We start from the raw sequence: 51,038 nt of genomic DNA on the forward strand, positions 1-51,038 counted from the left end.
GCGGCTGCCCGGGCGCCCGGCCTCCCCGCACATTAACGCCCGCGGGCTGGTGCGCGGAAGCCGGGTCCCCGGGACGGTGCCAGGCCACCGGCGGAGCCCAGCGGCCGGGGCCGGGGTGACCGGTCGGGCCCTGGGGTGCGTGGCGCAGTCGGGATTCCCAGGACGAACCCCAGGGCTGCGCGGGGCGCCTCATCCCCAGCTGCGCCCCCGGCCCTTCCCACGCATGGCGGCGGGCGGCGAGCCGGGGGCGGCGGGCGGCGAGCCCGGGGGCAGGGCGGGCGGCGAGCCCGGGGGCAGGGCTGGCCCCGCAGAGCGCCGCTGGGACCCCGGGCGCTGTCCCTGGTGCTGAGCGCGGGGCAGGTCGGCGGGGACCCGGGGCCGCCCGCCCGCCAAGCTCCCCGGCCTGGGGGCGCGCCCCGGGGACCCCCCGCTCCGGGCGCCGCCGGGGGCCGGAGACGCGCACGGGGCCCCATGGCTGGGGCAGCCCCGGCCCCACAGCCGGGCCGGGCGCGGGGGTCCCCGCCGGCCGGTGCACGGCGCAGCGCGGGGCTCCGCACCCCCCGGGCCAGCTGCCGGGACGGGGGGGGGGCGCTGCAGCCCCTGCCCGAGGGGGGGGGTAAATCCGGACCCCCGGGCCCGCGGGGCTGGGCCACGCCCCCCCCGTGCCTTGGACCCCCCCGCTGGGACCCGGCCCGGCTCGGCTCGGCTCGGCCGGGCCGCGGACTCCCTGGGAAAAAACTTTGATGCTAAATCAAGCGCTCGGATCCCTCCGCCGGCGGGGGGAGGCTCTGGGCGAGCCGCGGCACCGCCACCGAGCGCGGAGGCTTCCGCGGCAGAGAAGAGTCCCGCAGTCTCCGGCAGCGGCGCGGGAGCAGCCCGGCACCGCGCCCTGGCCACGGCTCTGCGGAGGGGCCCGAGCCCGATGTGACCGGGCGGACGGACGGAGCCCCGAGCACCATGGGGGCCCTGGGCGTGACCCTGGGGATTTTCCACTACCTGGGGCTCTACCTCCAGCTGGGCGCCCCGGCGCGGGCCCCTGCGGCCAACGGTGAGCCGGGCATGGCGGGGACCGGGCAGGGCGGGGCGGGGGCAGCCTCCGGGGGCAGCGCGGGGCTTTGGAAACTTCTCCTCCCGGGGCGGGGGGCGCAGAGACCGGCCGGCTGGGCTCGCCGGGGCTCGCGGGGCGCGAAGCGAGCTCGGGGCGCGGGCAGGGGGGTGCTGCGCGGCCGGCGGCGGGGGGCGGCCGGAGGTGCCGCTGCGCGCTGAGCCCCGGGCAGGGCCCCCGCAGCCGGTCCGGGCCGCTGGGCTCCGCGCTGCGAATGAGCCGGTCCCGGGCTGAGCGCGGAGCCGGCGGGGCAGGGACCCGGCACAGCCCAGTCGGCCAGAGCCGAGCCCCGGCGGGGTCCCGGAGCGGGTTTGCTGCCCGCGGAGGGAGGCTGAGCTCCCGGGCGGTAAGTTTGTGGGCGCGCCCCTCGCTCCAAGCCCCGCTGTGGGTCGGGAGCAGCCGAGGGCGCCCGGAGAAACCCGGGGACCTGGGTCTGCCGGCGCAGCAGCTCGCGGGAGACCCTGGTCTGCCAGGAGATTAGTGAGGAAAAGTTCGTGACCCTTCTCCGGGGCTCAGCCTGCTGCCCCTTGGCAGCTCTGCCTCGGGGTCAGGGTGGGGCGGGGGCAAAGAGGCCATTTCCGATCGCATAGTCTTATAAATGTAGCTTTGGCCACCTGGCACCCTGTGTGTCCACACGGACACCGGCAAAGAGTCTGGAGCCACTGCAATGCCCCGTCCTCGCTCCTCTATAGAGCCCCCTGGGTTGCTTCACCTTGATTGCCAAGCACAGCAGCCCGGAAACCCTACCTCCCCTGGCCTGGTTCCAGGAGCTGGGGCTGGCTGGAACAGGGGAGAGCCCTGTCTGTGAACAGCTTCACACATTCATTGTCTGGTTTCCATGAGAACTTCCCAGGCAGCTCCCACCAGGAGCCCATCCCTCACCGGAGAAGGAGGAAAGGAGACACTAGCTTCTGGTTTCTCCTGTCCCCTTTGGAGCCAGGGAGCTGGATGTAGGTTACATTCCTCACCCTTCACGGGGGAGAACCAGGAGCTCACAAATCCAGCCATGTCAGGTGGTGGTAGCCTCGTCTGCTAGCCTGTCTTAGTTATTGGTCTTCCGGCAGTGCCTGGAGCCTCCGTCAGAGCTGGGACCCCATTGTGCTGGGTGCTCAGCAACCTGGAGTGAAAGCTGGTCCCTGCCCTGAGGCACCTCCAGTCTATGTAAGAGCCGTGTACCATGACTGTCTTGCTGTGCAGAGTGTATTGTTACCATGCCCTGCGGTCTAGAATAGGGATGAACAGCAATGTGTTGTCATACTTCAGGAGTAACCTGTCATTCGTGCTAGTGCCTGGAAGACCAGGAGCATTTCCTGGAATTGCTGATCTTCCTTGGGTGCTGTGAGAAGGGGGTGCTAGAGACAGAGATCTGCCTCCATTACCTCCACTGAAATTCAGCAATAAACAACTAAGTACTGAAATGGTTGCTGTAAAGGAAAAAGATCTGAGTGGCTGAGTGCATTTAGGAGCCTTGTTACAGGGCTTTGTAGCACGGGCAGTTCCGCAGCAACTCACTTAATCACAACAGAAACCTTTATTAAGGATCCTGAAATGCAGTGAATAAGTGGGTCATGTATAATAAGCCATTTGTGTTCAGCAGGTGAATACCAATTTGATAAACCCGGTGTGTGCTGCAAACCTGGATAAATTGCTGTTTAGCAGATTGGAGATTGATCATTTCATTAGTCACTGGTACAGCTTTCCCCACGCAGCGGGAGAGGATGGGGGAGGGAGGGGAGAAAAGAGCCCTGGAAGCCTCCCTGAAGTGAATAAGTGATCCTGCAGGGCAGGGCTGGAACCAGGCCTCAAGCAATTCAGGGGGCACGTCAAACTGGTTACTCCACAAAATGTCCTAATTCCGGGCCCAATCCTCCATGTGCCTGTTGACTTCGGTGGGTGCAAGCCGGGGCCGTGTAGCCTCTGGAATGGGAGGCATGGTTTCCGAGAAGTCCATCCACCTCTGACCGAGGTGGAAGCACAAGAGGCTTTTGGAGGAGGGACCAGCAGCCCGAGTGCCCCTGTCTGCAGCTGAGCGTTTGAACCAGAACATGTGTTCTAGGGGATGCAGAATTTTAAACCTGTCCCCAAAGGCATCAGCTGGGCGTCGGGATGAAAATACGCCATGCACTCACCAGGCTTCTGAGAGGTTTGTTATGAATGGTCCGTGACTAGGGCTCCCAGGAGCGATGGTAATACACACAATACGTCTTCCTTTACTGGGGTATGTGGGTATATTTAGTCCCCCCATCCTCCTCTTGGTTGCGAGCCTGAGCAATGTGATCCCAGCCCACCTGGCTGATCAAATCTCATTCAAACTCCCTCCCCATGCCCTCATGACAAAGGGTTTGCTTTGAGCTAGTCGTGCCTATCTTTGTGCAGAAGCCCGCCCTGGCACCCCCAGCAGGGAGCTGCTACTGCATTGTACGTCCCTGTCACTCCTCCACAAACAGCACAGCCTCGCTCTTCCTCAGCTAGTTCCTTCAATTATTCATGCCCCCCATTGCAGACTGTTTGCACGCAGGGCTGGTGCCATCGGCTTTCAAACGTGCGTTCTTCCCAGTCTGTCTGTGTGCACGGAGCCGGGAAGGAAAAGAGCCAGTTGGTAAACAGCGTGCATTCCAGAGCATGAGAATCCAGCGTTCTTCTTTGCATCAGCTGCAAATGTTAGTGTCTTACATCAATAAGCCAGTTAGTTTAATGGCTGAAGGATTAAGGGAGCTGTGCCCTGGTTCCCCACGGTGCTGCCCTTCTCCTTTGTCACACACACCAATGATTATTCTAGCAATTACTTTCAGAAACAGTCTGCATTCTTCTGGATTTTTTTCAAGCTTCCTGGTGGGAATACTCCATCCGATGTGTTTTTCCTGCTGCTGCTTGTACAGTCGTTCAAGACAATTACTTCTGACACCCCTTCCCCATCAAATGTCTGTGCTTGCCTTTCCCTGGAAGAAGGCCGACATATAATGGGCAAGACAGTGGGAATTATCACATTAGGATAATGACAGCTAATTGTCATTTAAAAATTCTCCACGAACCAGGCAGCAAATCAGCTAGAGGAATGGGTGCCTTTCTCAAGAATCTGGGAATCATGAGGCAGACAGGGCTGGGACCTTGATTTAACCAGGACCTGGAAATTCCCTGCTTCCGTCTGTGTTGTCTCGGTCATGCTGCTCTTTCAGGGTGGTGTGACTTGGGTGGTGACTGGGACAGGCTGCTCTCTCACTCTGGCCTGGTCCGGGTTCATAGAATCATAGAATCATAGAATATCAGGGTTGGAAGGGACCCCAGAAGGTCATCTAGTCCAACCCCCTGCTCGAAGCAGGACCAATTCCCAGTTAAATCATCCCAGCCAGGGCTTTGTCAAGCCTGACCTTAAAAACCTCTAAGGAAGGAGATTCTACCACCTCCCTAGGTAACGCATTCCAGTGTTTCACCACCCTCTTAGTGAAAAAGTTTTTCCTAATATCCAATCTAAACCTCCCCCATTGCAACTTGAGACCATTACTCCTCGTTCTGTCATCTGCTACCATTGAGAACAGTCTAGAGCCATCCTCTTTGGAACCCCCTTTCAGGTAGTTGAAAGCAGCTATCAAATCCCCCCTCATTCTTCTCTTCTGCAGACTAAACAATCCCAGCTCCCTCAGCCTCTCTTCATAAGTCATGTGCTCTAGACCCCTAATCATTTTTGTTGCCCTTCGCTGGACTCTCTCCAATTTATCCACATCCTTCTTGTAGTGTGGGGCCCAAAACTGGACACAGTACTCCAGATGAGGCCTCACCAGTGTCGAATAGAGGGGAACGATCACATCCCTCGATCTGCTCGCTATGCCCCTACTTATACATCCCAAAATGCCATTGGCCTTCTTGGCAACAAGGGCACACTGTTGACTCATATCCAGCTTCTCGTCCACTGTCACCCCTAGGTCCTTTTCCGCAGAACTGCTGCCTAGCCATTCGGTCCCTAGTCTGTAGCGGTGCATTGGATTCTTCCATCCTAAGTGCAGGACCCTGCACTTATCCTTCTTGAACCTCATCAGATTTCTTTTGGCCCAATCCTCCAATTTGTCTAGGTCCTTCTGTATCCTATCCCTCCCCTCCAGCGTATCTACCACTCCTCCCAGTTTAGTATCATCTGCAAATTTGCTGAGAGTGCAATCCACACCATCCTCCAGATCATTTATGAAGATATTGAACAAAACCGGCCCCAGGACCGACCCCTGGGGCACTCCACTTGACACCGGCTGCCAACTAGACATGGAGCCATTTATCACTACCCGTTGAGCCCGACAATCTAGCCAGCTTTCTACCCACCTTATAGTGCATTCATCTAGCCCATACTTCCTTAACTTGCTGACAAGAATACTGTGGGTTCTCTCTGTTCACATCCCTGGGGGTGGAAGAACCTTTTCTGCTGAATGGTGCAGCCTCTCCCTGCGCTTGGAGAGCGTGCCCCTTTCCAAACCCAGACCATGCCACCTCGTCTGCCTTGAATTTGGCCTTAAGCCAAGTTCGCGTTCCTATCTCCCTCTCCCATCCCCAGCAGCCCTTGGGTAGAGCTCTGTGCTCTGCAGCATGCTGAGGCGGAGGCTGTGATAATGGTCCTTGGTCTTTGGACTCACCAGGGCAGAACAGACCAGGCCAGTGGTTTCTGGTCCTTCCTTTCACGCTGACTTAGTCCTGATCCGCCCTGGACAGGCACGCGCCCCCCAGCCAGCTGCACGGATGGACGTCGGGTGGCGCGTGTTATTTCCTTCCCGTCACCAGACTTGGTGGAGCGCCCAGCTCCTGGGGACAGGATGCAGCAGGCGCTGGTGGGACCAGAGGTGCTAAGAGCAGCGCTCGGAAGGGGCTGTTGATATCTGGGGCCTTGTTCATTTTGGGTGCCCAGCGTGAGATGACGTGGCCCTGGCTTTCTTCCCCCACCGCTGCACTGGGAATAATGTGGCTCTGCGGGTGCCCAAGCTCCACAAAAACCAGGCCACGGTGCCTGCAGCTGAGCTTCCAAATCAGAGGCAGCTTCTGGCGCTTTGGCTGGAGGAGTCTTGCCAGGGGCCCCTCGAGAGTCACTGGCAGAGTTTTTGGAACAGTCCCAGGAGTACTGGTGCCCCGTTTTCTACTCTAACTGCTTCTCCTCTGCCTCTTCTGGAAGCGACTGGTGGGAGAGACGGGAGCGTGACCCCCAGACTAATTCACGTTCAGGCTGCTGGGTGTCTCTTCCCTTGAAGCATCACCTGTCAGGAGGGCCAGAAACAGGGGGGACAGGGATGGTTTCGGCCATGCATTCCTTCCCTTGCAACAGTGAAGCTGGGCTGGGAAGACTCCCATGGGGGCAAGAGGACTTTTCCTCGGTGTGGGTAGCAACCCAGCCAGGAGCAGTGAACTGTTAGAAATACACACCCGTTCAGGCTTAATTCCAACTCTCTGGCAAGGTGCTCTGGCTCTGGTCAAAATCCCCATGTTAGTTGCACGTTTTTGGTTTTTGTTTTGTATAGTACATATCACAAGATCCTCCCCTTGCTGTCGTCAGTGGGAGTTTTGCCATTGACGGTGGTGGAAGCAGGGTTGGGCCCTGTGTTAGTAAGGCATTTGGGGATCTTTCTGGGTGACAGGTGTGCTCCACAGCTGAGATTTTATGTTTTCCTCTGGGGGCCTAGGGCTAATTTCAAGATTTGCAGTCTGTAGCTGGAACTGTTTGTGTGTGTGTGTTTGTGTAGCCTTGCACATCATGGTATTAATGAAGCGAGTGACTTACAGATCACTGAGCAAGGACTTCTGCACAGGGACAAAGGAGAAAGACACCTTCTGTTTAAGAGTCAGTATCTGGTCACTTTCGGAGCTGAATCCCCTTTGCCCCACTCCCAGCTTTCGGTGCCCCCTCTGCTCAGGCCTGTGGCATAGGAAGGCATAGTGCTGTGTTTGTGCATCCGGCTTTGGTGCTGTGATGCATTCTTGATGACCCAGCGTCAGCGTTCCCTGGGAGCAGGCTCATTAAAAACAGATTCATTCAGAGATTCTCGGGCCAGACAGCAGCACTGTGATAATCTAGTCTGACCTGCACAAGGCAGGCCAGAGAACCTCGCTCAGACCGTTTAGGAGAGAGCACTGGCACAGCATGCTGAGTGTATGTGGAGAAATGTCCGTAGCTCAGATACCCTGGGTGCATTCTGGCATCAGACCTGCACGCAGCCCCGACCCCACTTCCATCCCTTGGTCCAGGGAGAGAGGCGTGAAGCAGGAGTGAGCAGCGTCTGCACAGGCTAGAGGGTTAACTGAAATTCACAGCAGAAATAGGGATGCATTGCTTTAAATGTGCTATACCCCCCTCTGCACACGCCTGCCTAAGCACCCTGGCTCTTCCCTTTGCTCATTCCTTCCCCGTGTTTCATGTGAGCGATGCACGGCAGACGTACACCCAGCCCGTGAGGTGTCTGCCCCTCGGACGCAGAGCCATCTCTAGCCAGAGATCAGGGAGTCCAAGGACTGGGTACCATGGCAGAGCTGTAGGGCAGAAAAGGCCCGTGGTATGTGGCTCAGAGTGTGCTGTATTTACTCCTTTGGCAGCCCCCCGGGTTCACAAACACAGTGCTGGGAGCGCTGGCTGTGGGATCAGTCCCGCTCCTGAGGAAGTCAAGGGAGTTTTGCCATCGGCAGTAATGGGAGTAGGAGCAGGGGCTCTGAGACCAGCTCCTGTGAGTGATGAGTGGCCTCCCCTGCCCCAAGCGCACTGGGGCTGCAGGTGAGCACAGCCCGTCAGGATCAGGCTCGCTGTGCTCAGACGGGAGCAGGGGAGTGGCGGCAACAAACCCATTGGATTCCCTCTGTCAGAGTTCGGTATGTGCCCAGTAGCTCCAGGGGTACTTTGAAGAATATTGAGTGTGCATGGGGTGGGGGGGTGCCTGAACCTGAACCATGTAATAATGAGCACCTGGCCCCTGCTTGCTGATGCCCCCCCTGAGCTGCCGGCTAATGGCTCCAGCCCAGGAGCAGCTGCAAATCACTAATTTAAAAAAAAAAATAAATCAGGCTGCCAGACAGATGTTTCCTCCTCCCTCCAAACGTGGCAATTCTCCCCCAGAATTACCCAGGTTATGGGGGAAGATACAGGCCTGGGCCACTGGGCATGAGACTGTCCAAGCTTTAGATTGATAAACCCATGCGTTATCGGGAGCATAGGGCTGGGGGCTGCATCATGGGTAATGGGAGCTCTGTCTGGCTTCCCTCTCCTTCAGTCCCGGAAGAGCACTAGAGAGCTGGCCTCCGGACAAGGGAGGCGCCTGGCTTTCCAGGTGGAGGGTTGTAAAATAATCCCAATGGGAGACGTTTGTATAAGAGCCTTTCTGCAGTGAAGGGTGACCCCCGGGGGTGGGGAGGGAATGGCTTTATGGGCACTCGTGCAGAGCTCTCGGCTGTGCCCCTGGTCAGTGATGCTGCCACCCCAAGCTCCCGCTGAGAACCCTTTGTCCCAGCCCTCGCCGCAGGCTCGGGGGGAGGGGCAGGGACGTGCATGCGCGTGATACGTGAATATCTATAATACACCGAGTACGCTCCGATCTATCCCCAGGCAAGTCGCTGTCTGTGTGTTTGGGGGCATAGGGGTTGCTTGAGGGGGACTTGGGGGCGGGTTCATTTAAAATACAAGTACTACAGTTTGAGGCATGTCGAGAACTGGTGGGTGACTGCCCCTTTAGCACTCCTGTGAATCGCTATGTAAGAGCCCATCACGCTGTCGGGAGGTGGGTGGGAGAAGGAAGCAGAACTAGCTATTTGCTTGCCGTGGTTTAAAGCCCAGCCCCCCCACGGTGGCACAAAACTCCCAAGCTGGGTGGGTGCCATGTGCTGGCTTCCAGGTCTCTGGTGAGAAGCGTGGCATGTCACGACACAGCTGTGCGGTCCACGCTGGCGCGCAGCTGCTGTGATGCAGGGTTGTCTCTCGCGCTGTGGAGTATGCGGCGAATCAGGATTGGGTCAGGTGTCTCCAGCGCAGCAGGTAGATTGGGCCAGGCAGAGCTGATGGCCGAGGGGAAGAGCAGTGGGTTTTCTACCCTGGGTAAGGGCTTGTCTAAGGACTGAGAAATGTGGGGAGAAATCCCCTGTTGGGAGTTTGGGGATGGCCCTGGAGGGAGCTCATGGCTCCTCACCAGCACCTGCCTTGACTCCAGCGCTCCTGCTCCGTGCCAGGGAGAGCAGACCTAAGGCGCAGGTTCTCCGATGAAACACCCATGGATCTCCATGGCACCGTCCGGCCCCAGCCTCGTCCCTTGAACAGCCTCCCCCCACAACTCGCGTTCTGTCTCCTTTCCACAGCACTGCTGGCTGAGAGCGGCAAAGGCCCCCTCTCGCGGGCCTGGGGGGCTCAGTGGCGCAGGTTGGAAGTGACCTGCACTGGGCTGGGGGAGTGGAGAAATGTGACCAGCCAGGACTTGGAACCGATGGGTGAAGTCAGAGTGGTTAGCAGCTTGGTTAGTTTTAATTAGACAGGCCCAGGCCTGGCAGTTCCCGCAGGCTGCTGATGTGATGGTACTAGGTGTTTGTGCAAGTAACGTGTAAACGTGCGCACGCACGCGTGCACACACTGCGGCAGAAGCCAGAGCCAAAGCCCCTGACCCCTCTCTGCAGAGGGACCCCTGGAGGGAAGCTCTGGCGCTTCTCCCCAGGCCCGGGCATGGCCCAGAGGGGCAAAGGGGCTGAACTGCGAGGTGATGGCGTCACGCCTCGGCCGGGAAGTGGCGGGGCCCAGCTGGCACGGCTGGGCTGGAGAGGTTTCCCAGGACTAATAGGAAGGTGTGAATTAAATCGGGCGCCTTCCCCATGTAGACCCCAGGCAAACATTTTCCAAAGAGCTGAAGTGGTGGAGCAGCCTCAAGCCCACTGATTTCTGGGAGACCCAGGCCCCCGAGTGCCCAAGTCACTTTCAAAACCGGGACGTAGGCTCCCGACTCTCTAGACAGGGTGGGCGATTTTACCCGATGCGCTTGCTCAGCCCTCAGCCGTGTGAGCTGCCTCCGTTCAGGCTCCCTCCTGGCCACGTCCGGCTGCGTGTGCTGGCTCACGCAAAGCATTGCTGTAGAACTTGGCCCTAAACACCTGGCCCCGACTCTGCCCTCATTTACCCCTCTGCCACCCCAGCAGTAGGCTGCCGGGTGCAGCAGAAGGCAGAACATGGCCACTCTGGAACGCAGGCCCCAGGGGTCACTGGGATATTGATGGGCCAGCACCTGGTCAGTGGTACCTCCAAGCCACAGTGGGCTTCCCAGGGGCCATTCGCACGGCCCTTGGCAGTGTTGGCTGGAAGGTATAATTCAACTGCAGAATCCCAGCTGTCGCTAAGGAGCTTTGCTTTCTAGCCCCCGCCGGGAGGAGGGTCAGCCATTGTCGGACGGAGCGGTTTGCTCTGGCTGGTGTGACATGGCAGTAGTGCCCGGGAGGGGGGATAGCTCAGTGTGCAAGTGAGACTGAGCTGGCAATTAGTTCTATGAGCATCATGACTCACTGAACCATCATAAACCGTGAATTATGGCAGGGAGTTCTGTGAAAGGAAAGAATAAGCCGCACTCAATCACAGCCCAGCACATAATGACCGAGATCAGCGGTACAGAATGTGCAGAGAAATTAGAGAACTACTGATACAAAGTCCTGCTCCACCTTGCTTTGTGTCTCCCCGCTCTTCCTCTCTTTCCTAGGATTAGCCTGCCTCCCTCGCTCCCTCCCCTTCCTTTCAGAAACCTTTCCTGCCTCTGCATCTCCAGCTCTGTCTACACGTGAGTCCTTCGTGGTCCCTGCTAATGAAACGCTCAAGGATGTCAGCCTTGAACCTTCTCTCCGAGTGGCCCAGGTGCCTGCCTTGTGCTTTCCCTACAAACCCGGCAGTGGCTGTCTCTGCTGCTGGAGTCAAAGGCCTGTTCGTTTCACTCGAGCCTCCTCTTGTTAGGGCTGCTCCGCACCGCAGGTTGCCATCAGCTGCCTGAGCCAGGGAGCAGCTTTTATCGTCCCAACATGGAAAAATACAGTTCCCCAGCTCCCCGGCTGGCTGTAAGTTCTCAGCGCAAATGGAAGCGGATGCAGCTCAGAGGCTTTAGGGTCTCTGTAATTCCGACTCAGCATTGTTGTTATTTAGCCTGCAATGAGCCTGTCTCATGATTCTTTTTCCCCTCCAAATTCCCACTGACTCCAGGAGGGCCAGGATTTCACCCCGATATTCACAAGTGCTGAGCATGTACATCTGTACGACTTGCAGGGACTCGGCACCTCCCTACGTAGTGGGCACTGGCGGCTTTGGGCATTTCAGAAAACAGCACACTGAAAACCAGACGGATTTGTGTAAGAAACCCAGTTCCCTGTACAACCGTCACGCTTCCCCAGGGACGGCGCCAGTTCACCATGACACGGGTCTGTTCCGGAAGAGGTTTCCATTGCAGACTGCACACAGCTCCAGAGAAGAAGCTGTCCGCTCATGGAGATGTAGCATGATGCATATGATTGACTAGAGTTAATAATGGTTCATCGGGGTAAATAATTCACAGGGCAAGCTAGAGCTCTAACTTAGTAATTAATATGCCTTTTGCAAATGTCCAATACATCTTTAATTGTCCTTCAATACGTGTTTACACAAATATTAACCTGTGTCTGTCTGTGTTTGTCTGAGCTACAGCGTTCAGACACATCTGCACAGGGTGGTTATTAAAGGCTCATAGGAGGCTCTGGGCTTGTGTGTCTGTCCTCAGAGGAGACACTGCAGAGCATCAGCTGTGCATGCAGCCCCCAAGCTGTCCCCGTCTGGGTGCCCAGACTTGAGAGAGGGGCCAGATCCACTGTTTTTTCCCCCCTACCAAACAACAGTGTTTCATTGAAACCAAAACAGGGTCGGGTTCAAAGTCTCTTCTGACTTGAAACGTTCCTGGGGGAAACTTTGGAACTGTTAAATTGTTGGTTTTTGAGTCAAAACAGTTTTTGGTTTTGAAATTTTAGTAAATTCAGACACAGGTTAACAAAAGAGAAGGTCCAAATCAAAACTCATCACTTCAAATGACCCAAAGGGAATTTCTAGTCATTCATTTGTTTATTGGAATTCTTGCTTTTTGAACATTTTCAAGATTTCAACTTTTCATCCCAATTCGGACCAGGAAAATTTTTCACTATCTTGAAAATGTTTGTGGAATGGGAAATCCATTTTCCACCGGCTCTGGGGGGCAGGGGTGGACACAGAACTGCTGCCAAGCAACTCCCAGACAGGAGCTGACCCTGAAAACTGCAAAGCCTTTAGCAGCTTCCTGATGCCCGCACTCCCACGCTGAACAAAGCTGGGCCCAGAGGCAATCTAGTCTTTGTCTCCAGAGTCCGCTCAGTCTTGGACTCTCTGGGAAGGCTGCTGCTAAGGGCCCCAGTTGTGGGGAAGGATTTTGTGCTGTGAAACCGGAGAAGTGCTCAGCCACCATAGGGATGGGAACAGGCTAAACGATGGGCACACACTGGAATCACCAATTCATGTGCGCAGGCCAGCACGCTTCTGTCCGATGTCGCAGACCCGGCCTGGGTTGAAGCCGGGCACTGAGAATTGAAAGATCTCCAGCTGGAGGCCCCTGCTCTCCCATTGCAGAGTCTGAGTACTCACGCTATCGTGGAGGGGATTTCGGTGAAGGGCACAGGTGGGGCAGGGCCCTGGTACTGTCCTCAGAATTCCACCCACTGCCCGCAAAGCTTGTTCTCAGTAATACAGACAAGCCATTCGATTGCTCCGTGCACTAGCCAGCCTGTGTATGTCTCTGAGCATTGGCTTCTCTGCTCTCACCCCCATAAAAAACAAACCAATTGTGTTTGCTGCGTGCGTCGCTGTCCGAGCTGGACTGGCCACCGGCTGCCTGGGGACGGGTGTTGATCTCGGCAACAAGGGCAGCTGCTCCCGCCCCAGGCTCCGGGGAGGGAAGAGGCTGAGGAGACAGTGAACTGGATTTGTTTTCAGCTCAGGACATTGAATCTCTGCCCCCAGTTGATCTGTTGCTAATGCCAAGTGGACAGTAATCAGAGGGGACCCTGTGGCTGCTCAGAGCTGGTTCCAGCCAGGCAGGAATGTGTTGATCGAGCGAGTTTTTCTGTAGACCTGGGCCTGGCTGGGGGGTTTATTGTTAGGGTGGAAAGAAGCCACAGCAGCAGAGTGGTGGTGAGTTTGGTGATTTCAGGCAAGGCCTTGGCATTGCAGGGGCTCACCTGTCTCTTGGAGCATCCCCTCTCTGCAGACGCTGGTGGACTCCAGTTATCGCTGATTAAACCCACCTGTGTAGGATGAAATCAGTCGCCCGGAGGGAGCCACAGCAGCTCTGCTGCCTGCTGCTGAAGTCCGGTACGGTTCTACCCGAATCCCCCCTTGTGTCCCTCTGCCCTGCTGCTGTGCTTGGCTTGTGATCGGCACCATCCTCCCTTGCTCTGGAATTGTGAGCCTCTCACTCCCTGGGCTTTCCGGTGTCCCTCACGCCCCGGCTTTCCCGCTCCCTTCGCTTCGATAGCTGCAGATTTTCCCCCTGGATGGTTTAGTATTAGGGCCGGGGCGATAGATTTTTCTCCCTCCCCGGGCCTGCTTTCAGGACCCCCTGGAGTAGGATGCTGCCCAGTAAGAATCTCCTCCCCCTCCCCCCTGAGCCTATCCAGTATCGTGGTATGAAATCCCACCGGGGAAGCCTGCTCAGTGAGCACAATCCTGCAAGTGCCTGAGTGTTTCCCCCCTTAAGGCTCCCTAGGTTTGTAATTCGCCTGCAGGGCTGAGAATGCTCCTTCCCCTGCTGCGTCCTCCCAGCCATTGCCGTGCTGCTCCTTGCTCGAGGAAGGGGTGTGGGGCTGGGTGTCCCTCTCTCTTACCCACTCGCCCTCAGGGGACTGAAGCCCCCAGGCAGGGGGGTTTGTATCTTTCTGCTTGGATCCATGAGAGATAAACCTGCCTGGTGAAGCTGAGTCTGTCTGTGATGCTCGTTTACAAGTCTACGGAACAAACCCCAACCCTTGACCCCCTTGTGTCTCCAAGTATCGCCCCGTCCCCCTTGTGTCTCTAAGCTCGTTGACCGTGCTGTTCACAGGTACTGTCTGGAGTTCCTCTCCGGGCTGGTTTCCGCCCCTCGCACTCCACTGGGGCCGCTCTCCTCAGAGTCCTTTCCCTAGCCACATCGCAGAGCCAGTGCTCAACCCGCATCCCCGCCTGTCAGCTGCCTTGGATGCTGCTGGCCAGGCTCGTCTTGCAGTCTGGTGCTCTTCTAGCTTCCCTGGCTCTGTCCTCTCCTGGTTCTCCCCCTACGTCTCGGATCACTCCTTCAGTGTGTCCTTTGGCAGATCTGCCTCTTCCCCCTCTAGCTTTCTGTGGGGCTTCACAGGGCTTGGTCTTCGGTCCTCTCCTCTTCTTCCTCCCCACCTTCTGTCTGGGTGATCTCATCCACAAAGTCAGCGACCATCTCTCTGCTGACGCTCCATAGCTCTACCTCTGTACTCCAGACCTGTCACCTTCCGTCTCCCAATCTTCCCCCCAAAGCCCTGCCTGCTACCGCCTTTCTCCACTGTTCTGCCTGTCACTCAGCCCTCTCGCTAGGGCGGCAGGCTATGTCTAAGGCTTGCCGGCTTTTCCTGCGGACCGGCTGTAAGGCAGGCCCTTCCCCTCCCCTCCACACAGTTACATGCTCTCCTCATCTTGTGTCTCAATTACTGGGGCATGTTTCTCTCTGGCCTTGTCACATGCAGTCTTGCCCTGCTCGTCTCCTTGCAGAATACTGCTGCAAAGATCATGTTCCTGGCCTGTCACCCCTCTCTCCGCATCCCTCCACTGGTCCCCCTCTCGACTGCATTGAACATAAGCTGCCTGTCTTCGCTTTCAAGGCCCTTCACAGTCAGTCCCTGCTCTCCCTGTCATCTCTCACTTGCTATCGTGGCATCAGTGCCCATTTTGAATTGGCCACTGGCACCAGCCTGCATCGCCCGCTGGTTACATTTTGAAACAAGCAGGCTCCTGTTTTCTGCCATGCTGCCCCTCCCGCCTGGAGAGAGCTCCCCAAACATCTGCAAAGCTAATGCACTCGCCTCCCTCAAAACCCTCCCGAAAACTTTATAGCTGGGCAGAGCCTGCTGCCTGTCACTCTGACCACTATTGTCTCATTGCTTCCTTGTGCTCCTCCTTTGGTCTGTCTGCAGCCATCTGGTGTCACCTGACTTAGACTGAGATTGGAAGCTCTCTGGGGCAGGGATTTTCCTTTTGGTCTGTCTGTACGGCACAGGGCACAGTCAGGTCCTGGTCCAGGCACTCTGGTAAAATGAGTAACTAATCATACAAATGCTACGTGATGGGCTACCGCTAGCTGCCTAGACACGCGAGAGTCAACCGGGGATTAAGCAGCTGACCTTACAGCATTTCCATTAGCCAGGAGTGTTGAAAGCACCTCGGGGCCTTTCATGGTGGGTTTTCAGCTGTTTTGAGTGAATTTCTGTTGAAGGGAATGTGAATCCTAAAACTGAGCAATGGCCCACAAAACCCTTGTCCCACGCTCATTCTGAAACCGTGAGACTTGCTTTCATGTCCCAGCCAACAGACTAGAATTCTGAATCTACCCCACCATACAACGGTTCTCCACCTTTTCAATACCGTCCCCCTCCCGTCCAACTGGGATCCAGCCCAGCCCCCCCTCGCTGGTAGCAATGTGAGAAGGCAGCTGGCTGAGAACCCCTGCCATCATAGACCTCACCCAGCATGGGCCCTAGGAATCTGCTGGGGATGGAACTGTATCTTCTGAGGTGCCACCTCTGGAAAATGGTATCCAGGAAAGGAGGCTACACCTTGCTGTATTTTTCCGAGTATCTAGGGAGTCTAGGCACCAGATGGGAGGTTAATTTGTGAAATGTGAAGCTTCCAGGCGGGTTATTAATGATGAGAAGGAAGGTTATTTAATGCATGAAAAACTTCTAGGCCCAGGTTGTTAGAAAAGGACACACGCAGCTGTGGCAAACGCCAGCGCAGTGAGCTGCTGGGTGTTCATTTGCACAAGCATTTACTACAGTTGCGACTAGAGCCGTACAACTTTTATTCTGTAAATAGTAAATTCACTGAAAAATACGGTTGCAGGGCACTGAAGCTTGGTGCATTCAGGCAGAATTGGGTGAATAGTTTTGGTTGAAAAAAACCTGCACACCAGAGGTTTGGAACTGCGGCTTCGATTTGCCTTTCCCCTGAGCAATTTTTTTTTTCATTTCATGGTGGGGAAAAAAGAAACTTCAGCATTGGTTTGAAATGAATGGACTATCTTTGGATTTGTCAGTTTGTCACCCAGCTGAAACAAAACCCAGCTCAGCAATAATTGTACCAACCGCATCCACCCTGCCGGGGTCACTTGGCTGTTGGGGGAGGGGTTCCCGCTGGCCTCTTGTGGCTGATAATAGCCACTTGGAAAAGTCCTTTGCCTTCTAGGTAGCTCCAGGAGTAGCCTGGCTTCTGTTAGTTCCTCTGACCCCTGCCTCGGGGCAGCTTGCCTTCTGTTTCGGTTTCTCCTGCTTTTCACGCAGAGCGTTGCTCCAGAGTGCAGGGGGTTGACGTGAATTTGAGGGTAGGGCGCATGCGACTTACAGGTTCGAACATGTAAATTAGGGCCTCAAACTTGGTGGCAAGATTGTCCCCCCCCAGCTGGGAGGCTGAGTGTGAGCGCTGGTTTGGTCTGTGTGCGTAGGGCTGTCAACAGCCAGCGGGCCAGTGTCATGGGTTTATTGCCTCCTGCAATGACCAAGAGGCTTCTGTGTAGAGCTGAGCATTGTCTTTGCCTCCTGGCCTGGAAACCGAGACAGACAAACTCCTCTCTGACCCACCGGGCTGGGGAAGTGCCTGGAACAACAGTTGGGTGTCGTTACTTTCAGGAGAATTTCGCTCTGCCTTCCCTCCAGGGTATCCGAACCTGTGTGGGGGACGATAGGTGAAATGCAGGCACAGCACTTCGGGACGCTGTAAACCCTGCCCTCTCCCCCGGCCGGCCGCAGTTATGCTCTGCAAGGAAAATAAGTGAGCCAAAAACCTGAACGGGAAAGCAGTGCTGAGAGATTGCTGTACCTGAGAGAGAATGGGCCGGAGAGCAGGCCCCCAGCGCTGCAGGCCTTAACGAGCTCTGCTAATGAGCCTCCAGATAGTTTAGCCTCTTGGAACTATTCGAGCCCTTGGAATCTGTGTATTGGCCTATAGCGAGTAGCCTCTGCCATGAGCTGGGCTGCCGGGCTGGGGGAGGCCCCATTTGTTTCCTGCGGGAGAGACAATTACAGGACACCAGCACAAGTTCGTTGTTCGCTTTCCGTCCGCTCCCCCCCCAGTAGAGCAGCGATGTGACGATGGCAAAGCCCTTCAGTTATGAAACTGTCCTTCCCTGGGCTGCTTCAGCCTGTGCTTTGTCAGCTTGGCAAAGGCAGGTCGCAAGCGTCGCCCAAGCCCCTGCGACAAGCCGGGCAGCCGGCGGCTGGTGCCCCAGCTGGTCCAGCGGGGATCTCATTATCTCCGAAGGAGGCTCTGCTGTGCTGCCTGCTGCGGAGCAGGGCGCGGCTGGCACGTAGGCGCTGGTGTGGGGACTGGAAGCTGTCTGTGCTCTGGTAGCCCCGGAATCCGAATGTTGGGTCCCCAGGTCTGCACAGGTCTGGCAGGCCCAGGGGGCTGCTCCTGCTGAGAGTTTAGGTGGAATTGGGAGGAGGAGAGCTCTGCCCACTCCCACGCAGGGCGGCCATGTGCCTAGCGCGTCGCAGAGCACAGGGCAGGCTCCGAGCTGTCACCGCCTGCGTCCCGGGAGCAGCTCCACGTTTACTCCTGTGCAGCCGCGAGCAGAACGGGGCCCACTGCTGCTGTGAGATGGTCCCTGGCCCAGGTGGGGGCCTGTTTAGGAACATGGCGAATCTCCTGCTGACGTCAGAGGGAGCAAGAGCCAGCCCTAAGGGAGATGGACGTGGGAGGAGCAGGCAGTGTCGCTGTCGAGCGAGGACACGCTTCCCCCACACAATGGATTCGGGGCCATTTCTGGAAGGCCGAGAGCTTGGCCTGGTCTCTGTGTCCCTCCCGCTCCCCCTTGAGCCCTCAGCAAGGAGCTGGTGTCGGGTCGTTGTGCTCACCGGGCGTCCCGTCTAGTTGAGAGGCGAACCTGGCCTGGATTGCGGATCGCTCCAGGAACAGAGTGAGGGGCAGCCCCTGCAGGGAGAAGTGTGGCTAACCACCTCCCAGGAAAGTGCTGGTCGCCCCCCCCCCAGCTTCTCCCCGGGGGTCTCATTCTGCCTTAGCTGCCAGGAGCGCCCGGCTGTGCTGAGCGACCCCGGTGGGCTGGTCTGTGCTGCCCTCCCCTGTCGGGACTTGGGCTGCAGAACGGATGCCATGCGACGGTGGGGAGACAGCGAGCCGACCGATATATCTCAGGTTTATGACAGCACCAGGCTGTCCCAGCAGGCGTTTTCAATTCCGTTTATCTGTGTTTCCCCATTGAGTTCGTTTTATTTCCCCTGATTTTTGTTTCCTGGGAGATTTATCGATCCTGGTTTCCTCGGTTTATGACAGGCAGTGGCTATAAACCATCGGCGCACTGAGCCCGTTAAAGTCACTCTCTCCTTTGCCTGCTGGCTAAGAGGACACAGCAGCAATGTCAGGGGAGGGGGAGCAGCGCAAGGTGCAAAGGGGCCAGGGCTTCGGAGCCAACCGGGTGGGGAAGGGGCAGTGTGCTGGGCACTTCCAGATCTTGTCAGGGAAGGGCTTATGGCTCAGCATTTCTGGAGCACTTTGCAATGTCCGTGCACCATCCTCACCCAACTGGCCCTCCGGGCTCCCCAGGGGAAGCAGCCTTCCCCTCTCTGCCCTGGGGAGAGCAGGGGTAAGGACCTGCTGCTGTCTGTGACCCTCCTTATGAATGGGGCTACTCACAAGAGGAAGAGCCTTGCCCCAGGCTGCAGTGGGAGCTGGGATTAGAGCACTGAGGTTCTGGCTCCCACCACAAGCCAAACCTGCGGACACACAACACCACGAGTCAAACATACAAACTGTGGCCAGCAACTCCATCGGCTGTAAGGAACAGCACAAGAGCGGCCATAGAGGGTCAGCGCAAAGGCCCATCTGGCCCAGTGTCCTGGCTGCCGACCGCGGCCAGTGCCAGGTGCCCCAGAGGGAAGGAACAGAGCAGGGAATCACCAAGTGATCCATCCCCCGTCGCCCATTCCCAGCTTCCCGCAGTCACAGCACCCGGAGCGTAACAGCCAGTTCTCCTTGTTGGTGACCGGCCACTAGTGGGAGACCGTCGCACCGGCGAAGCTCGTGCATTACACTTAGTCCACAGCTCTGCAGCCTCATGCCGGGAGAGGAGCATTGGCCTGCATGGGTATCCCACTGAACGTTTCCTTTTCTGCTCTGCCCTGGGCACAGGAGTCAGAGTTTGAGAAGGCAGGATCCTGCCATGTCTGTTCTGGGAAAACCGGCTTGGGCTGGAGTGAGAGCTCTGAGCAGCTACAGAGTATATGTGGGAGGAAACCAGGGAACTGTCGGTCTCAAACTATCCGTAGTTTTTAAGCCGGGGCGTCCAGCCCTTGTCTCCACCTCTGGCCTGTCACTAGTGGCAGCATGGTTGGGAGCGTACATCCGCACATGCCATTCGTTACACTGCAGATGATTGTAGCTCCAGTTTCGTAATGAATTGGCTTTCCCCATGTTCTCGCTCAGTGAACACTTGTGCGATCTGTTTTCACCAGGCCAAATAGTCCTGGAAAGTGAATTTCATGCATAGGCTTTTGTGGAAACTGAATTTTAGATTCACATGCACAAGTATTTGCAACAGGATTGCAGCAGAAAAACAGCAATGCCAAGTGCCTGAACGTTTATCTAGCCAAGGAATTGCCCCTGAGCACGACTAGCCAGCGTGGCCTGAGCAGGGAATATCCCAGATACACGGGGACCTGCCTGGGAAAGACCAAAGTTCCCAGCCAGTTTTAATGGATGAATTGGTGAATTTCTGACCTGCTTCTAGACCTGAGCAGAACGAGAAGCGCCTTTCCCTTGCTGGCCACCGCGATCCGCAGCTTTGAGAATGTGGCGGCTTCCCCCAGCCCTCGTGTAGGAATGGCACAGGGAGGTCCCTGCTGAGCAGCACTGGGCTGGGCTGTTGATCCCAGAGGCAGGAAGCAAAGGCCTCGGGGGCTTTTCTATGAAGTGCTCCCACTTTTCTCTCTCCCGCGCCGTGCACTGTGTTTTCGGAGTGCTGGTCGGCACAGCAGGTTCAGCGGAGCTGGAAAGGGCTGTCGGAGAAAGAAGAGTCCGCGCTGCATTGCTATAAAAGGCCCTCGCAGTCATCCTTATCGTCGCCTCCGAAGGCTGCGCCACTATCAATCTTTCCTAGGATTTCCCTCCAGGGGGACCCCAAACTGTTTATCACTTGCCTGGACCATTCTCCAGCTCATTGCCAGGTGCCAACTTCGCTGAAACCGACACTGATCAGAGGCAGTAACATCATAACCCTCATTAAAGCAATTCTTTATTTTACCTCTGATAGCAGCTGCGTGATGTGATGTTCCTGCCCTTTGCTTCCTCGTCTACCACTTCGTGTAACTGGAACACTCCATGCGGGTCTTTTGGGTTAGTTTACGTGTGTGTGTGTGTGTGTGTGTGTGTGTGTATGTGTGTGTAGAATGCTGCAAATCCTGCAAATCCATATTCACACATGTTTGACTTTAAGGAGTTTGAGCTTGTGCCCTGGTCTGTTTCATGTTCCATGAACGTTTAAGCATCTAGCTTTTCATCTGGGGACCAGCTCTGTGCCTTTCAGTGCAGACCCTCCGCTCCCATGGGAACCAGTGCCTTTGCACATGAATATAGGGAGTCACGAGCCACACTTCAGGTTGGAAGTGCTTGCACAGTCAGTAGCAACACCGTGTAATTTAAGTGACCAGTCATCCTGCAGGTATCAGTCAGTTTATGACAGTCCGCGGGCAGAAATATGTCTGAAGAAATTGCTGGAACAACCGAACTGGCCAGGAGATGCCTGCTCCCTAACAGGAGAGAGGGCTGAGTTTGTGAAATCGGTCTGTTGCTTCCTGTGAATAGTCAACCCTAATCCAAAAGGAGTACTAGTGGCACCTTAGAGACTAACCAATTTATTTGAGCATTTATTTGATGCATCCGATGAAGTGAGCTGTAGCTCACGAAAGCTTATGCTCAAATAAATTGGTTAGTCTCTAAGGTGCCACAAGTCCTCCTGTTCTTTTTGCGGATACAGACTAACACGGCTGCTACTCTGAAACCCTAATCCAGTGTCCTTGCGGTGTTCTGTATTTCCCATTGTGTTTCCGAGACACCCGTCCCCTCCGCCCAATACCAGACCCACAGATACAGAGGCAAGACCTGCGTGTGCGTGCATGTGTGTGTGTGAGCGTGGCCGTCCCAGCATCTCTCTGTGCGGTACCTGCGTGGTCCATCTCCGTAGACCTGGGCCTGTGGATGAAGCTCATGTACACGCTCTGAATTAGAAAAGCAGAATCCCTCCTTGTCTGCGTCTGGCAGCCCCCAGCCATGTACAAACACTGCCAGCAGCGGGCGGCTCATCCACCGCTGGCAGGGTGGGCTGGAGCCCTCCCCAGGCACAGGGCCTGCAAGGGCACCTCTGTAGCCCAAGGGGCCGTGGCTTCCGTTATAGAAAGCTCTATTTAGCATCTGCCAATATTGCCAAAAAGGTTAAATAGCAACTAACAGTGAAAAAGGCTCCAGTGAAACGTTCCTCTGGAAGGCAGGGATTGCACCCTCTGACTGACCCTGACCCCAAGCCTCCCTTGATTTATTGGGGGCAGCATGACCCTTGAATAGGTGGGTCGTTTGGACCCAGTCTATTTTTATTTCTTTTGTTCCCACCAAGAACGGCCCCCCAAATACCCAGCTAACCAAGGGGGACTTTGACCTACTGAGAACCATCTCCAGTTTATACCACCGTCAGCAGAAGCCCTTACAGAACATGGTGTCTGCATCCCAACTGCGTGCATTCGGTCTTGCAACACCGCTGCAGCCCCCTTCTGCTGCAGACTTCCTGGCTTTATCCTTTAGCCAGCTGGGCTTGATCAGCCACTTTCTGAAATGCTACTCTCTGCTGGTTGTACCTACTGGGGATTGCAGTTCCACACCCTCTGCCCGCACTGGTTCCCAGGGAGGGTGGCTAGATAAAATATCACCTACAGTATCTCTCTGTTTCCTCTGTCACTGAGCCTTCATCCCGAATTTCTCTCTCTGTCCATCACCTTATCACTAATCTAACACCCATGCTATTGCGCTGCCTTCCTTTCACTCACAGACACAGTGTCTCGCTGTCTATCTATCAGCCAGACTAGCGCGCTCCATCAATCTCAAACTGAGAAGTCCTGATGTGCTGGGAGTTAGGTGGAGCGTCACTCCCCAGTGCTCTGCAAAGGGAAGAGCAGAGAAGCCCAGGGCAGAAAGACTGCATCCAGCCCACGCCTTTGCATCTCGTCTCTGATGCCAGTTTCTTTGCAGTGCATTATGGGTAATTGGGATGGGATACTTGGGGTGCTCTGGTTGGGTCTGCGTGAAAGATGATTATCTCTAGCTGTTAGCAGTGTTTAGACTCAGACTTTGCTTTTAAATGTAATTTGACAAATGGCCCTTTTCAAATAAATGTGACTTTCTCATTTCTGGAGTCCCCTTTGTGCTGGGCCTGGGCTCCTGCTCTTCTGAAATAGCGCCAGTTCTAGCAAAAACCAATTCCAGAAAGAAGGCAACATGATTTCCAGCCCGGCTGGTCTCTTGTGGAGTTTGTAATGAAATGTGAGAATTAGTGCAGTTAGTCAAGGCCTTATGAGCAGTTTAGATTTTTAGCTGCTAGCCATTTCCCTGAGCCGTCTGCGCAATCCCACAGAATTTAAAGGGACCTACGGTGATTCTTTCTTTGCTTCCTTTGTTCATGCACCAGTGACATTAGAGATGCCAGCAGAGTTCTGCGGCGGGTGTTTGGTGAATGACTTGCTGTTGCAATGCCAATGCGGGGAGGGCACTTTACTCGGCATGCCCAGGAAATGTGGCAGCTATTTTATACTTTTCGAAAAGGACGGCTAGCGCGCTAGGTCCAGGCTTTCCGGGTACTGCCCGTGCAAACAATGCACGCACAGCTTTGCACACGCCGTGACTGCGACTGAGCACATACACGTGACGGCTGTGTGAGCAAACGGCGAAGTGCAGTTGTTCATGTATTTACTGTACTTACCACGTTAACTGCCTGTGGAAAGGAGCTGCATGCCCGCAAGTCACCTCACAGGGGTCTGGGTGTGACCAGCAGCTGCGAGCTGGCCAGAGTGCCCGCTGCTAGGAAGTGAGCCTCTGCCATCCCCTGCGGGGACACTGCCCGGCTGCGACGTTCAGTCCCGTGACCCGGGGCACACTGCGCTTTCCCCAGACATTAGGCCACATCCAGCTTTTGTGACCATATTAATCTTCCTGGCAACGGGTTACGATCTAATGAGCAGAGAGTGCCCGTGGAGCCAGATCGACGATGAAATGGACGGGCCGTCCCTGCAACTGAGAGAGGAGATGGGGGCACGAGACAAAACCCTCAGTTCAGAGGTGGGGGTGGGAATGGAGGAGATGAGCACGGAGGAGAGTGAGACGGGGCAGAAACAGGGAGTGGGAAAGGTGGGAGCCAGGATTAATGAGAGGCTGAGAGAGGTGGTGGGGGTGAGACAGAGGGAGACTGGACTGGCCAGATGTGGGGGTGGGAGGAAGCCGGGGGGAAAGGAGCAGAGAATGAAGTGCTGGGGCGTTGGGGCAAGCAGGGCTGCAGTGGGGGGAGGGGGAGGAACTCCCCTATTCTTTCCCTGTCAGCGATTATTTACTGCCCATTTCACTCTTTGTTGCCTTTTGATGGACGATTTCCAGCTGGCCGGTCACTCCAGTTTAGCCTCCCCTCCTCCCTGGCCCTGTGGCTTGGGGCCAGCTGCAGCCAGCAATGTGGGGGTGGTAGCCAGTGGCCAGGGGAAGGTTTTAAAGGAGCCATTGCAGTTGTTCAGACCAGCGGTGCTGCGAGCGTGTCCCGTTAGCCGGGAGGGACAGTCGGGGAGCTGCTGGGCTGAGAGCAGAGGGCCTGTCCACGCTGTCCGTTGGACGAGCGAGGCTGGAGTGGGTGTAGCAGACGCGCACTCTCAGCTGCAGCCGCATCGGGCGTCGCACGGCGTTCAGCAGCCCCGTGAGAGCAGCAGGTCTCTGTCTGCGCGTCACAAACGCTCGGCCCGGGTCAGGCTGCTCCCCACCCCCCAACAAGCAGGGCCCCCCGGCTCTGGCTGTGGGTGGGTGTCACAGGGCTCACTCACTGCTGCAGCCCCCCCTCCTGGCTGCGTCTGGGGAATGAGTGCTGCTCTGGTCCGGCGCCCCCTTCCATCGCTGGCTTGCCCCGGACCCTCTCTCTGCAACTCGGGGTGCTCTCTCCCGCGTCATGTCTCAGCCCTCCCGCTACGTCACTGTACAGTGCCCCCTTCCGGGCTATCTCAGTCCCTCCCGACCAGCTGTCCAGTTGGCATCTCCCACAATCCGGTGCCACTTCTGAGGCCTGGCAGGGGAACCCAGGCCTGCCTGCTACTCTGGTATCAGCCCAGAGACCCCCATCAGCAGCCAGGTTCTATGCAATCGCCACTCACGCTGCCGTTTCCCTGGGCTGCTTCCTACTCTGCCCCCCACAGGCTTTCTTCTCCCCACGCTGGGCAAACCCTTGCCCCAGGGCCAGGATCCCAGCGCGTCTCTTGCTGCCGGGCTTCCTCCTTTTCCCTCTCTAAGCCCAGAGGGTGACCACCGGCTTCCACACTGCAGCCCCCTTCTGCTGCAGACTTCCTGGCTTTATCCTTTAGCCAGCTGGGCTTGATCAGCCACTTGTCATCGTCAATCAAGCCAGACGCTCCGCCGGATCTGGTTAATTGGCCCTACCCGCACCACCATGACCCCTTCAGGGCCGGGGTGGGGGGAACGCCCATCCCCGTAGGGCTCCCTGCTGAGGGGAACATTCACGGCCTTGCTGCCCAGCTTGGAGGAGCCACTGCGGCCATGTTGGATTTGGGAGCAGTCGAGGGGCCAGCGTGGCCCAGCCGCACCCTCCGTGACCCCTGTGCACTGCAAGGCCCCCATCATCGGGGGCTGTGGGTGTGGGGTGGGGTGTCTCCATGGCCACCCTCCGCCGGGTTTACGCCGGGTCATTTCACTGGGGGCGTCACACGGACCTGGAAGGTGCATGGTGCTGAACTAGTGCATCCCTTGGCCGGTGCTGTCTACTCAGGTGGCGTTGGTGTGACGAAGTGGGACTGTTCTTAATGTTTCCTCTGAATAGTGTGGGGGTGCCTCAGTTTCCCCTATGAAGTTCTTAAGTATCTAGGTGGTGCGATAAGGGTGTATGATCATTGCAGAGCCCTAGAGGGCAGGTGTGTGCAGGAGTCTGGACACAGAGAATGGCCGACACCCTGTTTCCTGGCAACTGATGGCCTGGGCCCTTCCCCCCTGCAAGGTGAGAGCTAAAGGGTTGGAGAACAAAGGAATCAGGTGACCTCCTGGCCCGGGAAAGGAACAAAGCCCAGAGGAGGAGGGGCTGGAGGGAGTTTCAGTTTGGGGCTGGCTAGGACATGGAGTGAAGTGCAGACGTGGTTGTCTGGCTCACTGCCCTCCAAAATGGACCCAGCTGAGGGGTCCTGTTCTCTGCACCTACAAGCTCTGTGTCAGACCATGTTCCTGTCGTCTAATAAACCTTCTGTGTCACTGGCTGGCTGAGAGTCACGTCTGACTGCGAAGTTGGGGGGCAGGACCCTCTGGCTTCCCCAGGAGCCCCGCCTGAGCGGACTCGCTGTGGGAAGCGCACAGAGGGGCAGAGGATGCTGAATGCTCCGAGGTCAGACCCAGGAAGGTGGAAGCCGGGTGAGCTGTTTGCCCTGCGGACAGGCTGCTCACCGGAAGGCGACTGCCCCAGAGTCCTGACTGGCTTCATAGGGAGCAGTTCCAGAGCATCGCCCGGGCACTCCGTGACAACTGGTGGCAGCGGTGGGATCTACTGCACCCCGTGGATGGCGCTTCCTGCAGTAAGTGACTGGGGAGCAGTAAAACAAAGGGGGATTGATGGGGACTAGGCGTGCTGAAGATTCAGAGAGAGACGGTTTCAGGGGGCGGTTAACCCCTAGGATTGTGTGACCAGAGAAAAGGACTTTTGCAGTAACAGGGTCCCCCGGGGGACTGCAGCGAGCGGTCCCAGGGGCGGAGGAGTCTGCAGCTCGACCCTGGCAAAGAGGTGGTGACCTCGAGAAGGGCTGGCACACTAGGGGTTTTCCCTGGAAACCGTGGGGAGCTGCGAGCACACAGGCCTGTGAGTCCACAACAACTTGGGAAGAGTGGAGTGATGGCCTGTCACCGTCTTCTTAAGAAGGACATTGTAACCCTGTGCAAAAAGAGAGGGTTGAGCATTGGAAAGTTCACCAAAGCACAGTTAATCGTGCAGCTGGAGGAGGATGACCGCTCTAAGGGACAGATTCCTGACCCCAAATGGGGCTATAGCAGGATCTGGGAGCAGCTGGAGTAGTAGCCAGGCATCGCCAAGACTCCTGTCCCTGACCAGACGAGGGTCTTCACGATCGGGTTCCCCATCCGGGGATCGGAGATGGACGGGATTGGAGCTGAGTCCGAGAGAGCAAGAGGACTGTGAGAGACAGCGAGAGCCTGAGAAAGAGCTGCAGAAGCAGCAGCAGCATGAACTGGCGGTGGGGGAGCGGAGAGGCCTAGGGAACCTCCCCGGGGTGAGTGGGGATAGACCCTGGGGGGCCAGTTCCGCAGGGAACCTCGAGACTAAATTGCTGCCCCTGGTTAAGGAGGGGGGGGATGTGGATGCCCACCTCACTGCCTTTGAGCAGGCTGGAGATTTGAACCAGGGGGACCCTGCGGAAAAGCCCCGGTGTCTAGCTCCCTTGCTGGGTCCCAAGGCCATAGACTCTGTCGGCCAGATGGGTGGGGAGGTGGACAGGCTCCCACTCCTGACCCCAACCTATATGTCTGTGTGGAGTTTCCTGGGGCCAGGCCCCTCGGACCCCCAGTGGGAGCGGAAGGTGATGGTCAATGGGGAGACATTCCTGGGGTGGCGAGATCCTGGGACAGAGAGAACTGTTGTCAGGCCCTGGGTGGTGCAGCCTCAGAGGTTGAGGGGCTGTGTGAGCTGGGTGAGGGTCCCAGGGACGAAGCCCCTCGCCCTGCCTATGGCCCAGATCCCTGTGCAGACCCAGGAGGGGTGGGGCTGGCTGGTCTTTGGGGTGCTCCAGGATATCGGCTGCGAGACCCTGTTGTGGGGTGACTGTGTCTCTTTGGGACAGGATCCAGGCCCTGCTCCTGTAACGGCCAAGGGTTTGAATTTGAATCCAGGGAACCAATCGGTGGAGAGGGAAATGGTCAGTGAAAATGCAGATGACCTGGCTGGCAGCAGGGAGGAGCCGCTAGGCTCAGGCTACCTGCCTGCCTGTAAGCAGACCCCTGGGGCTGGGTGGGACAGAGAGATGCTCCCTGCGCCCTTGCACTCCGGAGAGGGGGCTCACGCTGGCTCTGATGCAGTGAGGAAAGCAGCGAGCTCGCTGCCTACCCCCACTGGCACAGCAAGGGCAGCGCTGAGCACAGGGGGAGCTGAGACCCCAGCTGAGTGGGGGGAGACACAGGCAGGGGAGGGGATCTGTGGGGAGTGGCAAGGTGCTTGGTAAGGAAAGTTTGGATGAGCCTAGGCAGCCTTGTGATCTGATGGCTTTGTCTAGTCAGCAGGGTGGGAAGGCGAGGAGAGTGGAAGATGAGTGTCCCTGGACCTTACCTGTTAGCTGGGTGGAGAATTGTGACAGGGAAGGAAATGTGTCTGTGTATGTCAGGGGTATTGACTTGCCTATGGAGGGAGCTACCCTGATCTCCAAGCAGTTGTCTGTGACCAGCCCTGTGTGCTGGGACAAGGGGAAAGAGATCCCAAGCTGTGTGTCTGGTAAAGGAGAAAGTGTGTCCGGCTCTTCTTTGTCTGTGCAGCAGACAGAAGGGGCCTTTCCGCCTGTGATGGTTGAGGGTAGTGCAGTTGTCTCAGAGCTGGTTCTGGATTCAGCTAAAGCCCAGGAAGGGAAGGGTCCTAAGTTTGTGTCTGCTCGGGAGAATGGCCCTGTAACTAGGTCACATCCAGTTAGTGTCTATGTAAAATCCCAGAGCCCAGACAATTCTGGTGCTTGTATTTTGCCTGTTGCTAGTGTGTTGTTGGGAAAGGGTGTCGCAACTCTGTCTAATCAGGGTGAGATCCTAGCCAGGGCACAAGGAGAGCATGAAGGTGATGTGATTGTGTTACCTACTGAGGGTGTGGAAACCTGTAGCAAGAAGGAAAAGATTCCTGAACTTGTGTGTGGCAAAGGGAAGGAGAATGCTTCTGACCTTTTCTCTAGGAAGTCTGTCAGTTTGCCTGAAAGGGGATTGTGTAGGAATCCGCCGGATGGGCTAGAGGTAATTCTGGATGTAAGGGAGACCCAGAAAGAGTCTGTTGTTGCTCAGGAAAGTGTTCCTCTAGAGCAAGCCCTAGGTAAAGAGGGTAAGGGCAGAATTTCTGTGAGGGGTGAATTGTTGCATAGAAAAGCCCCTAGGGAAGGAATCCTCATGGAGTCTTTGCAAGCAGTTTACTGCAACTGAAGGGTGTGAAAGTGATTTAATCAAGAAAGTTTCAGTTCCTAACAGCCAGAAATTTTCTGTTGTGAATGGATCCACTGACTGTCCTGTTGAGAGACCCAGTGTGGAGAGCTTTGAGAAGGTCTCAGATGAAGTGAAAGCTGTTAAGAAAGTTAAACCGTCCTATAACCAAGTGGCTGTGTTTGGCCAGCTTGATGGGGAGAAGACCCAATCCCAGTTTGACCCACTGGGGTTTTGGGGTGGCCAAAGGGCACGGGCCGCATAAACCTTCCCACATGCGGCCTGCGAGTGCTATCGACCACCCCCGACCTAAGGGAGGGCGTGAAACTGGAAGGTCCTGGTGTAACTCCTACCAAGGAATGGGAGAGATGCTGGGGCATCCATGGGAACGTTGGTGGCTTCGAACTTCCCCAGGTCACCAGCTAAAGTGACCCTGCTCAGTTCGATCTCGAAGGGGGGAGAGATGTGACGAAGTGGGACTGTTCTTAATGTTTCCTCTGAATAGTGTGGGGGTGCCTCAGTTTCCCCTATGAAGTTCTTAAGTATCTAGGTGGTGCGATAAGGGTGTATGATCATTGCAGAGCCCTAGAGGGCAGGTGTGTGCAGGAGTCTGGACACAGAGAATGGCCGACACCCTGTTTCCTGGCAACTGATGGCCTGGGCCCTTCCCCCCTGCAAGGTGAGAGCTAAAGGGTTGGAGAACAAAGGAATCAGGTGACCTCCTGGCCCGGGAAAGGAACAAAGCCCAGAGGAGGGGGGGCTGGAGGGAGTTTCAGTTTGGGGCTGGCTAGGACATGGAGTGAAGGGCAGACGTGGTTGTCTGGCTCACTGCCCTCCAAAATGGACCCAGCTGAGGGGTCCTGTTCTCTGCACCTACAAGCTCTGTGTCAGACCATGTTCCTGTCGTCTAATAAACCTTCTGTGTCACTGGCTGGCTGAGAGTCACGTCTGACTGCGAAGTTGGGGGGCAGGACCCTCTGGCTTCCCCAGGAGCCCCGCCTGAGCGGACTCGCTGTGGGAAGCGCACGGAGGGGCAGAGGATGCTGAATGCTCCGAGGTCAGACCCAGGAAGGTGGAAGCCGTGTGAGCTGTTTGCCCTGCGGACAGGCTGCTCACCGGAAGGCGACTGCCCCAGAGTCCTGACTGGCTTCATAGGGAGCAGTTCCAGAGCATCGCCCGGGCACTCCGTGACAGTTGGGCCTGGTCCCACTCTAACCCCCCCACCCCCAGCCCCAGCTAACTATGGCATTGGTGGGGGAGGGGCTGCATGGCTTTCAGCTCGTGGACTTCGCTCACGGGTAGCACCAGAAGCTGGAGTGGCGACGGGGCCGGTGGGGCTGAGAGTTACAATGATCAAAGGCCATCACGGGCCAAGCGCAGGGTTGAGGTGGCTGTTCTGGGGAAGTGTCCTATGGAATGTCCCCATCACCATCACGTGATTTGGGGACGGACTGGTGCCAGATCACTGGCTTTCCCGGGCACCAAACCAACCCTTTGTGCTGCAGCGACCAGTTATTGTATTGGCCTCAGCTTGCCTGAAAGCTGAGGAGGTCACAACCCGTGTTGAGCCTGGCCCAGGACAGGTTTGTAACAATCCCAGCACCCTGCTGACAGCCCATGTTGCCTCGTTCGGATGGCAGCGTGCTTGCTGCTGATTGAGAACCAGCTGCTGGACTTGGCGGGACCTCAAAGGGGAGCAGAAGGTCAGCTTTGCCGAGGGCTGCTCTCAGCCAGGCGGTGAGCATCTTGCTGGAGCAGATATAACTGTCGCCTTTCCTTTCCTGGTACGTTTCAAGCGTGCCGGCCGTGCGTGCCAGCACTCCTCCAGATGGCGGGGGCCCCTCTCAGCAAGATCCTCTTTGGTGTTTGCTTCTCCAGCCTGCTCTTTGTTGTCACAGAGGGACCCAGGATTAGAGGCAAATACAAATCCATTCTCAACGCCTGGGCTTCTTGGCAGCAGAGGCCCTGCACGTGTTGTAGCCTGTACTTGCCACGCCTTCCAGGTGCCTTTCTCGCAGGCTCATGTTAATAAGCCGCTTTACGGTCTTAAGCTTCTGTTACACCGATTTTGTAACAGACACAGTAATGAGGATCAGATTATTTCCTCTTCGTCTTCCTCCTCTCACCACTGCAGGCACCATCAGCTCCCGAAGCTGAGACCAAGTCCTGTGAGCCAACCTGCCACTCCTAGGAATCTCTGTGCTCCATTTTACATGGTGGGGTGTCTGCAGCAGGCGGGGCCTCACTGGGAAATAGCAACATCTGCATCGGGCTGAAATGGTCCCCAAGGCCAGCCCAATGTGCGGCTCCCCCCTGCCCTTCATAGCTGTCATCTACGTGTAGCTCCAGGGAGCAGGCTCCCTCCAGCGGCCAAAGCTGCCCCCAGCGGCTAAAGCAGCCGTCCTCACCTAGCAGAATCCAGCGTGTCCGCTCCACCTAGAGGAGTCATTTGCACCTGCTAGTCCTGTCACCCCGAGAATGTCTCGCTTATGCATTGGCTGGGGGCCTGTGGAGGGGGGCTGGTTGTGATTCAGTTGGGCATCATGGGGTTAACTGCCCTACCCAGGGGTAATGCAGCCTCCTGGGCTTGTTGCCCCGCCCCCCTCCCCCTTAGTGTTACTCAGCCTGTCTTGAAAGAGACTTGCTCCCCCATTGAGCTTGTCTCCCTGTAGCCATTCACCAGGCCCTCCTACAGGGCTGACTTGATGGGGATGGTGATGCTGCAAGGATGAGGAACTCCGGGAGATCTCACAGGGGAGAGATCCCGCTAGAGCAAATCTTTGATCTGCAGGACCTGCTGGGGCTGTCGGCAGAGCTGGCAAACGGAGGACGTCTGCCTGCTGGTCAGCACCGGGCTGGGCGTGCTGCTGGTACCCAGAGCCAAGGAAGAGGCTTGATTGTAGAGGCTGCTCCAGCCAAGGCTCGGTCAGATCTCCTTAGTGACTAATGATGGGGAGGGGGAGGCGCCTATGCGGTGGGCAGGGGCCGGCATTCCCACCAGTCCAAGCCTCTGGGGCCTGCAGCATGGTCTGGAACAGACTTTCTCATGAGATCTCTAGTGGAGCCACCAAGCTCAGTCAGCCCTGGATCCAAATCTGAATTAACCCCAGTTTTGCAGATGGCTGGATGAGGGAGGGAGGATGGCCCAGCGGTTAGAGGACTTGGGAAACCTAGGTTCAATTCTCTGCTCTGTCCAGACTTCCCGAAGGATGTTGGGCCAGCCACTTAGCCTCCCTGTGACTCATTCCCCACCTGCACGGAGGGAGTACCTCTGCCCTGCCTCGTGGCGGCTCGGCGGATAAATACGTAACAGACTGAGGCCCTCAGCTGCGTCCGTGGCCCCAGCTGCAGTATCTAAGGTAGTGAGTATGGAAGCCCCATTGCAGAGAGTGCCCTGAGCTGTGGTGTCTTGATGCAGCTCTAGATCCTAGCTACACCTGAATTCAGGAAGGGGAGGCGCCGACGTTCTAGATCTCTGCTTCGTGCTACTGCTGGAGGGAACCCGGAAGGGAACGAACATAGAGGCCACATGAGGGTCTTGGTCACACCACTGTAAATCTGCCCTGTAACCCTAGTAGAGTCAACAGAGAGTGACAGCAGCGCGTTGGGGACCACGTTCTGTCTCACTGCAGAAGGGCCTGGTCCCGTCTCGTCTTGGCGTCCTCTGCAGTGCTGGGGAGGCTTCAGAGAAGGCAGTTGTTAGGGACCTGCCCTTGTCTCTAGACGGGGCGTCTCAGGGAGTCTGAATTTTCGTTCTCGGTTCCATGTGGTGTTGTGCGCAGGGGCTTTCACGGCCACTTTCCTTCCGGAGACACAGTCGCAACAGCGTCAGACCTCCAAGAGATGGAGCAGTGGCCCCTAGAAGCTCTCCTAAAGGCTGGTGTCGCCTCCAGCCGGGATATCTCCTCCTCCAGGTTCCAGGTGGAGCTGAAGAGGAGGCAGAGAGAGCCCAAGGGAGGGGCTGCGTGTTTCCCACGGGTGAGAAGTTGGTTCCATGGGGGTGGATGTCCTATTGACCGCAGAGGAGGGGAACGGTTCAGTGCAGGCAGCTCTGGTTTTGGTTCGGATGCCCTTTGAGAAGGCCGAGCCCTGAGGTTAATTAATACGCACACTTCCCAGTTAAAACCGGAAAGAAAGTAGATGTTTGATTCAATCAAGCCTTTTCTCTGCTCATCTGCCAAATTCTAGTCTGTGGGAGCTGATTTTAATTGTGTCCCGAGTAATTTAGACATGGGCTTGAGCCCTCAGGCTACCCAGCACAATCTGCACCCCTTAAACTCTATAATTAAAGCAGATTCCCTTGGAGGACGTAGGTTAGATCGCACTCCCCAGGGCGCTCAGGCAATACGTGTCCTGGGTGGACAGGTGAAAAGCAGCTGGGGAGGTGCATTTTGTGATGAAAGGCGCAGCCCTGAGGTTTCTTGCCTGGATTCCACTGGGGATAATTCAGCCTCAACATTCCCCTCCAGGGTCACTAATTCTGTGTGCACAGGAGAACTGGGGCATGGGTAGTGCTAGGTGAGGATGGGGCCATGGTCAGACTCCACCTTAGAAAGCAGGGTTCTGGACAGCTGGGGGCAGGGTCAGCCGGCGTTATGACCGGCTCTCGTTGCTGTGTTGTGCAGTGTTTAGAACAAATAATGCAGATGCTGAAAATAAGCTGCTCAGCATTAATAAGAACTTACGTGGCATTGAAATCAGGAGTCCCGGTAGGATGTACTCATTAAGGAAAGTGCTTCCCACTCACTTGATAGTCATTTACTTTTACATTGCATTGTTTAGTGTTGGGGGAACTGCAGTTCCCCGCCAGAGAGAGGCATAAATCGCAGCTTCTCCCGGGTACCACTGGGGCTCAGGGTGTGAGTCAGGGTCCGGCCCAGGGCTTTGTGCATGTGACAAAGTGGGACTGTTCTTAATGTTTCCTCTGAACTCTGTAGGGGTGCCTCAGTTTCCCCTATGCATTTCTTAAGTCTCTAGGTGGTGGGATAAGAGGGTGTAATTGTTGCAGGGCAAAGGGCCACAGTACATAAATAGCCGACACTCTGTCTCCTGGCAACTGATGGCCTGGGCCCTTCCCCCCTGCAAGGTGAGAGCTAAAGGGTTGGAGAACAAAGGAATCCGGTGACCTCCTGGTCCGGGAAAGGGACAAAGCCCAGAGGAGGAGGGGCTGGAGGGGGAGTCAGTTTGGGGCTGGCTGGGGATGAGGAGTGAAGTGCAGACGGGGTTATCTGGCTCACTGCCCCCCAAAATGGACCCCACTGAGGGGTCATGTTCTCTGTACCTACAAGTTCTGTGTTAGACCATGTTCCTGTCATCTAATAAAACTTCTGTTTTACTGGCTGGCTGAGAGTCCCGTCTGACTGAGGAGTTGGGGGGCAGGACCATCTAGCTTCCCCAGGAGCCCGCTGTGACGAAGTGGGACTGTTCTTAATGTTTCCTCTGAATAGTGTGGGGGTGCCTCAGTTTCCCCTAGGCAGTTCTTAAGTATCTAGGTGGTGGGATAAGGGTGTATGATCGTTGCAGAGCCCTAAAGGGCAGGTGTGTGCAGGGATCTGGACACAGAGAATGGCCGACACCCTGTTTCCCGGCAACGGATGGCCTGGCCCTTCCCCCCTGCAAGGTGAGAGCTAAAGGGTTGGAGAACAAAGGAAACAAAGGCACAAAGCCCAGAGGAGGAGGGGCTGGAGGGAGTTTCAGTTTGGGGCTGGCTGGGACATGGAGTGAAGGGCAGACATGGTTGTCTGGCTCACTGCCCCCCAAAATGGACCCAGCTGAGGGGTCCGGTTCTCTGCACCTACAAGCTCTGTGTTAGACCATGTTCCTGTCCTCTAATAAACCTTCTGTTTTACTGGCTGGCTGAGAGTCACGTCTGACTGCGAAGTTGGGGTGCAGGACCCTCTGGCTTCCCCAGGACCCCGCCTGCGCAGACTGGCTGTGGGAAGCGCACAGAGGGGCAGAGGATGCTGAATGCTCCGAGGTCAGACCCAGGAAGGGGGAAGCCGTGTGAGCTGTGTGTCCTGAAGACAGGCTGCTCACAGAAAGGAGACTTCCCCAGAGTCCTGCCTGGCTTTGCAGGGAGCATTTCCACAGCATCGCCCGGGGACTCTGTGACACCCGCCTGGGCGGACTCGCTGTGGGAAGCGCATGGAGGGGCAGAGGATGCTGAATGCTCCAAGGTCAGACCCAGGAAGGTGGAAGCCGGGCGAGCTGTGTGTCCTGGAGACAGGCTGCTCCCAGAGAGGAGGCTCCCCCATAGTCCTGGCTGGCTCCATAGGGAGCAGTTCCCGAGCGTCGCCGAGCAATGCTGAGGCTCTAAAGCAAGCTGGTGCCCTCTGTCCTTGGAGTGGGTGCTCCAGGCCTGGTGAGCCCTCGCTGCCACGGCCAGAACTTGTTCAAGCCCCTGGTGGACAGTTTCCACCTCGCCAAACCCGGGCTCTTTGCTGTAGAGAGATTGAAGACTGGGATAGCAGGGCTTCTGCTCACAGGACTGAGGTGCAGGGCAACGCAGCTTGGGGATCTCCTGCCTGGGCTGGGACAGCAGAGGTTGTGCAAGTCGGAGGAGAGGAGCATTGGCAAGGCCCTCTGCCATGGCCAGGACTGGAAGGGCAGGAATGCTGGGGCTGGGGTTTGGGGCATTGAGGGCCATATAGGTGGGGCTGTGGGTGAGGATTAAAGCACACCGTCAGAGCAGCGGGAGGAGTTTGCACCATACCCTGGCTGCCGGTGGCCCTTGGACCCCGTGAGCAGGAAATTGACACACAAGCTGCAGACAGAGAAATCCATCGGTTGTACTTTTTGCTGATGTTGGAACTGGAGGGCGAGATCCTGATTAGGCCATAATCTGAGAACGTTAGCGTCATTGCTGTTTAATTGTTTCATGGTAATGGCCCCAGCACTGATGTTGCAGGAGCAAGAAGCGCAGCCCTTGGCTGTGTGTCGTGGAGTAGCTGGAACCAGGAGACAGGGGCCATTCATCCTTTTTATGCAGCCAGCTTGAATCAAGAGAGCGCTTTCACGCAGACCTGTAATTCGCACTTATTTCCAGTGCTTGGATGTTATGGAATCCCTGGGATCCCTTCCTGCACCGACTGAAGCCTTTGTAATTCTTTGTGTCTGGGGTCCCTTAGCTGAATGGGTGGCCTGGGAGGAGCACCGCAAGGAATTCAGCAAGGAGACAGGGATGCCTGTTAAGCCCCTTATGCAATGTATTTTCCTGAGCTCCCCTGCTAAAATGGATTAAAGGAAAGCGATAAGTCTACGGGATTTCCATGCGTCCAGAGGGACGGAGAGATAGCAAAGGTATTAACTTTTCTGTCTGGGCTGATAATAATTCAGTTTTCAGCCTGGATCAGAACTCTGCAAGAAACCCACGGGGAAGCGGCGCACGCAGTTCTAAAGAAATCAGCTCCCGAGCATGAATCGCAGAGGCAGGAAAAGCCATTGGGGCAGGAGTTGGAGGATTTGAGGGGCAGCTCTGGGGATCTTGGTGGCTGGAAAGTCAGCACAGAGCAGGGCGGAATGAACTGGTTCTGATAAAGTAGCTGCCCGCGTTTCACCCAAATGAAACACTCCTGGGAGGGAAGTTACCTGTTCAGCCTGGAAGCGTGGGGGCTTCCAAACTCTGGAAGGCTTTGAGTTTTCAGGTGCTAAACCCTCAGCCCCAGGGAGTCTAACCAAAGAGGGTGGGGACGGGGTGGAATCTCCTGACAGGGTAGAAGCTGTCGGTCGGATATGTCATTGATTGTGACAATAGCATTTCCGGAATGACCTGCCCATTGCAGACACTCGACAGGGGAACAATACTCTCCAGAGACGAGGAAAAGAATTCTAATGACACCTCTGAACAATATTTGTTTTGCGAGAGAAAAGCAAACCATATGGCATGTGGGAGACTGTTTGGGGCAGCATTAAATGAGGATTTGTTTTTCATTTATACTTCGATTTAGGCAGCGCTGGGATTGTGTTGGATTTACTGGGCAGAGATCCTGTAACATAGACATCTTGCATGTCCTGGAACGGGAAGCACCCGGGAACAGTCGGCTTGGGAGAGCAGGATCCGAAAGGCCCCCTTCGCTCTCCTGTGCATGCTGCTGGGTCTTTCTCAGGCCGGATATTTCTTCTTTTAAAAAGCCCATGGGTCTGGTGCTGATCGCACGGGCAGGAGTCTGGGGAAAGCGCAGGGGAGCCAGTGAAGGTTTTCAGGTGTAGAACTGGCGAATGTGAGAGGTTAACCAGGCCCAGCAGACATCTTTGATTTGAATGACCCTGTTTGTACAGAAAGGATCGTTCCCAGGATGGGATACGCTGGGGCAGACTCTCCACACAGAAGCTGGTCTCTTTCGGTCCCTGGGCTAGGGCTAAGCCGTGTAGCCCAGAGTTAAATGAACACGGAGGCTGCACAAGGCAGATGGCTTCGGCTTGGGCTGACGCCCACTGGTGCAGAAAAGCCTCAGTGGGTCTGAAGGTGGCGGCCAGTCTCCGTTCCTCAGCCCCGGGGGATGGGATCTTTCCAGTGAATACCTCCTGCTGACGGGCCTGGACGCAGGCTGTGCCGTGGCCAGCAGAGGCCGGGGGCTGTGGGAGGGGGTCTGGCCAGCTGAGGATGCGTGCCCTGCAGTCCCTAACGGGGGGCTGGCTCTCCCTTCTCTCTCCTCTGCAGCCCTGTTCACAGAGACCCCGCACGACATGACGGCCCACGCCGGGGAGGACGTGGAGATGGCCTGCTCCTTCCGAGGCAGCGGCTCCCCCTCCTACTCGCTCGAGATCCAGTGGTGGTACGTTCGCAATCACCGGGACTGGACAGACAAACAGACGTGGGCTTCAAACCAGGTAACCCCCCCACCCCCGGCGCTTGGCTTCTCTGCCTCGGAATTAGTCCCTGAGATCTGTTGGCATTTGCCTTTGGCAAACCAGACCTGCCCTCCCGCAAGGCCAGGGGCTGGTGGTGGGGTCCTGCTCACGGGCACTCCCCTGCCACCAGCCTCCTGCCCCTCCCTTTGCTCCTGCCGCTGCTGCCGGCAGCCAGGCAGTGTTCCCGGTCTGCTGGCATCTCTGGGATGAGCCATTTTATTATTGTTTGCCCAGGGTGTTCGTGTCTCCAGCAGGCTGAATACAGAGACTTTATCCCAGTGAGCCCCCCACCCCTGGAGCTAAGGGAACTTCCTCCTCCGTGGTGCTGAGCTGCTTGGAGGAGGAGCCAGAGCCACGGGGAGTTGTAGGAGCCCAGCAGCTTGTAGGATTGGGCCCTTTCCTTCTTTATTCAGCTCCTCTTTCCCCGCTCTCCCGTCTCCTTCCCCAGAACCCGAATCTCGCGGTGGAGTCTGTTTCCCCTTCCCTCCCGAGATGGGAGGAAGGATTCTGGCCGCGAGTCCCTGCCCCGCCATCAGGGATCACACCAGGATGATGCAAGCAGGGAAGGTCACTTCCCAGGGTCCTGCAGGCCAATGCCCTGCACCTTGGCTGGGCTGGAGCAGCCGGAGGGTGCGTGGCCTCCCCCTGGTGTGTCTCTTTCCCCAGTTACCTCTCACACCAGCTGGCCGATCCTGCTGGGGTCTGATAATATCGCAAATGGCTTTGTCTCTGTGCGCCTGTGTTCTCCCCTGCCTCATGCACTGTCCATCCCCCCACCGCCTGCTCCCCCTTCGTGCTGTATATCAGTCCTGGCAAACAGCTGTCTCTTTATTTCTCTTTCTGTTCACACAGAGATAAGGGCCAAATAATGGAAAGGCAGCTTTAGGTATTTTAATGAGGCTGTATTCTTGTGTCTTTGGCAGTACACTGCTACCGGTATTACCATAAATTGAGAGAAGTGTCAGAGAAATGCTATCACTCGACAGCATTGCTATAGAATGGGCGGGGGCGGGAGATTGTGACTCTCAGGAGTTTGCAGCAGGGCAAGGAGGCTTCCAGGGAGGAAGCTGTATGCCATGCCGCAGAGCTCGGACGCCTGGGTCCCAAACACTAGGGGAGCAGACGGAGAGGACCCATTGCGCTTGAGGATGCTGCTGCACAGCTTAGTAGAAAGAACAGGACTTGTGGCACCTTAGAGACAAACAAATTTATTTGAGCATAAGCTTTCGTGAGCTACAGCTCACTTCATCGGATGCATTCAATGGAAAATACAGTGGGGAGATTTATATACACAGAGAACATGAAACAATGGGTGTTACCCTCCACCCTGTAACCAGAGTGATCAGGTACGGTGAGCTATTACCAGCAGGAGAGCGGCGGGGAGACGGACCTTTTGTAGTGATGATCAAGGTGGGCCATTTCCAACAGTTGACAAGAACATCTGAGGAACAGCCGGGGGGGGAGGGGGGGAGGAATAAACATGGGGAAATAGTTTTACTTTGTGTAATGACCCATCCACTCCCAGTCTTTATTCAAGCCTAAGTTAATTGTATCCAGTTTGCAAATTAATTCCAATTCAGCAGTCTCTCATTGGAGTGTGTTTTTGAAGTCTTTTTGTTGTAATATTGCGACCTTTAGGTCTGTAGTCGAGTGACCAAAGAGATTGAAGTGTTCATTGCTGCTCCTCGGGGGAAGTGCTGAGCTGTGAAGCAGTGCAGAGCCCAGAGGGGAGGGGAATGGGGAAGCAGGAGGGTCGTCCTGACACTGAAATCTAATGCAAACCCCAAATCTAAAACCCAGTTCCAGCCAGGAGCCTTTACCGATCAGTCTGGGCTTATCTCTATGGGCCCAGGCTGTCAGAGACTCCAGCTTTGCACAGTCGGCCCTAGCACCCAGGCCTTCCCAGATGGCCCGGCACAGCTGTGGTATCACGGCCAGCCAATTACAAGAGCAACGTGCTAAAGAAGTTACATGCAAACTGTGGCCGCGATATTTGAATTTAGGAGCAGAAGGTAAAAGCAGAGCCTGTAAGCTGCAGGGCGTCTCCTGCATAGTGCTGGGCAACCCCAGCGCCCACCGATGCTGCTTGGCACCTGCAGGCTGAATACAGTTCTGTACCTGGATACTCAGACTAGAGCCCAGGGCAGCTGAGTGGTCACTTAGGTACCCACCTTGGAAAATTGTGCTCAGCTCCTGGAACAGCTCCCCCTCGTGGGAGGCTTGTGGTGGGGTGTGGCTCTCTGCAGCAGGGTGAATGTCACCTGGAAGGGGTGAGGAGAGAGAGGGCAGAGAACAACCAGCTCAGCGAATGGCTGGCTTCTTCCCCTCCCGTCCCTTTCTCCATTTCCTTTATTCCAGGCCCCTCTGTGCTGCCCAGACGGTGCCTGGGCTCAGCAGCGGCCTCGTCCCCGTGCAAAGAACGTCTGTTCACTCCTAGGTGCTCTGTGTGGCAAGGCTCCTGGGCCTGGGGCAGGGTCCTGCCTGGTGTGTTCTCCAGGGCTCTTCCCAGACCACCCTTAAATCACTGGGCCCAGTGACCCCCTTCCCCTGGGCGGATTATTCCCTGCTCTGAAGTCTGGGTTTCCAGACATCCAGCCTGCATTTTCCTCTTCCCAGACTGGTCCTGTTACTCCTGGCCATCCATCCCAGTGATCCCTGCCTTCCTTAGCCACCATTTAGCCCAGCGGCATGTTGCTAATCTCTCCTCATAAATCATTCGCCCCAGGCCCTTCATTCAGCTTTTGCCTTCCTATTTGTCATCATCTGCCTGGTGCGGAGGGGCCCAGAGCTGACGGCAGCATCCTCGGCGTGCTCCCAGCATGGAGCATCTCCCCAGTCTCTGGCCTGGTGCCTCTCTGCCTGTTGCAGCCTGGTGTCATCACCTTGCATTGCAAACTCCTTTCTAATCTGCAGTCTGCCAGGTCTCTCTGGCCGGGAGCAGCCGGTGCTAGCAGGCAGGACTGGTGCCTTTTCCAGGTGCAGCGTTCAGCGCTGAAAGGCTGAAGCAGGATAAATTTTTCCTCTTTTCCTTTCACTGCTGGAACTTTCACTCCGTAGCACGCTTGCTTCCCCTCCTCCATGCTACCTCCACCACCTAAACACCAGCTCTCCCCACCAGCCCCTCTTCTCCGGCCTGCCTTTGAAGCATCCGTTACGGGCTGAGGTGTGAATTAGTCTGATGGGTTTTTCTCCCCTTCCAGCTGAACTAATGGGTTCTCTTCTCTCTGTTCTCTCCCCACCCCCATTCCTCCCTTCCCCACAGCTAAAAGCATCTCAGCAGGAAGACGCTGGGAAGGAGGCGACAAAAATAAGCGTGAGTTTGGATAATGATTTCTGGCGAGGGGCTTTAATTGAGGGTACAGCTGTAACTTTGGTCCCCGAGACACTGGAAGCTTGGGCAAAAATTGCACGGTTCTGTTTTTTAAAGACCAAAGATTTTTTTCAACTCGGTTTGAAAAGCTGCCGGTGGGAGAACCAGTGCATGTTGTGGTCAGGAGCTGGTGGGCACTCCGCAGTGAAGGCTTGCAACCCAGGGCACTGTGCGGAGTGAGTCTCTCCCGGGGGTTTTGCTTTGGAATCTAAGCCTGAATTCTGGAGAGCATTTAAGTGTGCGCTCAAGTCTCACTGATGTACAGTGCAGTACATGCTTATGCGCTTTCCTGAATTGGGGCCATTAGAACAAAATGACTCATTTAGCCCTTGAAGCAATTATGTTTTCTGCAGTGTTTTAAAATTCTTTGGGGTTGTCTTAAGCGCCTGCTGTCGGGCCCAGCGGAGCGGTGCCCTTTCTCTGCCCAGTGACCTCGTGATAAATCACGTCATAGGCCTTTGCCAGGGAGGGCAGTGAGAGAGAGAAATGGTTTGGGCCAAAGACTCTGGCTTCCCGTCTGCTTCCATTGAGACTGCTAGAAGGGGCGCTCTCGGGCTGGAGAATCCAGAGGGAAAATCCGATTGAGGGATACGCTGCAGCAGCGCTTCCAAACTGGAGCATTGGGACCTTTCGGGCTGCTAGGCACATGCCTGCTGGGTGATCCCACGGCTCCAGCTAGCCCCACACAGCCAGGTGTGGTGTCCACCCAACTTGGGAGCTCAGTCGCTGCACAAGCTGATGTGAAGGGTCCAGTGCTGTGAGGTGCTGAGAGCCCTCCTTCCCCAGTGGAGTTCATGGGCGGCAAGGGACTTTGGATCCTTGCAGGAGCGCTCAGGCCTGTGGCTCTGGTGGGGCTCCTTGCATGAGTGCGGGTTGCTGGCATGAGGAGGGCTGCAGCCTTGAACCTTCGCACTTGTTTATGAGCATTGCCTGGGCACCTGGATGTGTTGGCTGCGAGCGGGGCCCCAGCATGCTGGGGGTGGCACAAACATGTAGCGAGAGACAATCCCTGCCCCCAAGAGCTCACGGTCTGACCAGACCAGACGGCCCCACGTAAGGTTTCCAGCCCTGGGTAACAGGCGGGGAGCTGAGGCCAAAAGACCTGAATTCTCAGTCCTACTACGGCCCCTGTACGCTGCCTGCCGGTGTTGAGGAGAACCTGGCCCCAAGAGGGAGCGACTGGCTCCTCGCACACAGGGTGTCTGGGTCACAGCTGGAAACTGATCGCCCGAGTCCCAGGCTTGCACCTTCGCTGCAGGCCCCACCCTTCCCGTCACCACCCCAGAGCACAGCTGCTTCAATCCGAGCTGGCCTGAGCTCTGGGAAAGCCCCGAAACTCATCACCAGCCAGTTGTCGTACTCCCCGAACGGAGGGTGTCAGACAGCCCAGGATAGATCTTCTTTGAGGCATCTAGGGAACACATTTACACTAAGGAGAAAATAATCAAATTGACTTAGCGGAGTCGGAGGCCAGAGACATTTCGGCTCACGTGAACAGAACGAGGAGACACCAATTAGTTAAATGGTCCTGGCCGCCTGCTGTCACTGGCGTCTTCGCTCCCTCCCTGTCGGTCTGGCTCCTGCGTGCGCTCTCGCTGCTCTGGCTCTGATAAGACAGGTGCGTCACAGAGTCTTGCTTCTCAATTATCTCGCAGCTCAGGGTGGAGGCGGGTTTTGCCCAGGCCGGGGCTGACAAAAATAACATCATATTTTAAAAGCCCTGGTTCTAATTGCCATTGCTCTGACTGCCTGGGATTTTCAGAGCCCTGAGCTAGCACGAGGAAGGTCTGAGCAAGCCCAGCACATCACTCCTGTGTTCTGTGCTGAGTTAAACAGCCGAGCTCACCCCCCAAGCTGTGGCACTCCCCAAACTCCTGTCTTCTTTGGCAGGAGTTGACGGTGCTCAGTACCTCACAGGATTGGGCCCTGAAAATACAGATACATTCTCAGGCTACTGGAAACCCCCAGGCTGATCGAACTCCAAGTCTCATGACTTAGGGGCATGTACTCTCATTTCAATGTGTGGGGATTAACATGGGTAAATCTTATTGACAATAATGACTTCCCCCCATGGAGTCCAGCACACAGAGCATATCCCCCTGGACCTCGTCAGACGGGTCGTCTCCAAAATGTTGAGCCCACATTCATCACCCTTCACACGTTGTCCCACCGGGAATTTATTTCAAACATGTGGACATGTTTAAAACCCTGATCTAGCTGAAATTTCTCTATAGCACCCGTCGGGCTACTGCCTCGGTGCTGAGATTAGAACAACTCGCCTTCGTGAGAGTCCTGCTGTTTAAAAAGTTCTCAGGGCCCGATTCAGACCCGGCATCCAGGGACTCTGCTACTTCAGTGGGGTTGCACAAGTCTGAGTTTGGCTCAGGTGTGGGACTCTGTGTAACAGCCTAGGGCCGTGCCCCCTTGGGCTATGGTCTCGTGAACCCTCTGAAGCTGACTCGCAGCGAAGGTTGCTCACTGTTCATATGGGAGAGCTCCGGGAACACCCACGTCGTGTTACTGTTGCAGACAGAGGGGCTTCCCCTTCTGACTCAGCGTCTCTGGGAAATAGGGTGTCACTGTGCCGTTGAAGAGAGATTAAACGGCGATCCCAGCTACTCGTGGTCATCCGAGCACACACAACCTTTTCATAAGACTCAGGGACGTTAATCCACGTGCCAGGGCCAGATTCCAGGGAGAGGCTCTCCCTGTTCCCCCTGAAACGCCTTGTGTAATTGTTCCCGGGCTTCGCCCTCCCCTGCAAACCCCGGGGGCTGTCGCAGCTGCTGCATTCAGCGGTGGGGAGGTGACTCCCGGACAGAGTGTCAGCAGGCTGCTGTGGGCGATGTGTAAAGCACCATCACTGGGCTCGGAGACGTAGAATTTAAGGCTAGTGGGGGACCACCAGGTCAAGTCTGACCTCCTGTGTATCACAGGCCACCGGCACCCACCCACTAACCCACCACGGTCTCACAGCCCCCGGGGGCTTAGCCTGTTCTGTGCACAGGCGGAGAGTAGGTGGGGGTGCGGGGCACCATGTCTGAGGTCCTGTTGTGGCAATTCAGTGAGCTAAACCCAGCGAATCCTGGAAAGTGACCTTCGTGACCAATCTGACCTGGGGGGGAATTCCTTCCTGACCCCGTATTACGGTGAGCCTTAACAGCACACCAACCGGCTACGCTGGAGTCATGCTAGAGCGTCGCACGATGCACCAGCTTCGCGCGCCCTGAGGTGCTGTCGCAGCCGGGGCTGGGAACTGTGTGACGTGTGGACACTGCAGAAATGCAGGATTTTGTATTTTCAGGCCATTCGCCGGTTTGGTGGTTACAGGTGCAGTATCGACAAGGCACACAGTGGGGAATGGCTGCAGCTAGTGTGGCTGTGTCAGACTGGGTTGAACACACACTGGAAGACGTCCTTGATGGACTGGAGTGATTGTACAGGCGAAAATATCCCCATCTCAGCCCCCAGTGCTTTCCTCCCCTGACACCCCGGCAGCGCTAGCCTGTGTGAGAGGCCTGGGGATGCCAGCCCAGTCGGTTTGGATCAGCTACCTGTCCGGGCAAGGGCAGTGGTGGGAGGGTTACACAAATTGGCACTGGCTCCAGCTCCCCGCTCCCCTCCTCCAGCGGGGTCCCAGCCTATCCCGGTAACGCTCGCTGGCGAGACCTTTGGGAACGAGAAGCTCAGGTACAGGGCTCCCCAGAGGTGCCCCTGCTCTGGTGGCTTTGGAAAGCCGGGTGTGCGTGGGACCGTGCAGGTTCGGTGGGATACGCTGTGTCACACGGGTGAGCTTAAAAACAGCAGCATTGCCAGGCAAGCAAGCTCTGCGAAACGCCAGGCCCGCTCCTTTTGTGACTTCCCTTTTCTGGGCTGGTTTCGAGTGATTCCAGAGCTCTCTGGAAACTGCCAAGGTTTGGCTGGTTTCCACCTAAATCCAGCACCAGCTCTGACTTCCTAGCTACTCGGCCCAAGACGGCCTGGGTGAGCCTGCTCCGTTTGGGGGTGCCAGTGTTGTCTGGCGTGGGGTTTGCTTCAGGGCCCATCAGTCTGGTCCCTGCCTGTCCAATGTGTATGGACCCGGTAAGTGCTCGCCTGGGGCCATGCGGCAAATGCCTCTTGGAGGTGCTGAGCACCCTGGCTTCCCTGTGGGGGACCGTGGTGCCTTCACGATTTAGCGGGGACTCACGGGCATTTGGGACAATCCGCAGCTGCTCACTGGCGTCATGCCCAGGCCGCCAGGCATGCGGCTGCTCCGCTCTGCGTGGTGAAGACTGAAGGCGTAACATTAAAATGAAAGAGAAGCTCACCGGCCCTCCCTCAGCCCCAGCCAGCTGGGACCCCCGCCCCCCACGGCGCCACTCCCAGCTAGCAAGAGGAGTGGGGGGTGCGCAAAGGGAATCAGATGGGCACAAGGGCAGAAGCTGCAGAACGATCCTGGGGCCGGGGTCTTCTGTTTAACTGCGCAATTGCATTTCCCAGCATAATGAGGCAGTTACTTGCATGCCCGAGTGTGAGCAGCGCCTTTCCCTGCATAACTACGATTGATTCCCAGGCAGGCTGGGTGTGACACTCCTCCAGCTCAGGCCACGGGGAGAGATTCGCTTTTGAAAACATTTATTGATTGATTGTTGTTTTAAATGCCCGTGCTTATTAAACGTTTCGAGACTGGGAAAGAAATGCAGGGAGATGAGCCGTCCCTGCAAGTGACCGTGATAAATTGTGCGCAACGTCCAAAGGGCAAGTAGAGGAAAAACTAACGGCCGCAGAAAGCAAAGCAGGGCTCTGTGAACGACGTGCGGAAAACATTGCACTGAAAGCTCCCTGAGCCGGTTGTGGCCCGCTCAGACGTAGTCAGATCATAAATAAGGTTCTCAGTCTCAGAGATTCCGATTGCATTACAGCCCAGGAACCACCTTCGGAAGCTGACTGCTTCAATCCCCATTCACGTCTTTTCAGCCAGGATGAAACTCAGCCCCGCGCAGAGGCCAGCTCCAGACCTGTGCGCCCGGGGGTCTAAGGGGGACTTCAGCCTTGCACTAGGCCGCTTTCAAAGGAGTCTGTACGGGGGGGAGGTTCCAAACTTTCAGCCCTGGGTGGCATTTCGAGGTGCTATTCCAGCTGCTTGGGAGGCAACAGCAAGTGCCCATGTCTCTGAGGTCGTTAGCAAGCTGCTGGCTTGGTGCATTTGGGCTGTCACCGAAGGGCAGTTATGCCCATACAGCGACTGCATTTCCCTAGGCGGGCAGCGTTGGCCATGCCAGGAGAGACTGCTGGGCTACCAAGGCGATCGGTGTCCAGCTGCAGCATGGCCAATATCCAGTGCATCAGAGAGAGGGTACAAAAGAAACCCTCCAGCATCTAGCCCAGAGTCCAGTGCTGCACCAGGGGAGAATACTCCTTCCTGACCCCTGTGGTGGTCACTTCACACCCTGAAGCATGACATTTCATTACTTTTATCTCAGCCTGCATCACTGCAGATATTATTAGTGATCATAAAATTATCCAGCCCTTTTATAATCCAGCCCCAAAATGGGACTCTAAGACCCACTAGAGCAGCAAATTCCACAGACTGACTGCAAGATTTGCAAAGGAGGTTTCCTTTTATTAGTGCTAAATTTGCCAGCCATTAATTTCTTTAAGTGACTCCTTGTTCTTGTAATACAAAGTTAAAAGGAGGAACTGATCCTTTCCCATAACACCCTTCAGAATCTCCCAAGCTTCAGCAAGGACCAGCTAGCTCACCTCCCTTCAAGGCTGAATAATCCTTGGGTCTGCAATACTTGGTGTCGTGTGTAAATTCTAGCCAGACCTCTAGCCTTCCCCATCTCAGCAGTATCTGTCTCAAGGGGAGACAGCCAGGGCTGGACACAATGCTGTACTTGGAGAAATGGCATTGTCCGGTGGAACAGGGCAGCAGACTGGGATTCATGCCTCCTTGCGTGACCTTGGTCTCCAGTCACTGGGCCTCAATTTCTCCATCTGTAAAATGGGAATAATGATCTTTTGCTCAGCTTTGCGATATGCTCTCAAATCTGCGGATGAAAAGTGCGATATAAATGCAAACAGCTATTTAAATTCCTTCCTGACCTTGCTGCCATCAGGAGCTTGAGAGTTGCTGACCCTTTCCCCCTAGTCTGTGCAGCTACAGCTGTGAGTTTTGGTCACAAAATTATCCAGCCCATTCTAAAAATTCATCGACAGTATTTGACTCCCTGGCAGCTTCCTGCCCAGCTAACTCTCATGTTGCATTTTGAAAATGCAGGGTGAAAAAGCTTAGCGACAGCTTGGCATTGCTGTTCTGGTTCCTTGCTGCCCCACAGGGCCTTCCACCCCAGCAGAGGGCAGGGTGAGATTGCATGCCAATTCTCCGCTGGGTTTTCAGCTGGAGTGACCATTGGCAGCTCTCTAGGATTCCCATTAGCAGACGCTGCTAAGGGGATGTGGCAGAGCAGCTACATGTAGCAGCAGGTCTCAGGAGAGCCCCATCCGGGGCTGCTGTCGAGCTGCGTAAGGCCAGCTCCCCAAACTGTGCGTCCAGCCCGACCCCCTCACTCCCATCTTAGGGCATCAGTTCAGTACTCTCTGGCTCCACGGCTGCACCTGCAGAGCACATGCAGCCCTATAATGAGTCCATTCATTAGGCCACTGACAGGTCTCGCCCGCTCTCTGAGCCTGCGGCTGGGTTTGGTTCTGCCCTGTTGGTTCTTCAGCAAGGGGTTCATGACTCCCAGGCTGCAGCCTCCAGGCCAGTCGCTAAACCCCGCCGACTCCTCAGCTCACCAGTGTAGTGGTAAGGAGAAAAATGGCCTTTCCCATCCAGTGTGATTAGAGGGAACAGAGCCAGGGGCCTCAGGGCGGGTTATAAATCTGATTTATTGACCTCACCCAACAGCAGCAGCAGCTTGGACTAGTGCGTAAGTCTTAAATTTCATTGGGTGATAAATACTAAGAGCAAATCAATTTGGTAGAAAAGCTAATTAGCCTGCGTGGTTCTGCATCGATCTTCAAACACAGCTCGGTGGAGAGTGCTGGGGATTTCATCATCTCGGGACCGAGCAGCTGTGGGCTGAAGGATCCCATCGTGCACAGCGGCCATGCCCTGCTGCCTTGGGAAGGCTGGAGGTGAGGGAGGTGCATTAGAGGAGATGGCGTTATGTCCCGGCCAGTGGCTGAATAGGATTGTTTCTCCTAGGACTGGCCGAATGGCATGTACCACAAGCGTGGGCTGCTTCATCTCCATGCTTGGCATCCGGGCGCTGAGGGTCAGTCTCTCCGCTGTCTCATGATGGGCTGTAGCAGAGACCCAGATCCCGTGCCCCCCGTATTTCTTCTTCTCCCTCTAGCTACGGTGGCCCTCCACGGTGCTGTGCAGCCAGGGGGCAGACGGAGCTCGTTTGGGCCGGGGACTCTGGACCTGGGGAAGGCTTTTCAAGGGCTGCGGCAAACGATTTGCTCTGCCCAGAGCAAGAGCGGAGCAGCGGTGACTCTGAAGCCTAGGGCCCCACCGAGCCCTGAGTTGTTGGTGCCCTTCTTGGGGGCAGAGGCAGATTAGGGATTTGTGGGGCCCTGGGCCAGAGCAAGTGGGGGCCACTCCACACCCCTTCCGCCTAGAGTCTCCCGCTTCCCACGCTCCTGCCAGGGAAATGGGGTTGGGGTGCAGAGGCTTCTCCTGCCCATCCAGTGCTCCTGCCGGGGAGCGAGGTCGGGGCGCGGGAGTCCTGTGCCCCAGCAGGCGGGCGGACAGAGTGGGGCAAGCCCCTGCACCCCGACCCCACTTCCTGACGGGAGCGCCAGGCAGGCAGAGCGGGTTGGGACGTGGGGTGCTCATTTTTCCAGGGTCCCCTGTTGGTCCAATGGTTAATCCACCGCTGCTTGGGGGCATTGCAGAGAAAGGTGTGACCGGAGAGTGGGAGGGCTAGGGACGGGCTGCCGCGCTAGGGGCTGGTGCGAAAGCAGGCACGTAGTGGGGGTTAGGGAAGTTCGTTCCTGGACCCCTTCTGCACTCAGGCCTGTGCTCTCTCTCCCGCTCCCCGCCAGGTGGTGAAGGTGGTCGGCAGTAACATCTCCCACAAGCTGCGGCTCTCCAGGGTGAAGCCCACCGACGAGGGGACGTACGAGTGCCGGGTGATCGACTTCAGCGACAGCAAAGCCCGGCACCACAAGGTCAAGGCCTACCTGCGGGTGGAGCCGGAGGAGAGCTCTGAGGCGCACCGCCACGGCTCCTCCGCCGGGCATGTGCAAGACACCCAGCTGCTGGGCGGCCAGCTCTCTGACCACGCCAGACTGAGCGGCACCCCCTCCCACCCCCAGCACCACCACCACAAAATGGGCAAAGAGCTGAGGAAGCGGGCAGCAGACACCTCCTGCCTGCTGTAGACTGAGCCGGCGTGGCATGGAACGGGCTGCTGGATTCCCCCCCCCCACATCCCTCCCCCCCCAGACTGGGCAGAGGAGGAGTGCACGAGGACCAGCAGCAGCTGGGCCACCGGAGCGGTGCCGGGTCGATGGAAATCTAATGCTCCGAATCCGAGACTGACGTGTGCGCACACGCTGTGACTCTCGCATGTACCCCGCTCTCCCCACCCTGCCATGTAGCTGTGGATTTTTTAATTTCTTTAAGTACCCTTGAGCCGATGCAGTGCCATTTCCAGGATTCGAATGCAGAAATGAGACCGCTCTATTCCCAAGAAGGGGGTGGCCAGAGTGGGGAAGACAAGTCTGGCTTCCCCTGTGCCATCAGCTTGTAAGGGGGGCTCTCCCTGCTGTCTGTGCCCAGGGGAGGGGCTGGGGTTCATTTCCATGGACTTCAGCCACAAGTCACACTGTTTCCCCCTGGTGTGCTGTGTGCAGACAGGGCTTCCAGCTATGTGCCAGGTTTAGTGTATGCAAACTGTGCTCACACCCGTTTCACATTGCTAGCTTTTTATCACTTTAGTGAACCCATCTGGGTCTCTCTGTGTGTGGGAATCTTGCAATCACTCTCTTTTGCTTTGCCCCACGAGTCCCGTCCTCCCTCCCTCGAGAGATCCAGTGTAGTTACTCTGTTTGGATCCAGTTGTGCGGATACAGGTTATGTCACTCATTCCTATAGACTGTAAATAAAGTTACCTCTTCCAGGCTGCCACAACCTGCCCCCCGGCCGAGAAGGCCAGTCTCTGTGGGAGGAAGAGAGGGGCACTCTGAATGGAAAGCCCAGCTGGTTTTAAGAAGCCATCACATTGGCTGGCGGGAAGGGGCAGAAAGCGCCAACCTGCCTTGATTTCATGTGGATAAAAGATGGGCCCCGAGTCGGCTGGTTTGTGGCTAAGTGGGGGGAAGCACAGGGCTCTGCCATCTGGAGTTAGCCCAAGCCTGGGGAGGAAGAGCTCTAGGGAGGTTTTGCACCCACTGCCCCCCCTTTCCCCGTTGCGTTTCATGGAGAAGTGGGGAGGAGCTCGGGCCTGGCTCTGGCTCGTGAGGACAGTTGATTGTGCCCAGCCCACTGTAGGGCTCAGGCTCCCCCTCCCTCTCTGTTGAACCGTCCCTCTGTCCAGGGAGGGGGGTGGGTGCAGCCACAGCCCAGTTCCGAGAATTCCTGCCCTTGGTTGTTCAATTCGACAGGCCGAGCCCAGCCCCCATTCCCGTGGCAGGCGTTCCTATTTCTATGTGCTCCGATCACCCGCGGGGAGGGCGAGCTGCCGCCCGCCCGCGAGAGCAGCCCTGGCGGGGGTGGGAGGCCCGGGGCCCCCTGACCTGTAGTCACACAGGAGGAGGGGAAAGGGGAACTCAGCTGCTCCCTCGCTCTAACCTCCCCATGCACCACATGATCCAAGCTGTGACCCGCTGAAGCGAATAAAGCTCTTTAAATGAACACGGCCCCCGCCTCTCTGTTCATAGCAGCGTTTTGCAGGGGGCCTTTCCATGCACGCTGGGCGCTATAATTGAGCAGGGTGCCATTGGAGACAGCAGCCTTCCGCCTGCCCTGGGACAGCGCCCCCCAGAGGTGCCCTGCCGCCGTGACGCCCCGGGTCCCAGCTGCCGGCCCTGCTAAGCTGCAAAGCTGCACTTTAAGCCCA

The 51,038-nt window shown here is 56.4% G+C and overlaps 1 protein-coding gene across 2 annotated transcripts; it reads left to right on the top strand.

The window, feature by feature from the left end:
* Positions 1 to 791: 791 nt before the first annotated feature.
* Positions 792 to 50,833, top strand: VSTM2L (V-set and transmembrane domain containing 2 like). Of its 2 annotated transcripts, none has more exons than XM_074969639.1 (4): positions 792 to 1,048; positions 37,420 to 37,589; positions 40,873 to 40,923; positions 49,021 to 50,833. In XM_074969639.1, exons 1-4 carry the CDS (start codon positions 958 to 960, stop codon positions 49,357 to 49,359), a joined length of 651 nt encoding a protein of 216 aa, XP_074825740.1. In that variant the 5' UTR covers positions 792 to 957; the 3' UTR covers positions 49,360 to 50,833. The 2 variants fall into 2 exon arrangements, with proteins under 2 accessions (XP_074825740.1, XP_074825739.1); XM_074969638.1 differs by lacking the exon at positions 792 to 1,048 and adding an exon at positions 13,364 to 13,436.
* Positions 50,834 to 51,038: the final 205 nt, after the last annotated feature.

This window comes from Natator depressus, chromosome 13 (assembly GCF_965152275.1).
Source record: "Natator depressus isolate rNatDep1 chromosome 13, rNatDep2.hap1, whole genome shotgun sequence".
Taxonomy (NCBI): Eukaryota; Metazoa; Chordata; order Testudines; family Cheloniidae; genus Natator; species Natator depressus.

Excerpts from the sequence above, each read along its gene's own strand:
- VSTM2L (XM_074969639.1), top strand. The coding sequence starts at position 958 with ATGGGGGCCCTGGGCGTGACCCTGGGGATTTTCCACTACCTGGGGCTC. Across the intron at positions 1,049-37,419 it reads GCGGGCCCCTGCGGCCAACG|CCCTGTTCACAGAGACCCCG; the intron begins GTGAGCCGGGCA and ends TCTCCTCTGCAG. Across the intron at positions 40,924-49,020 it reads AGGAGGCGACAAAAATAAGC|GTGGTGAAGGTGGTCGGCAG; the intron begins GTGAGTTTGGAT and ends GCTCCCCGCCAG.